The 72,089-nt window shown below is 43.5% G+C and overlaps 1 protein-coding gene across 2 annotated transcripts; it reads left to right on the top strand.

Moving 5' to 3' along the window:
* The first annotated feature begins 54,769 nt into the window (after nt 1-54,769).
* Nucleotides 54,770-57,271, top strand: LOC125523748 (beta-1,2-xylosyltransferase XYXT1-like). 2 transcript variants are annotated; one of them, XM_048688810.1, is made up of 6 exons: nt 54,770-55,132; nt 55,254-55,328; nt 55,409-55,510; nt 55,606-55,665; nt 55,754-55,831; nt 55,928-57,271. In XM_048688810.1, the coding sequence occupies exons 1-6, from the start codon at nt 54,985-54,987 to the stop codon at nt 57,115-57,117; spliced, it is 1,653 nt and encodes a 550-aa protein (XP_048544767.1). In that variant the 5' UTR covers nt 54,770-54,984; the 3' UTR covers nt 57,118-57,271. The 2 variants fall into 2 exon arrangements, with proteins under 2 accessions (XP_048544767.1, XP_048544768.1); XM_048688811.1 differs by having other exon boundaries at nt 54,775-55,132; nt 55,418-55,510.
* The last annotated feature ends 14,818 nt before the right edge of the window (nt 57,272-72,089 follow it).

Raw genomic sequence — 72,089 nt, 5'->3', positions numbered from 1 at the left:
GCATTTCCATAGCCATTCCGAGATATATTGCCATGCAACTTTCCACCATTCCGTTCATCATGACACATTCATCATTGTCATATTGCTTTGCATGACCATGTAGTTGCCATCGTATTTATGGCAAAGCCACCGTTCATAATTTTTCATACATGTCACTCTTGATTCATTGCATATCTCGGTACACCGCCGGAGGCATTCATATAGAGTCATATCTTGTTCTAAGTATCGAGTTGTAATTCTTAAGTTGTAAGTAAATAGAAGTGCGATGATCATCATTCAATAGAGCATTGTCCCAAAAAAAGGCCAAATAAAAAAAGAAAGGCCAAAAAAAGAAAGGCAAAAAAAGAAGGGGCAATGCTACTATTCCTTTTTCCACACTTGTGCTTCAAAGTAGCACCATGTTCTTCGAATAGAGAGTCTTCTATGTTGTCACTTTCATATACTAGTGGGAATCTTTCATTATAGAACTTGGCTTGTATATTCCAATGATGGGCTTCCTCAAAATGCCCTAGGTCTTCGTGAGCAAGCAAGTTGGATGCACACCCACTTAGTTTCTTTTTGAGCTTTCATACACTTATAGATCTAGTGCATCCGTTGCATGGCAATCCCTACTCACTCACATTGATATCTATTGATGGGCATCTCCATAGCCCGTTGATATGCCTAGTCGATGTGAGACTATCTTCTCCCTTTTTGTCTTCTCCACAACCACCATTCTATTCCACCTATAGTGTTATGTCCATGGCTCACACTCATGTATTGCATGAAGATTGAAAAAGTTTGAGAATATTAAAAGTATGAAACAATTGCTTGGCTTGTCATCGGGGTTGTGCATGATTTAAATATGTTGTGTGGTGAAGATGGAGCATAGCCAAACTATATGATTTTGTAGGGATAACTTTCTTTGGCCATGTTATTTTGAGAAGACATAATTGCTTTGTTAGTATGCTTGAAGTATTATTATTTTTATGTCAACACGAAATTTTGTCTTGAATCTTATGGATCTGAATATTCATGCCACAATTAAGAAGAATTACATTGAAATTATGCCAAGTAGCACTCCGCATCAAAAATTCTGTTTTTATCATTTACCTACTCGAGGACGAGCAGGAATTAAGCTTGGGGATGCTTGATACGTCTCCAACGTATCTATAATTTTTGATTGCTCCATGCTATATTATCTACTGTTTTGGGCAATATTGGGCTTTATTATCCACTTCTATATTACTTTCGGGACTAACCTATTCACCGGAGGCCCAGCCCAGATTTGCTGTTTTATGCCTATTTCAGTGTTTTGAAGAAAAGGAATATCAGACGGAGTCAAAACGGAACGAAATCAACTAGAGAAGTTATTTTTGGAACGAAAGCCACCCGGTGGACTTGGACCCCACATCAAGGAAGGAAGGAGGAGCTCACGAGGGTAGGGGGCGTGCCCCCCTACCTCGTGGGGCCCTAGTGGCTCCCCTGACGTGCTTCTTCTGCCTATATAACTCCATATACCCTAAAACTTCCAGAACAGAGAATAGATCGGGAGTTTCGCCGCCAGAAGCCTCTGTAGCCACCAAAAACCAATCGGGGCCATGTTCCGGCACCCTGCCGGAGGGGGCAATCCTTCTCCGGTGGCCATCTTCATCATCACGGTGCTCTCCATGACGAGGAGGGAGTAGTTCTCCCTCGGGGCTGAGGGTATGTACCAGTAGCTATGTGTTTGATCTCTCTCTCTCTCGTGTTCTTGATTTGGCACGATCTTGATGTATCGCGAGCTTTGCTATTATAGTTGGATCTTATGTTTCTCCTCCCCCTCTTCTCTCTTGTAATGAATTGAGTTTCCCCTTTCAAGTAATCTTATCGGATTGAGTCTTTAGAGATATGAGAACACTTGATGTGTGTCTTGCCGTGGATATCTATGGTGACAATGGGATATCACGTGATTCACTTGATGTATGTTTTGGTGATCAACTTGCGGGTTCCGCCCATGAACCTATGCATAGGGGTTGGCACACGTTTTCATCATGATTCTCCGGTAGAACTTTGGGGCACTCTTTGAGGTCCTTTGTGTTGGTTGAATTGATGAATCTGAGATTGTGTGATGCCTATCGTATAATCATACCCACGGATACTTGAGGTGACATTGGAGTATCTAGGTGACATTAGGATTTTGGTTGATTTGTATCTTAAGGTGTTATTCTAGTACGAACTCTAGGGCTGTTTGTGACACTTATAGGAATAGCCCAACGGATTGATTGGAAAGAATAACTTTGAGGTGGTTTCGTACCCTACCATAATCTCTTCGTTTGTTCTCCGCTATTAGTGACTTTGGAGTGACTCTTTGTTGCATGTTGAGGGATAGTTATGTGATCCAATTATGTTAGTATTGTTGAGAGGACTTTCACTAGTGAAAGTATGAACCCTAGGCCTTGTTTCCTAGCATTGCAATACCGTTTACGCTCACTTTTATCACTTGCTACCTTGCTGTTTTTATATTTTCAGATTACAAAAACTATTATCTATCATCCATATACCACTTGTATCACCATCTCTTCACCGAACTAGTGCACCTATACAATTTACCATTGTATTGGGTATGTTGGGGACACAAGAGACTCTTTGTTATTTGGTTGCAGGGTTGCTTGAGAGAGACCATCTTCATCCTACGCCTCCTACGGATTGATAAACCTTAGGTCATCCACTTGAGGGAAATTTTCTACTGTCCTACAAACCTCTGCACTTGGAAGCCCAACAACGTCTACAAGAAGAAGGTTGTGTAGTAGACATCAGTAACGAGATTGAACGAGGTATTGGGATACCGACGATCGAATCTCGGGCAAGTAACGTACCGATTGACAAAGGGAATTGTATACGGGACTGCTTGAATCCTCGACATCGTGGTTCATCTGATGAGATCATCGTGGAACATGTGGGAGCCAACATGGTTATCCAGATCCCGATGTTGGTTATTGGCCGGAGAGTTGTCTCGGTCATGTCTGCATGGTTCCCGAACCCGTAGGGTCTACACACTTAAGGTTCGATGATGCTAGGGTTATTAGGAAGATTTGTATGTGATTACCGAATGTTGTTCGGAGTCCCGGATGAGATCCCAGACGTCACGAGGAGTTCCAGAATAGTCCGGAGGTGAAGATTTATATATGGGAAGTCATCATACGGTCACCGGAAATATTCGGGGGTATACCGGTATTGTACCAGGACAACCGGAGGGGTTCTGGGGGTCCACCGGGAGGGTCCACCTGCCCCAAAGGGCCTTATGGGCTGTAGGTGGAAGGGAACTAGCCCCTAGTGGGCTGGACGCTATCCCCCCCTAGGGCCCATGCGCCTAGGGTTTGGGGGAACCCTAAAGGGGGGCGCCCCCCTTGCTTGGGGGGCAAGCCCCCTCCCCCTTGGCCGCCGCCCCCCTCTAGATCTCATCTAGAGGGGCCGGCCCCCTTCCCCCTTCTCCCTATAAATAGAGGGGCGAGGGGAGGGCTATAGCACCACATCCAAGGCGCAGCCCCTCCCCTCCCCAACACCTCTCCTCCTCCGCGTGAGCTTGGCGAAGCCCTGCCGGAGAACTGCCACTCCATCACCACCACGCCGTCGTGCTGCTGTTGGAGCCTTATTCCTCAACCTCTCCCTCCTCCTTGCTGGATCAAGGCGTGGGAGACGTCACTGGGTTGCACGTGTGTTGAACGCGGAGGCACCGTTGTTCGGTGCTCAGATCGGATTCGGCCGCGACCTGAATCGCTACTCGTACGACTCCACCAACCGCATTCTTGCAACGCTTCCGACTCGCGATCTTCAAGAGTATGAAGATGCACTCCCCTCTCGTTGCTAGTTACTCCATAGATTGATCTTGGTGATGCGTAGAAATTTTTTAATTTCTGCAACGATCCCCAACAGAGGCATACTAGGGACACTCTATTTTGTCTATGTATTCACACATGTACTAAGTTTCCGCAAATACAATTCTAGCATGAATAATAAACATTTATCATGATATAAGGAAATATAAATAACAACTTTATTATTGCCTCTAGGGGATATTCCCTTCAATAGCACATCAATTGTTCTCTTAGCCGTGTGCGGTGCCCCCCTCCACAGTTTACTCCTCCAGTCATAGCATCTAGTGCTTAGGCGAAGCCCTGCGCGGATCACATCACTATCACCGTCACCACGCCATCATGTTGACGGAACTCTCCCTCGACCCTCTGCTGGATCAAGAGTTCGATGGACGTCATTGAGCTGAATGTGTGCTGAACTCGGAGGTGACGTACGTTCGGTACTAGATCGGTTGGATCGTGAAGACGTTTGACTACATCAACTGCGTTAACCTAACGCTTCCGCTTTCGGTCTACGAGGGTACGTGGACACACTCTCCCTTTCTCATTGTTATGCATCTTCTAGATAGATCTTGCGTGATCATAGGAATTTTTTTGAAATTGCATGCTACGTTCCCCAACACTAGTTGCAGGTCAACTAGCGAATTGGAAACTATGGGGCGTATGTTTGTAGGTGCCTAGTTGCAAGTCAACTATGGACTCGCAACTGGGACGCTCATACTTTTTTGCTGTTTCCCCAGTTGCAAGCCAACCATCGACTTGCAACTAGGGGGAACATATGTTTGTAGGGGAAAATTGCAAGTGAACCATTGACTCACAACTAGGGGGAGGTATGTTTGTAGGGGCCTGGTTGCAAGTTAACGATTGACTCGCAATTAGGACGTGTATTACATTTTTGTAGTGGCCCCATGCATGTCAACCATCAACTTGCAACTAGGGCGGGATTTATGTTTGTAGGGGGCCCAGTTGCAAGCCAACCATCGGCTCGCAACTAGGAGGACATATGTTTGTAGGGCCCCAATTACAAGTCCTCCGTCGACTCGCAATTAGGAGGGAAGTATGTTTGTATGGGCCCAGTTGCAAGTCAACCATCGACTCGCAACTAGCATGCGTCGTAGTTTTTATAGTGGCCCCAGTTGCATCTCAACTATCAACTCGCAACTAGGGGGAAGTATGATTGTAGGGGTCGAGTTGCAAGTCAACCATTGACTCACAACTAGGACGCGTCTTACTTTTTTGTAGTGGCCCAGGTTGCATGTCAACCATCAACTCGCAACTGGGGGACGTATGTTTGTAGGAGGGGCAGTTGCAAGTCAACCATCGACTCACAACTAGGGGAGACATTTGTTTGTAGGGGCCCAGTAGCAAATCAGCCATCGACTCGTAAATAGGATGTGTCATACTTTTTGTAGTGGTCCCATTTGCATGTCAACCATCGACTTGCAAATAGGGGGGCGAATATTTGTAGGGGGTAGCTGCAAGTCAACCATCAACTCACAACTAGGGGTGGCGTATGTTTGTAGGGGCCCAATTGCAATCAACCGACTCGCAACGAGGACGCTTGGTACTTTTTTGTAGTGGCCTTGGTTGCATGTCAACCATTGACTCGCAACTAGGGGGCGTATGTTTGTAGGGGCTTGGTTGCAAGTTAACCATCGACTCGCAATTAGGACGCATCATACATTTTTGTAGTGGCCCCATATGCATGTCAACCTTCAACTCGCAACTAGGGGGAACTTATGTTTGTAGAGCGACCCAGTTGCAAGTCAACCATCGACTCGCAACTAGGGGGCATTTATATGTTTGTATGACCCCCAGTTGCAAGTCAATCATTGACTCACAACTAGAGGGGAATTATGTTTATAGGGGCCCAGTTGCAAGTCAACCATCGACTCACAACTAGCACACGTCGTATTTTTTGTGGTGGCACCAGTTGCATGTCAACCAACGACACGCAACTAGGGGTAAGTATGATTGTAGGGGGCGAGTTGCAAGTCAACCATCGACTCGCAACTAGGACGAGCTATATTTTTTTGTAGTGGCCCCGGTTGAATGTCAATCATCGACTCACAACTAGGGGGACGTATGTTTGTAGGGTCCATTTGCAAGTTAAACATCGACTTGGAATTAGGGGGGACATATCTTTGTAGGGGCCCAGTAGCAAATCAACCATCGACTCGCAAATAAGATGTTGGGGAATGTAGTAATTTCAAAAAAATCCTACGCACACACAGGATCATGGTGATGCACAACAACAAGAGGGGAGAGTGTGTCTACGTACCCTCGTAGACCGAATGCGGAAGCGTTAGCACAACGCGGTTGATGTAGTCGTACATCTTCATGATCCGACCGATCCAAGTACCGAACACACGGCACCTCCGAGTGCTGCACATGTTCAACTCGATGACGTCCCGCGAGCTCCGATCTGGCAAAGCTTCACGGGAGAGTTTCGTCAGCACGATGGCGTGGTGACGGTGATGATGATGCTACGACGAGCTAGTCAAGTAGAGGCAAACTAGTGACACTCTGTTTGTCTATGTATTCACACATGTACTAAATTTCTGGTTAATACAATTCTAGCATGAATAACAAACATTTATCATGATATAAGGAAATATAAATAACAACTTTATTATTGCCTCTAGGGCATATTTCCTTCAGACTCCCACTTGCACTAGAGTCAATAATCTAGATTACACAATAATGATTCTAACACCCATGGAGTCTTGGTGCTGATCATGTTTTGCTCGTGAGAGAGGCTTAGTCAATAGGTCTGTAACATTCAGATCCGTATGTATCTTGCAAATCTCTATGTCTCCCACCTGGATGGAGTTGAAGCGTCTCTTGATGTGCTTGGTTCTCTTGTGAAATCTGGATTCCTTTGCCAAGGCAATTGCACCAGTATTGTCACAAAAGATTTTCATTGGACCCAATGCACTAGGTATGACACCTAGATCGGATATGAACTCCTTCATCCAGAATCCTTCATTCGCTGCTTCCGAAGCAGCAATGTACTCCGCTTCACATGTAGATCCCGCCACAACGCTCTATTTAGAACTGCTCCAACTGACAGCTCCACCATTCAATATAAAGACGTATCTGGTTTGCGATTTAGAATCATTCGGATCAGTGTCAAAGCTTGCATCAACGTAACCATTTACGATGAGCTCTTTGTCACCTCCATAAACAAGAAACATATCCTTAGTCCTTTTTAGGTACTTCATGATGTTCTTGACCGTTGTCCAGTGATCCACTCCTGGATTACTTTGGTACCTCCATGCTAAACTAATAGCAAGGCACACATCAGGTCTGGTACACATCATTGCATACATGATAGAGCCTATGGCTGAAGCATAGGGAACATCTTTCATTTTCTCTCTATCTTCTGCAGTGGTCGGGCATTAAGTCTTACTCAATTTCACACCTTATAACACAAGCAAGAACCCTTTCTTTGCCTGATCCATTTTGAACTTCTTCAAAATTTTGTCAAGGTATGTGCTTTATGAAAGTCCAATTAAGCGTCTTGGTCTATCTCTATAGATCTTGATGCCTAATATGTAAGCATCTTCACCGAGGTATTTCATTGAAAAACTCTTATTCAAGTACCCTTTTATGCTATCCAGAAATTCTATATCATTTCCAATCAACAATATGTCATCCACATATAATATTAGAAATGCTACAGAGCTCCCACTCACTTTCTTGTAAATACAAGTTTCTCCAAAAGTCTGTATAAAACCATATGCTTTGATCACACTATAAAAACATTTATTCAAACTCCGAGAGGCTTGCACCAGTCCATAAATGGATTGCTGGAGCTTGCACACTTTGTTAGCACCTTTTGGATCGATAAAACCTTCAGGTTGCGTCATATACAACTCTTCTTCCAGAAATCCATTCAGGAATGCAGTCTTTATATCCATTTGCCAAATTTCATAATCATAGAATGCGGCAATAGCTAACATGATTCGGACGGACTTAAGTATCGCTACGGGTGAGGCCTCATCGTAGTCAACTCCTTGAACTTGTCGAAAACCTTTCGCAACAAGTCGAGCTTTGTAGATAGTAACATTACCATCAGCGTTTGTCTTCTTCTTGAAGATCCATTTATTCTCGATGGCTTGCCGATCATTGGGCAAATCAACCAAAGTCCATACTTTGTTCTCATACATGGATCCCATCTCAGAGTTCATGGCCTCAAGCCATTTCGCGGAATCTGGGCTCATCATCGCTCCCTCATAGTTCGTAGGTTCGTCAAGGTCTAGCAACATGACCTCCAGAACAGGATTACCATACCACTCTGGTGCGGATCTTGCTCTGGTTGACCTACGAGGTTCGGTAGTAACTTGATCAGAAGTTTCATGATCATCATCATTAGCTTTCTCACTAATTGGCGTAGGTGTCACAGAAACCGGTTTCTGTGATGAACTACTTTCCAATAAGGGAGCAGGTACAGTTACCTCATCAAGTTCTACTTTCCTCCCACTCACTTCTTTCGAGAGAAACTCCTTCTCTAGAAAGGATCCATTCTTAGCAACGAATGTCTTGCCTTCGGATCTGTGATAGAAGGTGTACCCAACAGTTTCCTTTGGGTATCCTATGAAGATACATTTCTCCGATTTGGGTTCGAGCTTATCAGGTTGAAGCTTTTTCACATAAGCATCGCAGCCGCAAACTTTAAGAAACGACAACTTTGGTTTCTTGCCAAACCATAGTTCATAAGGCGTCGTCTCAATGGATTTTTATGGTTCCCTATTTAACGTGAATGCAGCTGTCTCTAAAGCATAACCCGAAAATGATAGCGGTAAATCAGTAAGAGACATCATAGATCGCACCATATCTAGTAAAGTACGATTACGCCATTCGGACACACCATTACGCTGTGGTGTTCCGGGTGGCGTGAGTTGCAAAACTATTCCACATTGTTTCAAATGTAGACCAAACCCGTAACTCAAATATTCTCCTCCACGATCAAATCATAGAAACTTTATTTTCTTGTTACGATGATTTTCCACTTAACTCTGAATTTTTTTGAACTTTTCAAATGTTTCAGACTTATGTTTCATTAAGTAGATATACCCATATCTGCTCAAATCATCCGTGAAGGTGACAAAATAACGATACCCGCCGCGAGCCTCAATATTCATTAGACTACATACATCAGTATGTATGATTTCCAACAAATCTGTTGCTCGCTCCATTGTTCTGGAGAACGGCGTTTTAGTCATCTTGCCCATGAGGCATGGTTCGCAAGTACCAAGTGATTCCAAAAGTCATCAGTATGGAGTTTCTTCATGCGCTTTACACCAATATGACCTAACCGACAGTGCCACAAATAAGTTGCACTATCATTATCAACTCTGCATCTTTTGGCTTCAACATTATGAATATGTGTGTCACTACTATCGAGATTTAACACAAATAGACCACTCTTCAAGGGTGCATGACCATAAAAGATATTACTCATATAAATAGAACAACCATTATTCTCACATTTAAATGAATAACCGTCTCGCATCAAACAAGATCCAGATATAATGTTCATGCTCAACGCTGGCACCAAATAACAATTATTCAGGTCTAAAACTAATCCCGAAGGTAGATGTAGAGGTAGCGTGCCGACGGCGATCACATCGACTTTGGAACCATTTCCCACGCGCATCGTCACCTCATCCTTAGCCAGTCTTCGCTTAATCCGTAGTCCCTGTTTCGAGTTGCAAATATTAGCAACAGAACCAGTATCAAATACCCAGGTGCTACTGCAAGCTCTGGTAAGGTACACATCAATAACATGTATATCACATATACATTTGTTCACCTTTCCATCCTTCTTATCCGCCAAATATTTGGGGCAGTTTCGCTTCCAGTGACCAGTCTGTTTGTAGTAGAAGCACTCAGTCTCAGGCTTAGGTCCAGAATTGGGTTTCTTCTCCTGGGCAGCAACTTGTTTGCTGTTCTTCTTGAAGCTCCCCTTCTTCTTCCCTTTACCCTTTTTCTTGAAACTGGTGGTCTTGTTGACCATCAACACTTGATGCTCCTTCTTGATTTCTACCTCCGCTGCCTTTAGCATTGTGAAGAGCTCGGGAATTGTCTTATTCATCCCTTGCATATTATAGTTCATCACGAAGCTCTTGTAGCTTGGTGGCAGTGATTGAAGAACTCTGTCAATGACACTATCAACAGGAAGATTAACTCCCAGTTGAGTCAAGTGATTATGATACCCAAATATTTTGAGTATATGTTCACTAACATAACTATTCTCCTCCATCATGTAGCTATAGAACTTATTGGAGACTTCATATCTCTCAATCCGGCCATTTGCTTGAAATATTAACTTCAACTCCTGGAACATCTCATATGCTCCATGACGTTCAAAACGTCGTTGAAGTCTTGGTTCTAAGCCGTAAAGCATGGCACACTGAACTATCGAGTAGTCATCAGCTTTACTCTGCCAGACGTTCTTAACGTCATCAGCAGCATCTGCAGCAGGTCTGGCACCCAGCGGTGCTTGCAGGACATAATTCTTCTGTGCAGCAATGAGGATAATCCTCAAGTTACGGACCCAGTCTGTGTAATTGCTACCATCATCTTTCAACTTTGCTTTCTCAAGGAACGCATTAAAATTCAATAGAACAACAGCACGGGCCATCTATCTACAATAGCATAGACAAGCAAAATACTATCAGGTACTAAGTTCATGATAAATTTAAGTTCCATTAATCATATTACTTAAGAACTCCCACTTAGATATACATCCCTCTAATCATCTAAGTGATCACGTGATCCATATCAACTAAACCATAACCGATCATCACGTGAAATGGAGTAGTTTTCAATGGTGAACATCACTATGTTGGTCATATCTACTGTATGATTCATGCTCGACCTTTCGGTCTCAGTGTTCCGAGGCCATATCTGCATTTGCTAGGCTCGTCAAGTTTAACCCGAGTATTCTGCGTGTGTAAAACTATCTTACACCCATTGTAGATGAACGTTGAGCTTATCACACCCGATCATCACGTGCATACTCAAGGAGAACTCTTTTACCTTGAAATTTAGTGAGAGATCATCTTATAATGCTACCATCAAACAAAGCAGAATAAGATGTATAAAGGATAAACATCAGATGCAATCAATATAAGTGATATGACATGGCCATCATCATCTTGTGCCTTTGATCTCCATCTCCAAAGCACCGTCATGATCACCATCGTCACCGGCGTGACACCTTGATCTCCATCGTAGCATCGTTGTCGTCTCGCCAAATATTGCTTCCATGACTATCGCTACCGTTTAGTGATAAAGTAAAGCAATTACAGGGCGATTGCATTGCATACAATAAAGCGACAACCATATGGCTCCTGCCAGTTGCCGATAACTTGGTTACAAAACATGATCATCTCATACAAAAAAATATATCATCATGTCTTGACCATATCACATCACAACATGCCCTGCAAAAACAAGTTAGACGTCCTCTACTTTGTTGTTGCAAGTTTTACGTGGCTGCTACGGGCTGAGCAAAAACCATTCTTACCTACACATCAAAACCACAACGATAGTTCGTCAAGTTAGTGCTGTTTTAACCTTCTCAAGGACCGGGCGTAGCCACACTCGGTTCAACTAAAGTTGGAGAAACTGACACCCGCCAACCACCTGTGTGCAAAGCACGTCGGTAGAACCAGTCTCACATAAGCGTACGTGTAATGTTGGTCCAGGCCGCTTCATCCAACAATACCGCCGAACCAAAATATGACATGCTGGTAAGCAGTATGACTTGTATCACCCACAACTCACTTGTGTTCTATTCGTGCATATAACATCTACGCATAAACCTGTCTCTGATACCACTGTTGGGGAACGTAGTAATTTCAAAAAAATTCCTACGCACACACAGGATCATGGTGATGCACATCAACGAGAGGGGAGAGTGTGTATACGTACCCTCGTAGACCGAATGTGGAAGCGTTAGCACAACGCAGTTGATGTAGTCGTGCGTCTTCACGATCCGACCGATTCAAGTACCGAACGCACGGCACCTCCGAGTTGTGCACACGTTCAACTCGATGACGTCCCACGAGCTCCGATCCAGCAAAGCTTCACGGGAGAGTTTTGTCAGCACGACGGCGTGGTGACGGTGATGATGATGCTACCGACGCAGGGCTTCGCATAAGCACCGCTACGATATGATCGAGGTGGATTATGGTGGAGGGGGGCACCGCACACGGCTAAGGGGTCAATGATCAATTGTGTGTCCATGGGGTGCCCCCCTGCCCCTGTATATAAAGGAGCAAGGGGGAAGAGGTGGCCGGCCAGGGAGAGGCGCGCCAAGGGGGAGTCCTACTCCCACTATTCCTATTCCTAGTAGGAGTAGGAGAGGGGAAAGGAAAGGGAGAGGAGGAGAAGGAAAGAGGGGGCCAGCCCCCCTTGCCCTAAACCAATTCGGTTTGGGCCTTGGGGGGGCGCCCCACACTCCCCTTGCTGCCCTCTATTTCCACTAAGCCCCATATAGGCCCATTAAGCCCCCCGGGGGGGTTCCGGTAACCTCACGGTACTCCGGTATATGTCCGAAACCTTTCGGAACCTTTTCGGTGTCCGAACATAGTCGTCCAATATATCGATCTTTACGTCTCGACCATTTAGAGACTCCTCGTCATGTCCGTGATCATATCCGGGACTCCGAACTACCTTCGGTACATCAAAATACAAAAACTCATAATACTGATCGTCACCGAACTTGAAGCGTGCGGACCCTACGGGTTCGAGAACTATGTAGACATGACCGAGACACGTCTCTGGTCAATAACCAATAGCGGAACCTGGATGCTCATATTGGCTCCCACATATTATACGAAGATCTTTATCGGTCAAACCGCATAACAACATATGTTTGTTCCCTTTGTCATCGGTATGTTACTTGCCCGAGATTCCATCGTCGGTATCTCAATACCTAGTTCAATATCGTTACCGGCAAGTCTCCTTACTCATTCATTAATACATTATCCCGCAACTAACTCATTAGTTACAATGCTTGCAAGGCTTATAGTGATGTGCATTACCGAGTGGGCCCAGAGATACCTCTTCGACAATCGGAGTGACAAATCTAATCTTGAAATACGCCAACTCAACAAGTACCTTCGGAGACACCTGTAGAGCACTGACGGTGTCCTAGACTAGGGGGTACTCACCACGTCGTCTCCCGATCTATTAGATTTGGCCGAGGACCCCCATGGCCATATACTCATGGGCCAGTTCGAACAGCTGCCGCATACAAGGAAGATTCCACAAGACTTGGCGATCAAGACAAGGACTTCTCCCCACCGGCATATTCGGTTAGGACTCTTGTTAACCTAGGCCTCTGGTGCATTATATAAACCAGGGCCAGGCTAGTCGATAAAAAATATACAACATACAATCATACCATAGGCTAGCTTCTAGGGTTTAGCCTCTCTGATCTCGTGGTAGATCTACTCTTGTACTACCCATATCATCAATATCAATCAAGCAGGACGTAGGGTTTTACCTCCATCAAGAGGGCCCGAACCTGGGTAAAACACCGTGTCCCCTGCCTCCTATTACCATCCGGCCTTGATGCACAGTTCGGGACCCCCTACCCGAGATCCGCCGGTTTTGACACCGACATTGGTGCTTTCATTGAGAGTTCCGCTGTGTGATCGACAAAAGGATCGATGGCTCGCCTGCAGATCAACTGTAACTTCGGCATCTTCGTCACCAGCTCGACTGGTCACCTTGGCTCGACCAAGAATTGCGCCCCGTGTTCGGATCACCATGTTCGGACGAGTACCTTCATCAAACATCAACTCCGATCTCTATCAAGATCACGGAGGAATCATCCATGGAGCTCGGGGGCTCAACGTCAACATTGCCCTCAAGCGACCGTGCTGTTTTTCTAGACAGCAAACTCGTATATGCCGCCACCACCTCCTTGAGTATCGCTTTGACGATCGCTTTGGTGGAATTGTGCGGAATTGAGTCTATAACAACCCTGGAAAATTTCGTCGAGTTCCGATGAAGGAATCTCTGGCAATCCACGATATACCGGAGCCCTGTCAAATCTGGACGGGAATTTGGATGAGTTTAGGGCGTGGAGTCCAGCTTCTAGCTCAGACGTCCTTTGGAAGATCCAACCGTTTATCGGCTACGGAATTCCAATATCTACCACCTCTCAAAATTTCAGCTCGATCCGACCATCCAAACTCCGGGAACCTTCCGATTAGTGCATCACTTTTTGGATCTGTTTTCTGCGTGAAAACGAATCCGACCCGAGTTCATCTCTTTTATGAACAGGATTTCGGACATCCCTTTTGAAGAAGTTTTGTATGGAGTATTGTGTTTTGTTGCCGAACACATCCCACTAACTTTAAGATCTTTTGAACATGATCTTCAACATCATGCTGGTGTCAAACCAGTCCGGCAATATTACTCCACGGCTGTCGACCTACGCTAGACACGGTGTCACTTTGTTGAGCCGAGCTCAACTTCTTCGGATCATCATCTCGGCAAGCCGAACAAGAGTCCGGCATCGCGAAGGATAAATCATCACCAACATCGCCGCCCCACGGATTACACGGAGCGGGCATACCGGCATCGCCGTACGGTCGCTTCATCAAGCCGGCATCGACCACGTCACGACCTGCATCGACAGGGCCGCACTATTGCTTCTTCAAGCTGGTGTCCATCACGCCGACCTACTTCGACTCATCGGCTGACATCGAGGCTTCGACATCTCGGCTGGACCGGGGGCTTCTCCATCTCTTCATCAACCTACTCCGAACACTTCGGCGTCACTAGCCGACCAGCTCCGTCACATTAGCTGGGCCGAGGGCTTTGCCTCGACGAGCCAACCTTTACCAGCATTGCCATGCCGTCGTTTTATCGCCCATCAGGAAATGGGTGTGCGGAGCGAGCCCCAATTTTGGAAATCATCTTCCTTCGGATTGCTACAACAAATAAACCAGGTGCTATCAATCCCTAATATTTTTTGCTTGTTTGGGTTCATTTTTTCCAAGGAATTATTACTCTGGTTTGTCCATCATATGTACACAGCTCTATCAAATGGTGGCCGCATTAACGACAGTCGCATGGTGGTTCGGTCAGTTTCCGTACATAGTCTGGCGAACGCCGCATCCGGAGCTCGGACCGACATGCGAATTCAGGCTTTGCCACGCCTTTACCGCATCACGCCGACACCCTGCATCGACAATGACTTCGGCGCCAGGCCATATCTCTTTTATTACTCACTTTGCATAAATTATTTATTATGCAACGTTTTTTTAATTTAATTATCATTATTACTATTATCTCCAGTTTGCACTATTTTTTGTGCACAGGAAAATGATCTGGGGACTTCGGCGTCACTCTGCTGGTCTGCATTGACCGTGCTATGTCACCACTTCGGCATGTCGAGCTCTCCGCTCCGCCACCTCGGGACCAGCTTGGGGGATGGAACCTTGCCCCGCATCAAGCTCGGACCGCGTCATCAATACCGAACACATTAACCAGCTAAGTCGCTTTCATGCTCAAAGCTTTAATTTCTAACTTGTGTTCGGTTCGACCAAGCATTATACTTTTTTGGAAAAAAAAAGTTGCTTGTAAAAAATTTTCCTTGTCCAAACTTTGTTTGTGACGCATAAATTCAAATACCCAATTCATTTGGGGGCTTCCTTCACGAAGCTTTTCTTGTTGCATATGATTATACTTGTACGGCTTCGTTCCTTGTTCGTGTATTACGCCACAATATGCACCATATTAACTTAAGCGATTTGCAAGCTGGGTTGCCTCGCTCCTGTGTTTACCCCTACGTTCCCGATTGTTCGGCTAGGGAGTAAAGGGAGCACCTCTGCGATTGTCACGATCGGGTCTGCCGAGCCGGACCTCAGACTGGGTGAAGCCGAAAGCTAGCGCTCTTATAGTTTTCAATGATGGTCGGCACACAACGGAACTCATGAGTACAAAAAATCTATTGCACAAGTCTCATAATAACAATGAGCACCGAAGAAAGGTATCGGTGGGGGTACTATTTTCTTCGAAGATGCTTCTTACACTTCACGGTAATATAGCATAAGTTCCCTGAGCGCGCTTTGTCTATTACAGCCTTATGGCCTGATTGCCTGGTTATTGGAAACACTGTCGATATTCTCGACCGATGGAGTACATAACACTTTTCGGTCCTTGACCGACGAGGGAGAAGCTCACGGTCGGTTAAGACGCGTTTAAAGTTTGGTTGAACATAGATATGATATAAGTACTTCGGTACATGCAATCATTCTTCTCCCAAGTCACTTGGGGGCTCTTAAGTTTATTTGAGCTGTTTTATAATAAGTGTTCTTCTTCTTAGTCGTTGCAAAGTTTTATTATTATTATTTGTCACTCCTTTTTTCGACACGAGTGTGCGGTCACTAGCCGGGGAGCCTAATTTCTCTCTCAAAGCCGCTAGAGTTTAGTTTGCTAAACTGGCCTGATGAGAAGTACTCCGCCCTCGGGATGGGAGGTTGAAGCTGTAGGCTGACCCGCTCGAAGTCTTGCGATAGGATGTATCATGTTAAAGCACGACAGAAGCACTTCTTTTTTCTAAGACCAACTTTCGGATTGACACCGAACACTTGATATTGTTCGGACGTCATGTTTTTTACTGACGTTTCTTGGTTTTCCAAGCTTTTTGGCACTTTTAAACTATTTGTGCTTTTCCAGCATTAGTCTCGTAGTGCAACGCCGGACACCTTTAGGGATTCGGCAAAAACATTCTCAGATATTGCTATATATTCATCGGTTTCGAATTGTGTCTTCGGTCAATAGTTGGGTTGCCCGGCTCCTGCACTTGCTTCCTACGTTCCGTTTTTTTTGGCTAGGCGTGCAAAGGGAGAACCACTGCGGTTGTGCTTCCAGCTCACATGGTTAAGCACCTCAGTGGAGAAAGCCGAAAACTGACTGCCACAATAAGCATAAACTGGTCAGCGATCCGATGACTATGACGGGCCGTTCATAACATTGGCCGAAGTGTTCACGGCTTGACCTCGACTGTCGCCGAACACTACCGGGGGCTATTAACTGTCCTCCCAAACTAAATCCTCGATATTTTGCTCTTACATTAGAGCTGAGGTTTAATGATCATACTTAGCATGACAACCCAAAGAAAGGAACCGATAGCGGGACTATTTTCTTTGGAAGACATTTCTTCTGTTAAACAGTAATATAACATATCTCTCTGCGTACCTTTGTTTATAAAACCGTATGGCCAGATTGCCTTGTTTGTTGTAAATCTTTGCCCTCGTAAAGGCTTTATAAAGTAGGACAAACACTCCTCGGCTACTGGCCGAGGAGGTGGAAGCCGATGGTCAGTCAACAAAGTTTTGTACAAATGCGGATCTGAGCATTAATGACGTAAAGTACTTGGATACATAGAGTCATTACACATAATTTGTGATTTTACTATGGATATTGATCCTTAATTCGGCCACCTGTGCCCGCATTAAGGCTCGGGGGCTACTGGGCTTCGGGCTTATTATTTATAAATATTAAAGGGGCACATCGATCCCCTGATCTGGTGTTGCCACCCGACCAGTGTCTCGGGGGCTACGGCATTGCTTGTCCAATGCAGAAAATTTTATGTGCAATATAGTTTCCGAGGAGATTTTGATCCTCAGGTTGGTCGGCCGCACCCAACCTGAGTCTCGAGGACTGAGCATGCCGCTTTTAGTGTCCCGAAATATTCTGCCGAGCTTGGACTTGATCCTCAGGCCGATTTTGCAAATCAACCTGAGTCTCAGCGGCTACTAGGATCAGCGGTCTTACGTCATCCTTCAAGTGCATCTCGGGTTTTAGACCGATACACACCTTGAGGGCTACTGGCTATATATCTCGGCAGAGAATAAATTGCACCAATAAAAAATATTCAGAAAAATAGGCCCACATTCGGGGTGGTGCACCACCTCGGAAGCAGCCCGGCATAAAGCTCGGGCGCTAGTGGCTGGCTCCATAGAGGGCATTTCCGGCATTAAGCTCGGCTAAACTCCTTTAAACTTCTTTGAACCAAGGTAATTTACGACACCTCGGATATAGTCCGGCTTTGGAGTTCGGATACATAGTCCGGCGTTGGAGCTCGGATACATAGTCCGGCGTTGGAGCTCGGATACATTCCGGTGTTAGAGCTGGGAAGCGGTCCGACATTGGTGCTCGGCTGCAAAAGATACCTCGAATGCAGTCCGGCGTTGGAGCTCGGACACAAGAGGACATTGCCTCCCGGGAACAACTTCAAAACCCGAGGTGTGGCATAAAAATAACAAGGCATTGATAAAGGCCGGAAACTTAAAGGGGCTCCTTGGATACCCGACGTGTAAACTCATCGAGTGCATTTCGGCGATCCTCAAGATCGAAGATAAAGAAGATTTGTTGAACCAGTTTTCAAGACCGACGACCGAAGATGAAGAACAGTTCGGAAGAATCGAGGAGCGTCCCTAACTTGAAGACCGGTTCAGGGGGCTACTGATGGTGTCCTGGACTAGGGGGTACTCACCACGTCGTCTCCCGATCTATTAGATTGGGCCGAGGACCCCCATCGCCGTATACTCATGGGCCAGTTTGGACAGCTGTCGCATACAAGGAAGATTCCACAAGACTTGGCGATCGAGACAAGGACTTCTCCCCACCGGCGTATTCGTCTAGGACCCTTGTTAACCTAGGCCTCTGGTGCATTATATAAACCAGGGCCAGGCTAGTCGATAAAAAATATACAACATACAATCATACCATAGGCTAGCTTCTAGGGTTTAGCCTCTCTGATCTCGTGGTAGATCTACTCTTGTACTACCCATATCATCAATATCAATCAAGCAGGATGTAGGGTTTTACCTCCATCAAGAGGGCCCGAACCTGGGTAAAACACCGTGTCCCCTGCCTCCTGTTACCATCCGGCCTTGATGCACAGTTCGGGACCCCCTACCCGAGATCCGCCGGTTTTGACACCGACAAGCACCTTTATAATCATCCAGTTACGTTGTGATGTTTGGTAGCACACAAAGTGTTCCTCCGGTAAACGGGAGTTGCATAATCTCATAGTCATAGGAACATGTATAAGTCATGAAGAAAGCAATAGCAACATAGTAAACGATCAAGTGCTAAGCTAACGGAATGGGTCAAGTCAATCATGTAATTCTCCTAATGATGTGATCCCATTAATCAAATGACAACTCATGTCTATGGCTAGGAAACATAATCATCTTTGATCAACGAGATAGTCAAGTAGAGGCATACTAGTGATACTATGTTTGTCTATGTATTCACACATGTATCATGTTTCTGGTTAATACAATTCTAGCATGAATAATAAACATTTATCATGATATAAGGAAATAAATAAGAACTTTATTATTGCCTCTACGGCATATTTCCTTCATAAGACGCATCATACTTTTTTGTAGTGGCCCAGTTGTGTGTTGACCATCGACTCGCAGATAGGGGGGTGAATGTTTCTAGGGGGCAGTTGCAAGTCAACCGTCGACTCGCAACTAGGGGTGACATATGTTTGTAGGGGCCCAATTGCAAGTCAACCATCGACTTGCAACTAGGACGCGTCGTACTTTTCTGTAGTGGCCTCGGTTGCATTTCAACCATCGACTCACAACTAGGGATGACGTGCGTTTGTAGGAGCCCAATTGCAAGTCAACCATTGACTCATAACTAAAAATCATATAGTTTCCTTGAGCATTCATCAGACTAGAAGATGTAGAGGACTTTATTTGTATCTTTCGGTCTACTTTGAATTTTTGGTAGTAGAATCTTGAGTCAATAGCCTGCCTCCCTCTAAAGTAGTGCATGACCTGCATCAGTGTCAGTTTTACCATTTTCTTCCTCATCCACGCCCTCAAATTATTAAGACACTTCTTTGCGTAAGGGAATGTCCTCATAAACATAGTAATTATTTTGTGTGGGTTTTTTTTGTAGTTTTTCCGGTCACGGGTTTGGTCTGTTTTCTCTCTTTTCTTTATCTTTTTTTATCTTATTCTATTTTACAATTGCATGAACTTTTTCCAAATTCATATTTTTCTCAAATTCATACACTTTTTTTTTAAATTTCATGAACCTTTTTTCTATTTTGTGTAATTTCTTTAGAAAATATTTGTGAATGTTTTAAATTTCATGATCCTTTTCCATTTTCGTGACTTTCCTGAAATTACAAGCTTTGTCAAGTAGTGAACTTTTTCCAAATTCATTGTTTTTGAAATTGACAAAAAAATGTGATGTTTTTTTTATTTTCACAAACTTTTTTCAAATTCTGAACCTTTTCAAGTCATGAATTTTAAAATTTATGAAATTTTTGAAATTCATTTTATTTTTATGAACTCTTTTCAAATCCATGTTTTTTAAGTCAACAATCAATGGTCAATGATTTTTAAATTCATAAATAAAATTATTGGCGCAGGCAAGGAAACAAAAGCTAGCAAGCAACCTGTACCGAACGATGCATCGCTAGTGGTCTCACGGTCAACGCCTAGCAAAAAACAGCTTGCCGTCAAATGTCCACGGCATCCAGCCGCTAGGCCAGCATGTAGTAAAGGGGTCCGTACTTATCTAAATGAGACATAGTTATGTCTCATCTAAATATGATATCACCATGTTTTTATCCTCATTAATTTGTTTGTTTATTTTGCTTTGATTGTTTGTTTGTCCAGAGCTCCTGTTTAGCTGGCAACGCGTCGGAAGACTCATTTAGCAGAGCGGAAAGTCCTTTCTCAGCCCGAGCTTAAATGAACTCGGATGAACAGTAAAATCAAAAAGTATTTTAAAAATGCTTAAAAAATTCTGAATTTTTTTATAGTAAACATTGACAAATATTCTAACTACTTGCAAAATTTCATCTTCATATCACATTCGTACAAGGCGTGGCAAAAAACAAAATCAGTGCTCTGAAATGCTTTGAAAGTAGCATTTTCAGAGCATCGATTTTGTTTTTTTTGTCACGCTTTCCACGAATGTGCTCTGAAGATGAAATTTTACAAGCAGTTAGAACATTTGTCAAAATTTATCATAAAAAAAATTCAAATTTTTTTGAACATTTGTAAAATGTCTTTTGATTTTACTGTTCACCCGAGCTCATTTGAGCTCGGGTGTAGATACTCCACGTCCACCACAGCGCGTTGGCAGCACGCACGATTAGAGTTACGTACATGGTAGCTTTACTGGATGCCGGCCTAGCAGCTGGATGCCGTGGCCTTTGACGGGTAGCTGCCTTCTGCTCGGCGTTGACCGTGAGACCGCTAGCGATGCATTGTTAGGTACAGGTTACTTGCTAGCTTTTGTTTCCTCGCCTGCGCCTATAAAAGAAGTTTAGAATTTAAAAATCATTGACCGTTGAGAATTGACTTAAAAAACACGGATATGAAAAGAGTTCATGAAAATTAAAATTAAAATAAAATGAATTTCAAAATTTTCATAGATTAAAAAAACTTCATGACTTGAAAAGGTTCAGAATTTAAAAAAATGTGAAAAATGAAAAAATCACATTTTTTTGTTAATTTCAAAAACAACGAATTTGGAAAAAGTTAACTACTTGGCAAAGCTTGTAATTTCAGGAAAGTCGCCAAAATGAAAAAAGATCATGAATTTTAAAACATTCACAAATATTTTCTAAAAAAAGTACGCAAAATAGAAAAAAGTTTCATGAAATTTTTGAAAAAGTGTTTGAATTAAAAAAATGAATTTGGGAAAAGTGCATGCAATTGCAAAAAATGAAAAAGAATAAGCTAAAAAAGATAAAGAAAAGCGAGAAACAGACCAAACCCGTGCCCGAGAAAACTACAAAAAAAGCACCCAAAAAATTACTATGTTTATGAGGACATTCCCTTACACAAAAAGTATCTTAATAATGTGAGGGTGTGGATGAGAAAGGAAATGATAAAAATGACAGTGATGCAGGTCCTGCACCACTTTAGGGGGAGGCAGGCTATTGACTCAATATTCTACTACAAAATTCAAAGTAGACCCAAAAGATACAAATAAAGTCCTATGCCGCCTGATGGATGCTCAATGAAATCTCATTGCTGCACAGAAGAATTATGTTCTTGATGCACCGCTAGGTGACAAACCCGCTCCCGCTAATCTAGACGTTGTGAACGCCTGGCAAACGCGGTCTGCTGACTACTCGATAGTTCAGTGTGCCATGCTTTACGGCTTAGAACCGGGACTTCAAAGACGTTTTGAACGTCATGGAACATATGAGATATTCCAAGAGTTGAAGTTAATATTTCAAGAAAATGCCCGGGTTGAGATATGAATTCTCCAGCAAGTTCTATAGCTGCAAGATGGATGAGAATAGTTCTGCCAGTGGACACATACTCAAAATGTCTGGGTATCATAACCACTTGACTCAGCTGGGAGTTGAACTTCCAGTTGATAGTGTTATTGACAGAGTTCTTCAATCACTGCCACCAAGCTACAAAGGCTTCGTGATGAACTATAATATGCAAGGGATGACGAAAACAATTCCCGAACTCTTTGCAATGCTTAAGGCCGTGGAGGTAGAAATCAAGAAGGAGCATCAAGTGTTGATGGTTAACAAAACCACTAATTTCAAGAAAAAGGGTAAGGGAAAGAAAGGGAACTTCAAGAAGAATGGCAAGCAAGTTGCCACTCCGGGGAAGAAGCCCAAAGCTGGACCAAAGCCTGAAACTGAGTGCTTGTACTACAAAGGGAATGGTCACTGGAAGCGGAACTGCCCCAAATACTTGGCGGATAAGAAGGATGGCAAAGTGAACAAAGGTATATCTGATATACATGTTATTGATGTGTACCTTACTAATGCTTGTGGTAGCGCCTGAGTATTTGATACTGGTTCGGTTGCTCATATTTGTAACTCGAAACAGGAGATGCGGAATAAACGAAGACTGGCTAAGAATGAGGTGACGATGCGCGTCGGGAATGGTTCCAAGGTCGATGTGATCATCGTGGCACGCTACCTCTACATCTACCTCCGGGAGTAGTTTTAGACCTCAATAATTATTATTTGGTGCCAATATTGAGCATGAACATTATATCTGGATCTTGTTTATTGCGAGACGGTTATTCATTTAAATCGGAGAATAATGGTTGTTCTATTTATATGGGTAATATCTTTTATGGTCATGCACCCTTGATGAATGGTCTATTCTTGTTGAATCTCGATCATAGTGATACACATATTCATAATATAGATGCCAAAAGATGCAAAGTTGATAATGATAGTGCAACATACTTGTGGCACTACCATTTAGGTCATGTTGGTGTAAATCGCATGAAAAAACTCCATGCGAATGGACTTTTGGAATCACTTGATTATGAATCATTTGATACTTGCGAACCATGCCTCATGGGCAAGATGACTAAAACTTCGTTCTCCGAGACAATTGAGCAAGCTAATGACTTATTGGAAATAATATATACCGATGTATGCGGTTCGATAAGTGTTGAGGCACGCGGCGGGTATCGTTATTTTCTAACCTTTACACATGATTTGAGTAGATATGGGTATGTCTACTTAATGAAACACAAATCCGAAAATTTTGAAAAGTTTAAAGAATTTTATAGTGAAGTAGAGAATCATCGTAACATGAAAATAAAATTTCTACGATCTGATCGTGGAGGTAAGCCTGAGAATGGTTTGGGTTGAAACCTAAGTTTTGGTTCGGTTTTCTAGTGGGTTGCCTTTGGATTGGTTTAAATGGTCTAAGGCCATAATGTAATCTGGTATGGTTTGGGCTTTAATACTTATTGGACTGGATTGGATCGTTCTGGACACAGACTAATTGGTCTCAAATCGTTTCAATCCATAGTCTCAGGAACAAATCAACGACCAGTGTACGCGAGACCAGCGCATAAACGACCATCTTTCAAGCGCTAGTTGCTAGGATTTGGGTTCGCGATGCCGTCTTTCCCATATGGATGTCACGTCTAGCAGTGGTGGTTCCCTACTCATGGCAGCATGCCCCACTTGGTGGCGGCGGCGGGCCGGCCGGCTGTGAGTGGTTGATGACGTGTCATCTCTCTGTCTCTCTCCATTAAGCGTATGCTCAATGACTAGCAGCATAAGATCGTGTCTCTCCATTAAGCCTAAGCGCATGAACGGACAAGCAGTTGACCAGAAGCTTCACCTTCACGGTAACAATGCATCAGCTTGTTCATGGTTTCAAACTATGGATATAATCCAAAAACGTGAAACGGTTTGGATTGCTTTGGATGGAAAATACAGTTAGTTTGGTACAGTCTGGCTTCTAGACCTCAATATTTGGATTGGATTGGATTAGTTGGTGGGTGGAAAGTCATGTGGTTTGGGCTGGTTTTAATCTGGGTTTGAAACTATTCACAGGTTTACGTGGAGGTGAATATTTGAGTTACGAGTTTGGCCATTATTTAAAACAATATGGAATTGTTTCACAACTCACGCCACCTGGAATACCACAGCATAATGGTGTGTCCGAACGTCGTAACCTTATTTTATCAGATATGGTGCGCTCTATAATGTCTCTTAACGATTTACCACTATCGTTTTGGGGTTATGCATTAGAGACGGCTACATTCACATTAAATAGGGCACCGTCTAAATCCATTGAGACGACACCGTATGAACCGTGGTTTGGCAAGAAACCTAAGTTGTCGTTTCTTAAAGTTTGGGGATGCGACGCTTATGTCAAAAGGCTTTAGCCTGATAGCTCGAACCGAAATCGGAGAAGTGTGTCTTCATAGGATACCCTAAGGAAACCATTGGGTACGCCTTCTACCACAGATCCGAAGGCAAGATCTTTCTTGCTAAAAATGGATCGCTTCTAGAGAAGGAGTTTATCTCGAAAGAAGTGAGTGGGAGGAAAGTAGAATCTGATGAGGTAATTGTACCTTCTCATGAATTGGAAAGTAGCACATCACAGAAAAACCGTTCCCGTGATGCCTACACCAACTAGTGAGGAAGCTAACGATGATGATCATGAAACTTCAGATCAAGTTACTGCTGAACTTCGTAGGTCAACCAGAGCACATTCCGCACCAGAGTCGTACGGTAATCCTGTCCTGGAAGTCATGTTACTAGACCAAGGCGAGCCTATGAACTATGAAGAAGCTATGATGAGCACAGATTCCGACAAATGACTTGAGGCCATGAAGTCTGAGATAGGATCCATGTATGAGAACAAAGTATGAACTTTGGTGGACTTGCCCGATGATCGGCAAGCCGTTGAGAATAAATGGATCTTCAAGAAGAAGACTGAGGCTGATGGTAATGTTACTATCTACAAAGCTCAACTTGACGCGAAAGGTTTTCGACAAATTCGAGGGGTTGACTATGATGAGACTTTCTCACCCGTAGTGATGCTTAAGTCTGTCCGAATCATGTTAGCAATTGCCGCATTTATGATTATGAAATCTGGCAAATGGACGTAAAAAATACATTCTTAATGGATTTCTTAAATAAGAGTTGTATATGATGCAACCAGAAGGTTTTGTTGATCCTAAAGGTGTTGATAAAGTGTGCAAGCTCCAGCGATCCATCTATGGACTGGTGCAAGCATCTCGAAGTTGGAATATACGCTTTGAGAGGTGATCAAATGTAACACCCACGATGCGGCTATATCTCCCACGTGTCGAAGGACGACTTAGAGGCATAACCGCATGGTAGGCATGTCGCAAGAGGGGTAATCTTTACACATCCCATGTACTGAATAAGAAAGGGATAAAGAGTTGGCTTACAATCGCCACTTCACACAATATATAAATATAGCATACATCATCCAGAATACAATCAAGGTCCGACTACGGTACCAAAATAAAGAAAGACAACCCCAAATGCTAGATCCCCGATCGCCCCAACTGGGCTCCTCCACTGATCATCCGGAAAGGACACATAGTAACGTCCCGAATCCTCGTTGAACTCCCACTTGAGTTCGGTAGCGTCCCCTGCACTGGCATCATCGGCACCTGCATCTGTTTGGAAGTATCTGTGAGTCACGGGGACTCAGCAATCTCACACCCGCGTGATCAAGACTATTTAAGCTTAAGGTAGGAAAGGGTAGTGAGGTGGAGCTGCAGCAAGCACTAGCATATATGGTGGCTAACTTACGCAAAAGAGAGCGAGAAGAGAAGCAAAACATGGTCGAAAAGCTAATAATGATCAAGAAGTGATCCTGAAGCTACTTACGTTCAGGCATAACACGAGACCGTGTTCTCTTCCCGGACTCCGCCGAAAAGAGACCATCACGGCTACACACGCGGTTGATTCATTTTAATTAACTTAAGTTTCAAGTTTTCTACAACCGGATCTTAACAAATTCCCATCTGCCCATAACCGCGGGCACGGCTTTCGAAAGTTCAAAACCCTGCAGGGGTGCCCCAACTTAGAGAACACAAGCTCTCACGGTCAACGAAGGATATTCCTTCTCCCAGGAAGACCCGATCAAACTCGGAATCCCGGTTACAAGACATTTCTACAATGGTAAAACAAGACCAGCAAAGCCGCCCGAATGTGCCGACAAATCCCGATAGGAGCTGCACATATCTCGTTCTCAGGGCACACCAGATAAGCAATCCGTACAACTAAAACCAACCCTCAAGTTTCCCCGAGGAGGCGCTGCAAGGGGCTCTAGTTTGGACCAACACTCAGAGGAGCACTGGCCCGGGGGTTTAAAATAAAGATGACCCTTGAGTCCGAGGAACCCAAGGGGAAAAGGCTTAGGTGGCAAATGGTAAAACCAAGGTTGGGCCTTGCTGGAGGAGTTTTATTCAAGGCAAATTGTCAAGGGGTTCCCATTATAACCCAACCGCGTAAGGAACACAAAATCAAGGAATATAACACCGGTATGACAGAAACTAGGGCGGCAAGAGTGGAACAAAACACCAGGCATAAGGCCGAGCCTTCCACCCTTTACCAAGTATATAGATGCATTAAAGTAAACAAGATATAATAATAATGATATCCTAGCAATAACCATGTTCCAACATGGAACAAACTTCATCTTCACCTGCAACTAGCAACGTTATAAGAGGGGTTGAGCAAAAGCGGTAACATAGCCAAACAATGGTTTGCTAGGAAAGGTGGGTTAGAGGCTTGACATGGAAATATGGTAGGCATGATATAACAAGTGGTAGGCATCGCGGCATAGCAATAGAGCGAACAACTAGCAAGCAAAGAGAGAAGTGATTTCGAGGGTATGGTCATCTTGCCTGCAAAGTTCTCTGAGTTGACGAAAGCTTGATCCTCGTAAGCGTACTCAACGGGTTCCTCGATCACGCACTCGTCTCCCGGCTCTACCCAAGGCAAGAACACAAGCAAAGGAAACAACAATCAACCACGGTGCAATGCGCAAGCAACATGATGCAAAACATGGCATGACATGCGGGATGTGATATGCAATGCATATGCGTGCTTCGGAAAGGAAAGATTGAACCAGGCATCAACTTGTAAAACCAAGTGTGCCGCTGGAAATATAAGTTGATTTCGGTCGAAATCGATATAAAGATCACCGGAATCGGATGCATGGTTTGCAAATGGCAAGCAAAACAAGAATAGCACAATTCTGCGATTAACAACACGATGCCATCTAGAGTGCAACAAGAAACTAAGCTACTGTACTCCAACAAAGCAACAGAGCACATGGCAGTGATCTACTCAAGATGCTTGACAAAAGATGAACACTAAGCTATGGCTAAATCACACAAGAGTAGGTTCAAACAAGCATGGAAAAAGTGCAAAAGATATCAGCATCACAGACTTAGTGAAAATACTAACATGCCAGGAATTAACATCAGGAAGCAATGTTTAGAGCAAGGAAAAACATGGTACAGGAACAGAACATAGCAAACAAAGGCATGACATGAATCTACTAATTGCATAGAACAAAAGTCCCTTACTGACCATGAGCCAAAAGGCACAGAAAATATGATGGCACCCATGTAAACATAGCAAGTTTCGTTAATAGTTTCAGACTTAGCAGAAAACTGAGCATGGCATAAACAGAGTTATGAAGGCATCTTTGCAAGCTCGATTCACTCAACACAAGGCATTGAATGACAAGATAAGCATACTACCAGCAAGAAGACATGATCATAAGGCTAACCAAGGCAAGAACAAGTTTATAGCATGCTTGGATCAACTACAACAACCTTGGCAAAATTGATTAACATGTAAACAATCTTCCAGGAACATTTTATAGCAAAAGTAGAGCAAGATTAAGACATGCTAGGGCACTCCATAATTGCAAACAGGAGCATGGATGGATAGAGCACATCCATATGTCCAAAACATCCTTACTGTAGATACTCAAAAGAAGCATGGATCTCACAATAGCAACATAAATACATGGCATAAAAATAACAGCAGAGCAAAGACTTAGTGAAATTCTAAGTCCCTGAAATCAGCAATATCACGAGAGATATTTTGCATGCTTGTGCTAGTCACCACAAAGATCACAAAAATACATGGCATACACCCCTGTAAAGATGGCATGGCATAGATCAAAGCGCATGTAGAGCTCATGCCCATATGCAGCACACAACAAATGTAGCAAAAATTGCAAATCCTCATGCTCTGCTAAGATACAACACCTAACAATTTATAGCACTCTTGCATCAATGATTTGGGCATCAAGATGGACTCAAACAAGCAGGTCACAATGTAACAAAATGAAGAGCACATCATGATGAACATTTTGATATATTGCACGCACAAAATGGAGCAGCGAGCACAAAGCTATGGCATGATGAACAGAGGCTAAAAACATAACAGAAAATGACTTAGAGAAGAAAACGAGGTCAACCTCCGATCCAGATCTAGGGTGTGCACGCGGATCGAGGTTCGCCGGAGAATACGACGACGGGGACGGCAGCCAGAGTGGGGAAGAGGATGGCCGGGCGGAGGAGCTCGCCGGATCCGGGAGGGAGAGCGGCGCGGGGTCGGCGGTGACCGGCGTGGAGGCGGACGGCGAGGCCGGCGGCGAGGCGCCGCAGGCGGCGGGGCGGACGTCGGACGGCGGCCGGAGCTCGCGGGGGCGGCGGCGCGCGCTCGCTGGCGGGGCGCTGGGACTCGAGCGCGGGCGGTCGGGCGGGCGGCGGAGGCGACCGGGCCTCGGGGGCCCGCGGAGTGCCGCGGCGGGCCGGCGGCACTTGGGCGGCTCGGGGCCACGTGGCGCGCTCTGAGTGGCTTGGGGCGGCGGCGCAATTTGTCCGGCGGCGCGGGGTGGAAGAAGGCTAGGGTTTTGCTCAAATTTTGGAGGGGGGGGTGCATATATTTATACCTAGAAGGAGGTGGGAGTGTCCAAATGAGGTGTGATTTTCGGCCACGCAATCGTGATCCGACGATGGAGGACATGGAAGTGGTTTGGAAGGGTTATTGGGCCATTTTGGAGGGGTGTTGGGCTGCAACACACACGAGGCCTTTACGGTTCCCCGGTTAACCGTTGGAGTATCAAACAGACTCCAAATGGCACGAAACTTGACAGGCGGTCTACCGGTGGTGTACCAAGACCGCTTGGAAAATCTCGGTCCATTCCAAGAAAGTTTAACACCCGCTCACGAAAAGAGGCAACTTCAAAGAAACATATAGCCTACCGGTAGTCAGACTGTCATTCCAAGAAAGTTTAACACCCGCTCTTGGATTACTTTGGTACCTCCCTGCCAAACTGATGGCAATTGCCTTGGCGAAGGAATCCAGGTTTCACAAGAGAACCAAACACATCAAGAGACGCTTCAACTCCATTCATGAAAAGGTCAAGGATGGAGACATAGAGATTTGCAAGATACACATGGATCTAAATATAGCAGACCCGTTGACTAAGCCTCTTCCGCGAGCAAAACATGATCAGCACCAATACTCCATGGGTGTTAGAATCATTACAATGTAATCTAGATTATTGACTCTAGTGCAAGTCAGATACTGAAGAAATTATGCCCTAGAGGCAATAATAAAGTTGTTATTTTATATTTCCTTATTCATGATAAAGGTTTATTATTCATGATAAAGATTTATTATTCATGTTAGAATTGTATTGATCAGAAACTTAAATACATGTGTGAATACATAAACAAATACCGTGTCCCCAGTAAGCCTCTACTAGACTAGATCGTTGATCAAAGATGTTCAAGGCTTCCTAACCATACACATGTGTTGTCACCTGATAATGGGATCACATCATTAGGAGAATGATGTGATGGAAAAGACCCGTCCATTAGCTTAGCATTTGATCGTTCAGTTTACTGCTATTGCTTTCTTAATGTCAAATACATATTCATTCAACTATGAGATCATGCAACTCCCGGATACCAGAGGAATACCTTGTGTGCTATCAAACATCACAACGTAACTGGGTGGTCATAAAGATGCTCTATAGGCATCTCCGAAGGTGTTTGTTGAGTTGGCATCGATCAAGATTAGGATTTGTCACTCCGTGTATCTGAGAGGTATCTATGGGCCCTCTCGGTAATACACATCACAAGAAGCTTGCAAGCAAAGTGACTAAGGAGTTAGTTACGAGATGATGTATTACGAAACGAGTAAAGAGACTTGCCGGTAATGACACTGAACTAGGTATGAAGATACCGACGATCGAATCTCGGGCAAGTAACATACCGATAGACAATGGGAATTACGTATGTTGTCATAAGGTTCGACCGATAAAGATCTTCGTAGAATATGTAGAAACCAATATGGGCATCCAGGTTCTGCTATTGGTTATTGACCGGAGAGGTGTCTCGGTCATGTCTACATAGTTCTCGAACTCATAGGGTCCGCACGCTTAACCTTCGTTGACGATATAGTGTTATATATATGAGTTATGTGATTTGGTGACCGAATGTTGTTCGAAGTCTCGGATGAGATCACGGACATGACGAGGAGCTCCGTAATGGTGCGGAGGCAAAGATTCATATAAAGGACGATGATGTTTGGACACCGAAGAGTTCCGGGAGGTACCAGGTAGTCATCGGATCACCGGGAGGGGTTCCGGAAAGCCCCGGGAGGCTATATGGGCTTAATGGGCCAAAGAGGGGAACACACCAGCCCACAAGGGGCTAGTGCACCCCTCTCCCTGGCCGCCGACCCTAGGGGAAGGAAAGGGGAAGGGTTCGCCCCTCCTGCCTTTCCCTCCTCATGAGAGAAAGGAAAGAGGGGGAGCCACCTCCCTCTGCCTTCCTCCCGCGGACAAACATGGAAGAGAGGGGGGCTAGGGCAGGAGCCCAAGGAGGATTCGACCTCCTTGGGGGCGCCTCCTGGCTGCCTCCCCTCTCCCCCACCTATATACATGAGGGAGGGGGTGCCACACAAGACCACGGCAATCTCTTTGCCGTGTGCGGCGTCCCTCTCAACAGTTTCGTCCCTCGGTCACATTTTCGGAGTGCTTAGGCGAAGCCCTGCGGAGATAGCATCACCATCACCTTCACCACGCCATCATGCTACCGGGACTCATCCACTACTTCGTCTGTCTTGCTGGATCAACAAGGTGAGGACTTCATCGAGATGAACGAGGAGGTGACGTACATTCGGTACTTGATCGGTTGGATCACGAAGAAGTTTGACTACATCAACCGCGTTACTAAACGCTTCCACTTACGGTCTACGAGGGTATGTAGACACACTCTCCCCTCTCGTTGATATGCATCTCCATGGATAGATCTTGCGTGCGTGTGGAATTTTTTTGTTTTCTATGCAACATTCCCCAACACCATCATGGGCCCCCGAGGCAAGCCTTCTGGGTGTGAGGCAGGCATGCAAATTGGATGGTCACAAGTGTGCTAAGGAGCTAGTCATGTGAGGCCTAGGTGCAATAGATGGCAGGGAGGGCACTCTCGCGCGGGGAGGCTCCCAGAAGGTGGGTACTCCAATATCCTTTATATGAGTAATGTGTTCCTCTTCCTTTGATTTGTTGATTACAAAACCTTGCTTGGGCTTTTGTTGACTAGGGTGGCTTGCTTGGATCCACGAGGGGTGGCTTTGACTATGGTTGAATGCTTTGAGCCTTGTTGACTAGTCTTGACTTGTGTTGATTACTTATGTGGCATGTCATGTAGGATAGGGGTGGGATTTTAAGTAGTATTAGAGTTATTACTATAACACCTATAATGCCAAAACATAATCTATATCCCAAAGAGTTAAAAAAATTGGGATTGAACTTTTGTTCATTTAGCAAATCCCCTAAACTTAATTCTCAAACCAACTCGGTCAACATGAAGGCCTCTCTTCTTGAAAAAGACTTTCGCCCCGCTTTATGTATAAAGCAAACCACCGAGCCAACAAGTTGAAGGAAATATGCCCTAGAGGCAATAATAAAGTTATTATTTATTTCCTTATATCATGATAAATGTTTATTATTCATGCTAGAATTGTATTAACCGGAAACTTAGTACATGTGTGAATAAATAGACAAACTGAGTGTCACTAGTATGCCTCTACTTGACTAGCTCGTTGAATCAAACATGGTTAAGTTTCCTAGCCAAAGACATGAGTTGTAATTTGATTAACAGGATCACATCATTAGAGAATGGTGTGATTGACTTGACCCATTCAGTTATCTTAGCACTTGATCGTTTTAGTTTACTGTTGTTGCTTTCTTCATGACTTATAGATGTTCCTATGACTATGAGATTATGCAACTCCCGATTACCGGAGGAACACTATGTGTGCTACCAAACGTCATAACGCAACTGGGTGATTATAAAGGTGCTCTACAGGTGTCTCCGATGGTACTTGTTGAGTTGGCATAGATGGAGATTAGGATTTGTCACTCCGATTGCCGGAGAGGTATCTCTGGGCCCTCTCGGTAATGCACATCACTATAAGCCTTGCAAGCAATGCAACTAATGAGTTAGTTGCAGGATGATGCATTACAAAACGAGTAAATAGACTTGCCGGTAACGAGATTGAGCTTGGTATTGAGATACCGACGATCGAATCTCGGGCAAGTAACATACCGATGACAAAGGGAACAACATATGTTGTTATGCGGTTTGACCGATAAAGATCTTCGTAGAATATGTAGGAGCCAATATGAACATCCAGGTTCCGCTATTGGTTATTGACCGGAGACGTGTCTCGGTCATGTCTACATAGTTCTCGAACCCGTAGGGTCCGCACGCTTAATGTTCGCTGACGATCGATATTATGAGTTTATGTGATTTGATGTACCGAAGGTAGTTCGGAGTCCCGGATGTGATCACAGACATGACGAGGAGTCTCGAAATGGTCGAGACATAAAGATTGATATATTGGATGACTATATTCGGATACAGGAAGTGTTCCAGGTGATTTCGGAGAACACCAGAGTGTCGGAGGGCTACCGGACCCCCCCCCCCCGAAGAAGTAATGGGCCACATGGGCCTTAGTGGAGAGAGAGAGGGCCGGCCAGGGCAGGCCGCGTGCCCCCTCCCCCTCTGGTCTAAATTGGACTAGGGAAGGGGGGCGACGCTCCCCTTTCCTTATCCCTCTCCTCCTTCCTTTCCCCCTCCTAGTAGGAGTAGGAAAGGGGGGTCCTACTCGTACTAGAAGGAGGACTCCTCCTCCTGCCGCGCCTAGTAAGGGACGACCGGCCTCCCCCCTTGCTCCTTTATATATGGGGGTAGGGGGCACCCTAGAACACACAAGTTGATTGTTCCAAGCCGTGTGCGGTGCCCCCCTCCACCATAATCCACCTCGATCATATCATAGCGGTGCTTAGGCGAAGCCCTGTGTCGGTAGCAACATCATCACCATCATCATGCCGTCGTGCTGACGGAAATCTCCCGTGACGCTCTGCTGGATCAGAGTTCGTGGGACGTCATCGAGCTGAACGTGTGCTGAACTCGGAGGTGCCGTGCGTTCGGTACTTGGATTGGTCGGATCATGAAGACGTATGACTACATCAACCGCGTTCTCATAACGCTTCCGCTTACGGTCTACGAGGGCACGTAGACGATACTCTCCCCTCTCATTGATGTGCATCACCATGATCCTGCGTGTGCGTAGGATTTTTTTTGAAATTACTACGTTCCCCAACAGTGGCATCCGAGCCAGGTTTATGCATAGATGTTATATGGACGAGTAAAACACAAGTGAGTTGTGGGCGATACAAGTCATACTGCTTACCACCATGTCATACTTTGGTTCGGCGGTATTGTTGGATGAAGCGGCCCGGACCGACATTACGCGTACGCTTACGCGAGACTGGTTCTACCGACGTGCTTTGCACACAGGTGGCTGGCGGGTGTCAGTTTCTCCAACTTTAGTTGAACCGAGTGTGACTAGGCCCGGTCCTTATTGAAGGTTAAAACAGCACTAACTTGACAAAATATCGTTGTGGTTTGGATGCGTAGGTAAGAACGGTTCTTGCTCAGCCCGTAGCAGCCACGTAAAACTTGCAACAACAAAGTAGAGGACATCTAAATTGTTTTTGCAGGGCATGTTGTGATGTGATATGGTGAAGGCATGATGCTATATTTTATTGTATGAGATGATCATGTTTTTGTAACTGCGTTATCGACAACTGGCAGGAGCCATATGGTTGTCGCTTTATTGTACGCAATACAATCGCCCTGTAATTGTTTTACTTTATCACTAAACGGTAGCGATAGTCATGGAAGCAATATTTGGCGAGACGACAACGATGCTACGATGGAGATCATGGTGTCGTGCCGGTGATGATGGTGATCATGACGGTGCTTTGGAGATGGAGATCAAAGGCACAAGATGATGATGGCCATATCATATCACTTATATTGATTGCATGTGATGTTTATCCTTTATGCATCTTATTCTGCTTGATTGTCGGTAGCATTATAAGATGATCTCTCACTAAATTTCAAGGTACAAGTGTTCTCCCTGAGTATGCACCGTTGTCAAAGTTCATCGTGCCGAGACACCACGTGATGATCGGGTGTGATAAGCTCTGCGTTCATATACAACGGGTGCAAGCTAGTTTTGCACACGCGGAATACTCGGGTTAAACTTGATGAGCCTAGCATATGCAGATATGGCCTCGGAACACTGGAGACCGAAAGGTCGAGCGTGAATCATATAGTAGATATGATCAACATAGTGATGTTCACCATTAAAAACTACTCCACCTCACGTGATGATCGGACATGGTTTAGTTGATATGAATCACGTGATCACTTAGATGATTAGAGGGATGTCTATCTAAGTGGGATTTCTTAAATAATATGCTTAATTGAACTTTAATTTATCATGAACTTAGTCCTGATAGTATTTGCATAACTATGTTGTAGATCAATAGCTCGCGATGTAGCTCCCCATTTATTTTGATATGTTCCTAGAGAAAAACTAAGTTGAAAGATGTTAGTAGCAATGATGCGGATTGGATCCGTGATCTGAGGATTATCCTCATTGCTGGACAGAAGAATTATGTCCTTGATGCACCGCTAGGTGACAGACAGATTGCAGGAGCAGATGCAGATGTTATGAACGTTTGGCGAGCTCGATATGATGACTACTTGATAGTTTAGTGCACCATGCTTTACGGCTTAGAATCGGGTCTTCAAAGACGTTTTCAACGCCACAGAGCATATGAGATGTTCCAAGAGTTGAAATTAGTATTTCAGACTCATGCCCATGTCGAAAGGTATGAGACCTTTGACAAGCACTTTTCCTACAAGATGGAGGAGAATAGCTCAGCTAGTGAGCATGTGCTCAGAATGTCTGAGTACTACAATCACTTGAATCAAGTGGGAGTTAATCTTACAGATAAGATAGTGATTTACAGAGTTCTCTAGTCACTATCACCAAGTTACTAGAACTTCATGATGAACTATAATATGCAAGAGATACCCGAAATGATTCCCAAGCTCTTCGTGATGCTGAAATCGACGAAGGTAGAAATCAAGAAAAGCATCAAGTGTTGATGGTTGACAAGACCACTAGTTTGAAGAAAAGGGCAAAGGGAAGAAGGGGAACTTCAAGAAGAACGGCAAGCAAGTTGCTGCTCAAATGAAGAAGCCCAAGTCTAGACCTAAGCCTGAGACTAAGTGCTTCTACTGCAAAGGGACTGGTCACTGGAAGCAGAACTGCTCCAAGTATTTGGCGGATAAGAAGGATGGAAAAGTGAACAAAGGTATATTTGATATACATGTTATTGATGTGTACTTTACTAGTGTTTATAGCAACCCCTTGGTATTTGATACTAGTTCAGTTGCTAAGATTAGTAACTCGAAACGGGAATTGCAGAATGAACAGAGACTAGTTAAGGGTGAAGGGACGATGTGTGTTGGAAGTGGTTCCAAGATTGATATGATCATCATCGGACACTCCCTATACTTTCGGGACTAGTGTTGAACCTAAATAAATGGTATTTGGTGTTTGCATTGAGCATGAATATGATTTGATCAAGTTTATTGCAATACGGTTATTCATTTAAAGTCAGAGAATAATTGTTGTTCTGTTTACATGAATAAAACCTTCAATGGTCATACACCCAAGGTGAATGGTTTATTGAATCTCGATCGTAGTGATACACATATTCATAATATTGAAGCCAAAAGATGCAAAGTTAATAATGATAGTGCAACTTATTTGTGACACTGCCGTTTAGGTCATATTGGTGTAAAGCGCATGAAGAAAATCCATGCTGATGGGCTTTTCAAATCACTTGATTATGAATCAGTTGATGCTTGCGAACCATGCCTCATGGTCAAGATGACTAAGACTCCGTTCTCCAGAACAATGGAGCGAGCAACCGACTTGTTGGAAATAATACATACTGATGTATGCAGTCCGATGAGTGTTGAGGCTTGCGGCAAGTATCGTTATTTTCTGACCTTCACAAATGATTTGAGTAAGATATGGGTATATCTTCTTGATGAAACATAAATCTGAAACATTTGAAAAGTTCAAATAATTTCAGAGTGAAGTGGAAAATCATCATAACAAGAAAATAAAGTTCCTACGATCTGATCGTGGAGGAGAATATTTGAGTTGCAAGTTTGGTCTTCATTTGAAACAATGCGGAATAGTTTCACAACTCACGCCACCTGGAACACCATAGCGTAATGGTGTGTCCGAACATCGTAACCGTACTTTATTAGATATGGTGCAATCTATGATGTCTCTTACCGATTTACCACTATCGTTTTGGGGTTATGCATTAGAGACAGCTGCATTCACGTTAAATAGGGCACCATCTAAATCCATTGAGACGACACCATATGAACTCTGGTTTGGCAAGAAATCAAAGTTGTCATTTCTTAAAGTTTGGGGTTGCGATGCTTATGAGAAAAAGTTTCATCTTGATAAGCTCAAACCCAAATCAGAGAAATGTGTCTTCATAGGATACCCAAAGGAGACAGTTGGGTACACCTTCTATCACAGATCCGAAGGCAAGACATTCGTTGCTAAGAATGGATCTGTAACATCCCAAATTTTCAATTTGGAATGTTATACATTAGGTCATCATGCATATCATATTTTATTTTTGCTTTTGGTTTTGATCCTAGAAAATCCTAAGCAACTCAAGGACCCACGGAGAGAGTTGGGGATTTCGTTATTTACATGTTTGAGTTTTCTCAAATTATGTAAACAGGATCATTTGATTTTATTTATTTTATCATCAATTATTTCTATTACAAAAATATGAGAGAGGGAATAAAATGACTTTCCCAAAATATAGAAATATTGAGGATTTAATAAAAAAATCACATCAGATTTATTTCGGAGTTTTTCGGTATTTTTATTTGAATTTAGGAAAAATGCGCGTTTTTCAAAGTTGTAGTTTGGGCCCAGATAAATGTTCACTTTATCGGGCTTGATTTTAGGAACCCGGCAAAATTTATTTCATGATTTTTGGAGTCCGTTTAGTATTTCTTTTTATTTTTCTTCTGAGCGGAATTATATAAAAAAACGCGCCGAACCGACTTCGGGCCGTATTCGGCCTGGACTCCGCCGGCCTAGGCTATATAAGCCGCCGCCCCGGCCCGAGGAGAGCCTAGCCGCCGCCGCCTTTAGCCGCCGCCACCGCCGCCGGAGCCACGCGCCTTTCGAGGTTCGCTGCCGCCTCGTTTTCCGTGCTGTTTTTTTTTAAAATCTGTTCATCGTTTTTCTTTTTCGTCGGATTTTTCCGCGGTTATTTTCTGATCGCGATTTCTGATCCGATTTTCGTTTTAGTATAACTTTTCGCTCGTTTATCGGAATCGGGCGATTCAAGCGCCTGGAGTTTCGTCTCGAAACCCTCTTTCCGAATAATCAACTTAAACAAGTTTTTGCTACTGTAAAATTTGCCCTAGATCCAGATTACTAGAACGAAGTTGTTTTCTTTCGCCGTTTGATCTCTTTTGCTTCGTTCGATTTGATTCTTTTGCCAACTAGGGTTCTTAAGTTGAACTTTCTAGTTAGATCTTCTATTTGAGTTTTACCTGTGCATTAGATGAGTACTTATTGTATGCTTGTTGTTTATCTGCGATAGAATACCCAGAGTGCGCCGCCTGTTACGTTGAATCTCTAGGTTACGCGGATCATCAGCAAGGCAAGTAACACTTTGATCATACCTTTTCTACAACCCAGTTTTATTGCATTAGATCAATCCTCACACATTGCATGATTAGGATCTAATTAAATTGTGGGATGGGAAGTAGATGAGGTAGTACCCTATTACCTGTTTATCAAACCTTTGGGAGTTACTTCTACGTTTGCTTATTATGCCATGCTATGCTAGTAGACGTGGATTGGGTGAGTGATATCCATGACAGATGTGAGATTGAAAATTAAGGGTTTATCTAAGGTGGCAACCTAATACACATCTGGGTGGATTGAGGCACCTGGGGTTACCAGGACTTGCCTGTTTTTCTTTGGACCGCCACCCAGGCCAAAGGGATCATGAGATTATTCATACTAGAAACTTCCGTGTGCAGCCACAAGCCATTATGGGCTCTGGCATAGTTGACTAAGTTGTGCGAACTCTTACAGTGGTAGACTAGCAGATGTAGGGGTTGTAGGTGGTACGGTCTACCCGATCGTAAGGTGCTAGCGCTTCTGAAAGACTATGTCTCGGTCATCCTTCTCAAACACCCTGTCAGTGCGAGAAACCAAACGGAGGCGATCGAGTCTTGTGGGGAAAAGTGCGCAAACCTCTGCAGAGTGTAATAAACTAATCATGATTAGCCGTGTCCCCGGTTATGGACATCTTGAGTATCTAGTACTTGGATTATCATGTGAATCTCAATATGTTACTCTAAATTAATTTTGATGGGTTTTAATGATGTTACTTAATTGGGATTGAGAATGCTGTCAACCATTCTCAATGTTTCACAACCACCATGATAGTAATTAAATTTATTCCTTTGAAGTAGGGAAAAATTGGCTTTACGCAAAAACAGTAACCATAGAGCTTTCCACCAGCCAAATATGCATATAGTACAGCCGATGCATTCCATTATTCTCTATGTGTTACCTTGCCAGCATATTCCATGTGCTGACCCGTTTTCGGGCTGCAACGTTAATGTTGCAGACTTTTCAGACGACGATTAAGGAGTTTTTAGGTCGTGGTTCTATACTCAGTGATGCCGTTGGAGTTGATGGACTCACTTACCTTCCAAGCCTTCCGCTGTTATCGTTATTAGATGGTCTTAAGCCATATTTATTGTAATAAGTTCTCTTTTGAGACTCTCGATGTAATAAGTGTGTGATTGCTACTCTGCTATAAATCCTCTGAGTACTGTGTGGTGTCAGCATTACTGATCCAGGGATGACACTGGAGCACAGAGATCAGACTGTTTGAGGTCTGGTCGCTACAGAGATGGTATCAGAGCACACGCTGACTGTAGGACACGACCACTAAGCTAAAGACCTAGATCACTACTCACTCTCTTCTCTTCTGACTTCTCATCTTTTCTACTTTTTAGGATGGCGGATGCAAGGAACAAGTTCACCCAACCAGATGAAGATACACCCTTTGGACGCCACTTGAAGGAAGTCACTAGATACCTAAACATAGGAATACCAAGCTTCACGGGAACCTACAACGCCACTTTACCTGAAAAAGAGCGCTGGATGATTCAAGTTCAAGTCCAGGAAGGACGTTCATGCCAGTCACTGAGCCCATAGAGTTTTCTTTTGATGCCCCAACTTGGAGTCTAGGAAAGAGCATGGCAGCTCACATCGCCATGGGACGCATTGGAGAAGTCTACCGCAAGGATCTCAAAGATATTATCTACCAAATTTGTGGGCGCCGAGATGAACACTGGGAGATGATCAGCACCAGGAAAGATAGATCAATTGCAGCTTTTATTCAGGAGTTAAATCAGCACATTCGACGCCAGGAGAATCAGATGTGCGCCGACATGATAGATCTGAAGAAGGCTAAGACTAGAATCAAGGAACTAGAGGAAGAACTCAAGGCTACACGCGAAGATTATGAAGAAGAAATTGAAGTATTGGTGGATAAGAATGCCGACCTAACAAAGAAGATTGGCATATTTATTGGAGGCCCGACACCAGTAGATGAAGACGAAGAACCCAAGGAGATTAGCCCGGAAGATTACATCATCATTGACGGCACCGATTCAAAACAAGATAGTAGCGATGATGACTATGTGGATGAAGCAGGAGCAGATATCATGGAGTCTACAACCGTAGAATATTTCTAGTAGACCACCTCATCAGTAGTAGTAGTCCACCATGTAAATATAGTAGTCCGAGCACTTTTGCGATAGCTAGACCGATTGTATGCCTTTGTTTGATTGATTGAAGTGAATTGTGTGCTTTTGCCTCATGTGCATATGGGTAGTATTTTCCCTTTAGACCCCCTCTATTCTTATATCTCATCTTTTCTAAACCCTCAGATGCCTCCGAGACGTGACCCCGGATTTGCCTTTCCGCCGGAGCTCACCCAGCTGATCCAGCAGCAGAACACCTTGATGCAGTTGCTAGTTCAAAATCGGAATCAAGGGAACAACAACAACAACCCACCACCACCACCACCACCTGTTGACCACTTAGCCCGTTTTCTTAGGCTAAATCCGCCGGTGTTTTCCAGTAGCACCGAGCCGATAGTAGCAGATGATTGGCTCCGCAAGATATCTAAGGAGTTGACCACAGCAGGATGCACAGATGTGGAGAAGGTTAAGTTTGCCGCACATCAGTTAGAAGGACCCGCATCATCTTAGTGGGAGAATTTCACAGCCACCTTCCCAGTCGACACTGTCACATGGGACCAGTTTCAGCAGGCTTTTCGTACTGCCCATGTTTCAGCAGGAGCAATGGCCATGAAGAAGCGTGAGTTTCGTAACTTGCGCCAAGGAGGACGGACAATTGGCCAGTATGTGGAGGAGTTTAGTAAGCTAGCACGTTATGCCCCAGATGACGTTGCTATGGATGCAGCTAAGCAGGAGAAATTCCTGGAAGGACTGAATGATGAGATGAGTATGCAGTTGATGGTAGCCACCTTCAACAACTACCAGGAGTTGGTAGATCGTGCTCTTATGATTGAAGGGAAGCAGCAGCAAATTGAGAACCGCAAGAGGAAGTATGGACAAGGAAAGTATAATTCAGGAGCTCAGCAGAAGCCTCGTTTTACCCCTAGACCAGGAAGACATTTTCAGCATACCCATGGAATAGGTAGCTCGCACAATCACAATGGCACCAAGAATGGTAATGGGAATGGAGGAAGTAATGGACAGAACCGCAGCACCCCATCAACCCCAGCCAAGAAGGACTTGAGCCACGTCACTTGCTATAAGTGTTCGAAGCCAGGACATTTTGCAAATGAATGTCCTAAAGGCCAAAACGGCAATGGAAGTTCTGGGAAGAAGCCGAACCCTTTCAACAGGGGATAGGTGAACCACGTTAGCGTGGAGGAGGTTGAAGCTCAGCCCGATGCAGTAATAGGTAAGTTTTTGGTTAAGTCATTTACTGCACTCGCTCTTTTTGATACTGGGGCATCGCATTCATACATATCAAGGGGATTTGTGGATAAGTATAACCTACCAACCCAAGCCCTTAGGTCACCCATGTTAGTAACCTCGCTAGGAGCAGAATATGTGGCAAGTCTATGGTGTGATCGGTTACCATTAAGGATTGGTAACTATGTTTTTCCCTCAGACCTAATAGTATTGGAAACTCAAGGATTGGATGTGATATTAGGCATGGATTGGTTATCAAACTATAAAGGGAATATTGAGTGTGCTAGTAAGTCAATTTTGCTTACCACACCAGAAGGGAGAAGGATCAAGTATGTATCCCGGCATGTGCCAAAGAGGACCCAAGTAAACTGCCTAACAGGAGTTGTGCAGGAGGAAGTACCAGTGGTAAAGGATTTTCCTGATGTATTTCCCGGAGAGTTGCCAAGCATGCCACCGGATAGAGACATTGAGTTTTCATTGAGCTATTGCCAGGCACTGGGCCAATATCGAAGAGACCATATAGGATGCCAGCAAAAGATTTGGTGGAAATTAAGAAGCAGATTAAGGAGTTACTGGATAAGGGATATATTCGCCCAAGTTCTTCGCCTTGGGGATCACCAGTACTTCTAGTGGAGAAGAAGGATGGATCGTTAAGGATGGTTGTTGACTATCGAGGATTGAACGAGGTAACGATCAAGAACAAGTACCCACTACCAATGATCAACGATCTGTTTGATCGATTGCAAGGAGCTAAAGTGTTTTCCAAGATCGATTTGCGATCAGGATACCACCAGTTGAAGATTCGAGAACAGGATATACCTAAGACAACATTCACCACAAGATATGGACTATATGAGTATACCGTTATGTCATTTGGACTGACTAACGCGCCTGCCTATTTTATGAACATGATGAACAAAGTGTTTATGGAGTTTTTGGATAAGTTCGTCATCGTGTTCATTGATGATATCCTGGTTTATTCGAAGAATGAAGAGGAGCATAAGGAGCATTTGCGTTTGGTACTTGGAAAGCTCAGAGAACATCAGTTATACGCCAAATTCAGCAAATGTGAGTTTTGGTTGAAGGAAGTAGGATTCCTCGGACACGTTATATCCGGAGAAGGTATAGCAGTAGATCCCGCTAAAGTTGAAACCGTGACCAAGTGGGAAGCACCAACAATAGTTGGAGAGATCCGGAGTTTTCTTGGACTCGCAGGATACTACCGGAGATTTATTGAGAATTTCTCAAAGATCGCAAGGCCTATGATGGAGTTGCTAAAGAAGGATACTAAGTTCAAATGGACCGAGGAGTGTGAGGCTAGTTTCCAGGAGTTGAAGAAACGTTTGGTTACCTCACCCGTGTTGATTTTGCCAGATCAAACCAAGGATTATGAGGTGTATTGCGACGCTTCACGTCGAGGACTTGGAGTAGTGCTTATGCAGGAAGGAAGAGTTGTTTCGTATGCTTCACGACAACTGAAGCCCCATGAATTGAATTATGCTACGCATGATTTGGAGTTAGCAGCCGTAGTGCATGCATTGAAGACATGGAGACATTTCCTCATTAGAAACCATTGTGAGGTGTACACGGATCATAAGAGTTTGAAGTACATTTTCACGCAGAAGGAGTTGAATCTCAGACAAAGAAGATGGTTGGAGCTTATCAAGGATTATGATATGAGATTGCATTATCATCCTGGGAAAGCTAATGTAGTAGCTGATGCATTAAGCCGCAAGAGCCATGTCAATAGAGTAATGACGGGAGAAATACCCAAGGAGTTAGCTGAAAATTTTCGTGAACTACGTTTGGAAATAGTTCCCAGAGGCTATGTAGCAGCATTGGAGATTCAGTCAACTTTGATGGATAAAATCAGAGAAGCTCAGAAAACTGACAAAGAGATTGCCACTATAAAGGAGAAACTGAGCAAAGGAAAAGCTAAAGGATTTCGTGAGGATGAGCACGACACCCTATGGTTTGAAGATCGTGTTTATGTGCCCAATAACCCGGAGATTAGAAAGTTGATTCTGCAAGAGGCCCATGATTCACCGTATTCGATTCACCTAGGAAATACCAAGATGTATTTGGATTTGAAGGATATTTTCTGGTGGACCGGAATGAAAAAGGATATTACGGAGTATGTAGCAGTTTGTGATGTATGTCAGAGAGTAAAAGCAGAGCATCAGAAGCCAGCAGGATTGTTGCAACCATTGCCGATACCCGAATGGAAGTGGGATAAGCTAGGCATGGATTTTATCACGGGATTGCCAAGGACTCGTTCAGGCTATGACTCGATTTGGGTTGTAGTCGATCGATTGACGAAAGTAGCTCATTTCATCCCAGTAAAGACCACTTACACCAGTGCTAAGTTGGCGAAGATATACATGACCAGGATCGTATGTCTGCATGGAGTTCCGAGGAGTATTGTATCAGATAGAGGAACCCAGTTTACCTCAAAGTTCTGGAAGCATTTGCATGAGACTTTAGGTACTAGGCTAGAATTTAGTACAGCTTTTCATCCGCAGACAGATGGACAGACCGAGAGAATCAATCAGATTTTGGAGGATATGCTGAGAGCTTGTGCGCTAGATTATGGATCTAGTTGGGACGATAATTTGCCATATGCAGAGTTCACTTACAATAATAGCTATCAGACCAGTTTGAAGATGGCACCTTTCGAAGCTTTGTACGGAAGGAGGTGAAGGACACCATTGTCATGGGACGAAGTTGGAGACCGTCAGTTGTTTGGACCAGATCTGATTAAAGAGTCTGAACAGAAGGTGAAGGTGATTCGCGATAGGCTCAAGGTAGCCCAGTCCAGGCAGAAGAGCTACGCAGATTCTAAATGTAAGGAGACAGTTTACGAAGTTGGAGACAGAGTTTATCTTCGAGTATCCCCACTTCGAGGGATTAAGCGCTTTGGAGTTAAGGGGAAGTTAGCACCACGATTTGTAGGGCCATATCGAGTTTTGGAGCGTATGGGAGAAGTGGCCTACAAGTTGAAATTGCCAGAAGGATTGACAGGAGTTCATGATGTGTTCCACGTTTCTCAGTTGAAGAAGTGTCACGCGGAGATGGCTGACATACCTTTGAGAGACACAGTACCATTGGAAGCAATTCAGTTGGATAATAATTTGACCTATGAGGAGAAACCAGTCAAGATTCTCGAGTTTGCCAGTCGAGTTACTCGTAGCAAGGTTATCAAGTTTTGCAAAGTTCAGTGGAGCCACCACACGGAGGATGAAGCCACCTGGGAGCGAGAGGAAGATTTACTCAAAGACCACCCTCACCTATTTTCTAGCCAACCCGAATCTCGAGGGCGAGATTCATCTTAAGGGGGGTAGGTTTGTAACATCCCAAATTTTCAATTTGGAATGTTATACATTATATCATCATGCATATCATATTTTATTTTTGCTTTTGGTTTTGATCCTAGAAAATCCTAAGCAACTCAAGGACCCACGGAGAGAGTTGGGGATTTCGTTATTTACATGTTTGAGTTTTCTCAAATTATGTAAACAGGATCATTTGATTTTATTTATTTTATCATTAATTATTTCTATTACAAAAATATGAGAGAGGGAATAAAATGACTTTCCAAAAATATAGAAATATTGAGGATTTAATAAAAAAATCACATAAGATTTATTTCGGAGTTTTCGGTATTTTTATTTGAATTTAGGAAAAATGCGCTTTTTCAAAGTTGTAGTTTGGGCCCAGATAAATGTTCACTTTATCGGGCTTGATTTTAGGAACCCGGCAAAATTTATTTCGTGATTTTTGGAGTCCGTTTAGTATTTATTTTTATTTTTCTTCCGAGCAGAATTATATAAAAAACACGCCGAACCGACTTCGGGCCGTATTCGGCCTGGACTCCGCCGGCCTATGCTATATAAGCCGCCGCCCCGGCCCGAGGAGAGCCCAGCCGCCAGCGCCCCACGAAACCCTAGCCGCCGCCGCCGCCCGCCGCCGCCGCCGGAGCCGCGCGCCTTTCGAGGTTCGCCGCCGCCTCGTTTTTCATGCTGTTTTTTTAAAAAAAATTATGTTCGTCGGATTTTTCCGCGGTTATTTTCTGATCGCGATTTCTGATCCGATTTTCGTTTTAGTATAACTTTTCGCTCGTTTATCAGAATCAGGCGATTCAAGCGCCTGGAGTTTCGTCTCGAAACCCTCTTTCCGAATAATCAACTTAAACAAGTTTTTGCTACTGTAAAATTTACCCTAGATCCAGATTACTAGAGTGAAGTTGTTTTCTTTCGCCGTTTGATCTATTTTGCTTCGTTCGATTTGATTCTTTTGCCAACCAGGGTTCTTAAGTTGAACTTTCTGGTTAGATCTTCTATTTGAGTTTTACCTGTGCATTAGATGAGTACTTATTGTATGCTTGTTGTTTATCTGTGATAGAATACCCGGAGTGCGCCGCCTGTTACGTTGAATCTCTAGGTTACGCGGATCATCAGCAAGGCAAGTAACACTTTGATCATACCTTTTCTACAACCCAGTTTTATTGCATTAGATCAATCCTCACACATTGCATGATTAGGATCTAATTAAATTGTGGGATGGGAAGTAGATGAGGTAGTACCTATTACCTGTTTCTTATCAAACCTTTGGGAGTTACTTCTACGTTTGCTTATTATGCCATGCTATGCTAGTAGACGTGGATTGGGTGAGTGATATCCATGACAGATGTGAGATTGAAAATTAAGGGTTTATCTAAGGTGGCAACCTAATACACATCTGGGTGGATTTAGGCACCTGGGGTTACCAGGACTTGCCTGTTTTTCTTTGGACCGCCACCCAGGCCCAAAGGGATCATGAGATTATTCATACTAGAAACTTCCGTGTGCAGCCACAAGCCAATATGGGCTCTGGCATAGTTGACTAAGTTGTGCGAACTCTTACAGTGGTAGACTAGCAGATGTAGGGGTTGTAGGTGGTACGGTCTACCCGATCGTAAGGTGCTAGCGCTTCTGAAAGACTATGTCTCGGTCATCCGTCTTCTCAAACACCCTGTAGTGCGAGAAACCAAACGGAGGCGATCGAGTCTTGTGGGGAAAAGTGCGCAAACCTCTGCAGAGTGTAATAAACTAATCATGATTAGCCGTGTCCCCGGTTATGGACATCTTGAGTATCTAGTACTTGGATTATCATGTGAATCTCAATATGTTACTCTAAATTAATTTTGATGGGTTTTAATGATGTTACTTAATTGGGATTGAGAATGCTGTCAACCATTCTCAATGTTTCACAACCACCATGATAGTAATTAAATTTATTCCTTTGAAGTAGGGAAAAATTGGCTTTACGCAAAAACAGTAACCATAGAGCTTTCCACCAGCCAAATATGCATATAGTACAGCCGATGCATTCCATTTTTCTCTATGTGTTACCTTGCCAGCATATTCCATGTGCTGACCCGTTTTCGGGCTGCAACGTTAATGTTGCAGACTTTTCAGACGACGGTTAAGGAGTTTTTTAGGTCGTGGTTCTATACTCAGTGATGCCGTTGGAGTTGATGGACTCACTTACCTTCCAAGCCTTCCGCTGTTATCGTTATTAGATGGTCTTAAGCCATATTTATTGTAATAAGTTCTCTTTTGAGACTCTCGATGTAATAAGTGTGTGATTGCTACTCTGCTATAAATCCTCCGAGTACTGTGTGGTGTCAGCATTACTGATCCAGGGATGACACCGGAGCACAGAGATCAGACTGTTTGAGGTCTGGTCGCTACTGGATCCTTTCTAGAGAAGGAGTTTCTCTCGAAAGAAGTGAGTGGGAGGAAAGTAGAACTTGATGAGGTAACTGTACCTGCTCCCTTATTGGAAAGTAGTTCATCATAGAAATCTGTTCTTGTGACTCCTACACCGATTAGTGAGGAAGCTAATGATGATGATCATGTAACTTCAGATCAAGTTACTACTAAACCTCGTAGGTCAACCAGAGTGAGATCTGCACCAGAGTGGTACGGTAATCCTGTTCTGGATGTCATGTTACTTGACCATGACGAACCTACAAACTATGAGGAAGCGATGATGAGCCCAGATTCCGTGAAATGGCTTGAGGCCATGAAATCTGAGATGGGATCCATGTATGAGAACATAGTATGGACTTTGATTGACTTGCCTGATGATCGGTGAGTCATTAAGAATAAATGGATCTTCAAGAGGAAGATGGATGTTGATAGTAGTGTTACTATCTACAAAGCTCGAATTGTCGCAAAATATTTTCAACAAATTCAAGGTGTTGACTACGATGAGATTTTCTCACTCGTATGGATGCTTAAAAGTCTGTCCGGATCATGTTAGCAGTTGCCGCATTTTATGAAATCTGGCAAATGGATGTCAAAACTGTATTCCTTCATGGATTTATTAAAAGAAGAGTTATATATGATGCAACCAGAAGGTTTTGTCGATCCTAAAGGTGCTAACAAACTGAGCAAGCTCCAGCGATCCATCTATGGACTGGTGCAAGCATCGTGGAGTTGGAATATATTCTTTGATAAAGTGATCAAAGCATATGGTTTTATACAGACTTGCGGTGAAGCCTGTATTACAAGAAAGTGAGTGGGAGCACTACAACATTTCTGATAAGTATATGTGAATGACATATTGTTGATCGAAAATAATGTAGAATTTTCTGAAAAGCATAAAGGAGTGTTTGAAAAGAGTTTTTCAAAGAAAGACCTCGATGAAGCTGCTTACACATTGAACATCAAGATTTATAGAGATAGATCAAGACGCTTGATAAGTTTTTTCAGTGAGTACATACCTTGACAAGATTTTGAAGTAGTTCAAAATGGAACAATCAAAGAAGGAGTTCTTGCCTGTGTTGCAAGGTGTGAAGTTGAGTAAAGACTCAAAACCCGACCACAGCAGAAAATATAAAGAGAATGAAAAGTCATTCCCTATGCCTCAGTCATAGGTTCTATAAAGTATGCTATGCTATTTACCAGTCCTATTGTATACCTTAGCATCTTTCTGGCAAGGGAGTACAATAGTGATCTAGGAGTAGATCACTGAACAGCGGTCAAAATTATCCTTAGAGGACTAAGGAAATATTTGTCAGTTATGGAGGTGATAAAAGAGTTCATCGTAAAGAGTTACGTCGATGCAAGCTTTTTACATCGATCTGGATGACTCTAAGTCTCGATCTGGATACATATTGAAAGTGGAAGCAATTAGCTAGAGTAGCTTCATGCAGAGCATTGTAGACATAGAAATTTGCGAAATACATACGGATCTGAATGTTGTAGACCCGTAGGCTAAACTTCTCTCACAAGCAAAACATGATCACTCTTTGGGTGTTAATCACATAACGATGTGAACTAGACTATTGACTCTAGTAAACCCTTTGGGTATTAGTCACATGGAGATGTGAACTAATCACATAAAGATGTGAACTAGATTATTGACTCTAGTGCAAGTGGGAGACTGAAGGAAATATGCCCTAGAGGCAATAATAAAGTTATTATTTATTTCCTTATATCATGATAAATGTTTATTATTCAGGCTAGAATTGTATTAACCGGAAACTTAGTACATGTGTGAATACATAGACAAATAGAGTGTCACTAGTATGCCTCTACTTGACTAGCTCGTCGAATCAAAGATGGTTAAGTTTCCTAGCCATAGACATGAGTTGTCATTTGATTAACATGATCACATCATTAGAGAATGATGTGATTGACTTGACCCATTCCGTTAGCTTAGCACTTGATCGTTTTAGTTTACTGCTATTGCTTTCTTCATGACTTATACATGTTCCTATGACTATGAGATTATGCAACTCTCGATTACCGGAGGAACACTTTCTATGCTACCAAACGTCACAACGTAACTGGGTGATTATAAAGGTGCTCTACAGGTGTCTCCGATGGTACTTGTTGAGTTGGCATAGATCGAGATTAGGATTTGTCACTCTGATTGTCGGAGAGGTATCTCTGGGCCCTCTCGGTAATGCACATCACTATAAGCCTTGCAAACAATGCAACTAATGAGTTAGTTGCGGGATGATGCATTATGGAACGAGTAAAGAGACTTTCCTGTAACGAGATTGAGCTAGGTATTGAGATACCGATGATCAAATCTCGGGTAAGTAACATACCGATGACAAAGGGAACAACGTATGTTGTTATGCGGTTTGACCGATAAAGATCTTTGTAGAATATGTAGGAGCCAATATGAACATCCAGGTTCCGCTATTGGTTATTGACCAGAGACGTGTCTTGGTCATGTCTACATAGTTCTCGAACCCGTAGGGTCCGCACGCTTAATGTTCACTGACGATTGGTATTATGAGTTTATGTGATTTGATGTACCGAAGGTAGTTCGGAGTCCCGGATGTGATCACGGACATGACGAGGAGTCTTGAAATGGTCGATACATAAAGATTGATATATTGAACGACTATATTCGGATACCGGAAGTGTTCCCGGTGATTTCGGAGAAAACCGGAGTGCCGGAGGGTTACCGGGACCCCCCCGGGAGAAGTAATGGGCCACATGGTCCTTAGTGGAGAGAGGGGGCCGGCCAGGGCAGGCCGCGCGCCCCTCCCCCTCTGGTCCGAATTGGACTAGGGAAGGGGGGCGGCACCCCCCTTTCCTTCTCCCTCTCCTCCTTGCTTTCCCCCTCCTAGTAGGAGTAGGAAAGGGGAGTCCTACTCCTACTAGGAGGAGGACTCCTCCTCCTGGCGCGCCTAGCAAGGGCCGGCCGGCCTCCCCCCTTGCTCCTTTATATACGGGAGTAGGGGCACCCTAGAACACACAAGTTGATTGTTCCAAGCCGTGTGCGGTGCCCCCCTTCACCATAATCCACCTCGATCATATCGTAGCAGTGCTTAGGAGAAGCCCTGCGTCGGTAGCAACATCATCGTCGTCATCACGCCGTCGTGCTGACGGAACTCTCCCGTGAAGCTCTGCTGGATCGGAGTTCGTGGGACGTCATCGAGCTGAACGTGTGCTGAACTCGGAGGTGCCTTGCGTTCGGTACTTGGATCGGTCGGATCGTGAAGACATACGACTACATCAACCGCGTTCTCATAACGCTTCCGCTTACGGTCTATGAGGGTACGTAGACAATACTCCCCCCTCTCGTTGCGGTGCATCACCATGATCCTGCGTGTGCGTAGGATTTTTTTGAAATTACTACGTTTCCCAACAGTAGCATGAAAGCCTCTCTTCATGTTCTTATTCCTTCTTCCTTCTTGTTCTTTATTCTTCTTTCTTTCACGCGGCCACTAGATTGTGTGTCTCCGGCCGGTTTCTTCTGTTCTTCCCCCTGGTGGCCGCCTTCCGATCTAGCCGCCATCGTCGCCGCTGGCTTCCCGATCTATTCTGGCCGCTGTCATCCCATGTCGTGGGCTTCCCGATCTGTCCATAGCATGGTGCCTCCCGATCTCGCAGCTACCTTTCCGGCTCCGATCTGGATGATGTCCATGGCTGTGAGTTTGATCAGGGGAAGCATGCAGGTCTGGTGCATGAATGCATATACACAAATGCACATGCATGGACATGCATGCAGATGATAGGTGGCCGCCCAGACTGCTGGCTAGCTGCAACCCATGGTATTGTCGTCCACCTAGTTGACTACGTCATTGGGGATTGGATCCAGGACGGCGGAAGCCTCGCCACGGATTGTTGTCGCCATCAAAAGATTTTGTGAGAGTTTCATCTCTGCAGATATGGTGGTTCACTTCGGCGGCGAGATGCAAACTATGGACGATGTCTTGATGCAGAGGGATTCTTGTGCAGTGGCATCGGTCATATCGCTTGTAGCTGCTGGGATCATGGAAAAGTGGCAGCGACAACACATGAATGACCTTGATGGTGGTGCTACTTGAGCACCCGGTCTTGAGCTCGAGGGTGAAAGCCTTGGTCTGGCCCGAGTTGGGTATACCTGACAATGACGATGTTTTGATGTCGTTACCTTGTTGAAGGCATTGTTCGGAATGTTCGAATTGATTTTTTAGGGTGAAAACCTAGATTCTAGCCTTGGGTGGCTGGATTCGGTGATGGTGACACTTGAATGTCACTCCCTTCCTTAAGGTGTTACTGTTGAAGAACCTCGTCGTCCACGTGGTGTCATGAGATTGTCGGTGCAGATATGGTCATTGTTATAGTTTGCCGATCATGATGTGATCGCTTTGGGGCTTTTTTCTTTTTTCCTCGCCTGCGCATAGCTTTGGTTTTGTATGACTTTGCTATTTGTCGGCGTGTTTTTGTGTGCGTGCGTTGGTGTTGGCTGCATGCATCCTAGCTATGCAGAGGCCGGGTGTGTGCTTATTGTGTTTGTATCTTCTTGATGCTTCATTTTGAGATTGATGTCCATTAGATAGCTAGGGCTATGATAGATGATCCATGTAAGTAATTTGTTAAAGACTCACCAAACGCGACATACACATACGAAGGAGTCTAGAAAGTAGATGGAATTCATCGTCCACGGACCACAGTTTGGGCACTTCATCTTATTGGAGGCAATGCAACTCTCGATGTATTGACCGGGTGCACGGTGCACGTATATATGGGTATAAGGGCAGCCCTCGGCCTCATCTATACAAGGAAACTAGAGGTGGGGTTGGTAGGAGATTATCCTAAAATATGTTCAACACCCCCCCCCCCCCCCCCCCCCCCGGCAGTCGATACGTCACCAGTGACACATAGACTGGATCGGAACTCCTCAAATGTAGGCGTCAGTAACCCCTTCGTCATGACATCGGCAAACTGCTGAGCAGTGGGAACATGAAGAACGTGGACGCGCCCAAGGGCCACCTGCTCTCGCACGAAGTGAATGTCGAGCTCAATGTGCTTCGTGCGACGATGATGAACGGGGTTGGCGGAGAGGTAGACCGCAGAGACATTGTCACAGTAGACAATGATGGCCTTCGGAATATCAAGAAGCAACTCCTGGAGAAGCTGGCGAAGCCATGAGCACTCGGCGACGACATTAGCCACAGCACGATGCTCAGCCTCGGCACTGGAGCGGGATACCGTGAGAGATTATTCTAACAGATACATGCATAAATATGTTAAACACATCTGAATGTGTTCTTCTAATCTTAATTCTCCTAGTGTCATGATGGCATGGTCTGAAACACAACGTATCACTGGAAGCTGGCGGCCATGTTTCTCTGTATATAAAGGTGTATTTGATGTTTCTCCTCTATAAAAATTATTCTGCCCATGCTGCTGCCTGATCGTGGTCGGTTACGACGGAGAGGAGCACTGCCGAGCCAGCGACACCGGGAGAAGTGTCACCGTGGCTGGAGACGACGGGGAAGAAAAAATCATCGTGGCCGGAGATGACGGGGTGGCCCACGATAAGGGCGTCAGGTTGGGCCCGGGGTGGCCGATGGCGAGGTAGGCGGCTGTGGCAGTGGCTGCGGGCGGCATGGCCGTCTCCTTGTTTGTTGTGAGAGTTGTCCTTTTTGAACTAAAAATAGTCCAAAGTATAGTTTTTTAAAGGATGCAAACTCATAATTTTTTTTCGTCGAAACAAACTTATAACTTTTGGAAGGAGTTATATATTGATGCCTTCTCTAGTTCAGGATAGAGACATTTTGAAAATACGAAAACTATAGGAAGTGAGATGATATGTATGTTATTTTCTATAAGAAAAGGTATGCCATTTGATTCATAGAATATAAGTTTTTTCAACGAGTCTAGTCTATTTTTTTTCTTTAAAATGTGAAGGATTAACTCTTTTTTTTTCTTTTTCTTTTTGCGTGAAAAAAGTGGGTTTTATTCTTCAGAAACAGAATTACAGTCAGCTAGTACAACATGAGCAACACTGCCTGGCACCCGGCGCAACCAACATGTCTAGAAGAAAAGGAGAATCACCCCGGTCTCTGCATCTGACTGATGAAGGGCTCTGAAGGCTTTAGAACTTCTATAAAATTGGTGTAAACCAAATGAGGCCTTAGGATCCGCTAGTTAGAGAAACTAGTTCTTAGAGGATTTAGAGATGTTTTACGATAAATGGTAGTGGTAAGCAAGTTCGAGTTATCTAATAACGATAGACTCCAAGGCACATGGGAACATCGTGCGTGATGGCTAGTTGGACACGCTGTAGCACAATGCATGCTCATGTTTGAACTTGTCAACCCTCATTGTTTTTGCAAACACATCACGATCGGACTTGTCTTCGGTTAGCTTTGTTGGTTCTGAAAATATCATCTTGCCCTCCTTAATCTAAATTTTTTCATTCTAGTGTTCTCCCCATCCTAAAGTTCAACGGTTCCCCTTTCTTCGACCACCGTCAAGGTTCACGCTCTAGGGTTCGCGAAGTCTCAACGAGTTCCCCTCACTTAGGCCACCAGCGAGGTGATGGAGGGTAGGGGAACTCATGTCTCTGTCTCTGGTGTGTTGGAAGGGTTCTTTGGTTAGGTCTTGGTGTCGCGGTAATGTTGTTTCAACAATGGTAGGGGTATTGTCTCAAATAAAAGTCCTTCAATTTGGATCCCATCTTAGTGACGCTCGGTCTAGAATCAATGAGTTTGGGAGTTTCTATTCCTGTCGGTGTTCATGGACAACATGTTGGTTCTTCATACTTTACATCGGTGTAACACTATGGCATCGTCAACGGTATTTTCATGTTTTCCAACAGTTGAGCCTTTGTAGGCAAGATTGTTGCCTGACCGTCGTATCCAATTTGGAGGCTCCACCGGTGCAATCCTCACCTAATCAATCATCGTGTGAAAAATACATGTTGAGACACCCCACCATTGCCATTGCGCGAGAACCCCCCTCTTCTTGAAGTAGATGCGGCGACACCGACACCAGAAAAGGGAGGTCACGCGGCGATAGCTAATATCGCCCAGTGGAGTGACAGGGGAGGTTGCAGCTAGGCTTTTTATTCTTTCGCTCTAAGTTCCATAATTATAACATTTTTACAAGAAATGTGTGATATACATATTTAGAATATTTTGTATTTTTACGGCATTCAAATATTCTTTTGGTGACATCTTTATGGAACTTGTACAAGTACACTAGCTTGCAAAGGCCCCCGTCATGTGCTGTGAAATTCACTTCTTCTGGATATAAGACAGTACGTACATGTCAAAGAAAACAAAGGGAGAAGGATCCACGATTCCATTCCTTGTCACGATGAAGTACAAAGAACCAGTAAACTAACCTCCGGAAGTCCAAGTGTCTCTCTTATTCTATATTCTCGCAACGAACTAATCCTCCCTCTTTCTTATCAAAGAGAGAAACCGAAAATAAAAACACCCTGAAAGCCAAGCCAGGGCCCTCGGGGGATCTGTGCTTATGCCGCGGCGTGGTCAAAGACCATTTTCGTGGAGGCTAATAAGATCAAGATGATGCGAGCGGAGGGGAAGGCGGCGAGGAGCGCGAACCGATCGTCGCCGTGGAAGAGCAGCTATGTTGCGTACGGCCTGTTGCTCGGCTCCCTGCTTGTGCTCCTCTACCTGATGGTGTCAACGCAGTTCAGCTACAGCCAAAAAGGTATCATGATCAATCCTCCTCTTCTTCTAATTGTCATAGAGGGAATCAACTTTAGGAGCTCAAGGAGCAGGAAAGTTTTATGATCAGTCCTTACAATCTTTATCTTGGTGCTCAAACGCAGCCTTGTTGGACCCAGCGGCAATCGATTCAGCTGAAGCAATCCCTGCAAAGCATCGAAGGAGCCATCCAGGGCAAGGCACGCACGCACGCCGAATCAATATATACCTAGGGATCTTTAGATAATTTTGTGTAGCTAAATCTGCTGAAGTTTTGAAGCTACTGTAGATGATGCGAGCAGAGGAATGGAGGAATTCAGCCAGGAGGAGGAAGAGGAGAAGGCCAAGGCGCACACGGAACCATCAACGCCACGGCGTCAAGGTAAACGTTAGTTGCGTCATAATAATATAAGAGATACCTTGTTGATTAACCAAGAACAAGTCTCGATTTCGACCTTTTCGTCCCCTCTTCTTCAGAGAAACAGGACGAGAGCGAGCAGCAGTGGGCAGGGAGAAATTCGATCGAAGAACAACTAGGTGCCATTTCTGTTTATTGTTGTTGTTTTTGTTCAATTATTAGCAGCCATCGTGTCATCAAATTTTTCTGATGTGTGGTGCCAATCAGGCAACGAAATGAAATCCGACAACTGGGAGGCGAAAAGCCAGGACAAGAACGAGGAGGCAGCCGAATCAAAGGAATTCGGTATGATAATACGTGTGACTGACTTGAATTGCTTTACCCAAACTGTCAAGTTCGATCTGGTGAACATCATCATGTTTGCGTGCGATCGATGTTCAGGCGGAGGAACGGATGACTACAACAATGTGGCCGACGCCAAGCCAATTTGCGACACGTCGTTCGGCAAGTACGACATCTGCGAGCTGGCCGGCGACGCGCGAGCTCAGGGAGGCCCCGGCGCCACCGTCACGCTCGTCTCGCCGCGGGCTCCCCCCAAGGAGTGGCAGATCAAGCCCTACTCCCGCAAGTACCTCGACGGCCTGAAGCAGGTCACGGTGAGGGCCGTCCCAAACTCCCGTGACGCCCCGCAGTGCACGACGCAGCTCAACATCCCGGCGATGGTGATCGAGCTCGGCGGTCTCACCGGCAACTACTGGCACGACTTCACCGACGTCCTCGTCCCGCTCTTCATCGGCGCGCGCCGCTTCAACGGGGAGGTCCAGCTCCTCGTCGTCAACCTCCTGCCCTTCTGGGTGGACAGGTACAAGCGGATCTTCGCCCAGATCTCGCGCCACGACGTCGTGGACTTTGAGAACGACGACGGCGCCGTCCGGTGCTACCCGCACGTCGTCGTGGGCTACGGCAGCCGCAAGGAGTTCACCATCGACCCCTCCCTCGACGAAACCGGCGGGGACTACACCATGGTCGACTTCACCAGGTTCTTGAGGCACGCGTACTCGCTGCCGCGTGACCGGCCGATCAAGCTCGGCGACGTCCGTCCGCCCGGCGGGCGCCGCCGGCGTCCGCGAATGATCATCCTGGAGAGGACGAACAGCCGGAAGATCCTCAACCTCCCGGAGGTCGTCGCGGCGGCGGAGGCGGCGGGGTTCAAGGTGGTCGTCGCCGGGCGCCCGAAGGCCAGCTACGACGAGTTCACGCGGGAGATGAACTCCTTCGACGTCATGGTCGGCGTGCACGGCGCCGGGCTGACAAACTGCGTGTACCTGCCCACGGGGGCCGTGTTCCTGCAGATCGTGCCGTACGGGCGGCTGGAGGAGATCGCCCGGACCGACTTCGGGGACCCGGCCCGCGACATGGGGCTCCGGTACATCGAGTACAGCGTGGCGGCGGAGGAGAGCTCGCTGATGGGCGTGTTCGGGAAGGAGCACCCCATGATCAAGGACCCCGCCGCCATCCACCTGAGCGGGTGGGGGAACGTGGCGGAGTGGTACCTCGGCAAGCAGGACGTGCGGATCGACGTAGAGAGGTTTAGGCCCTCTCTGCTGCGGGCATTGGAGCACCTGCGGTAGAGAGTTTGATTGAACAAAGACGATGACATTCTTTTTTTTCTTTTTTCTTTTTTCCTTGTTAGATTTTGATATAGTTAGAATAGTCTCAATGTACATGGATGATAATTAATATTGTCTTCAATGTACAACAATCATAGTACTATTTTCCATATGATATTATGAAGAACGTTTCTTTTGTTTTGTGAAAAAACTGATTATATTTTACTTCTTTATTTTGAAAACCAAACATATTAACCAATAAATGTTGGGTCGCGCTAATTGTCACACGTGTGGCAGGAAGGAAGACGCACCACACGTCTTTAATGTAAACAGATTGCCACGTCATCGCATGCATGCATGTAGAAATTTTTTTGGATTTTCAGTTTTTAAAATGTTTTATCTCTTAAACGAAAAATCTGATTGAAAATCCATTTTCACCATTAAATCCCTCGCGATGAGATCTTCGAAATTAGATCCCATGTTGATATGTTTTGATGAATTTTTTTTTATTAAAAGTTGCCATGTCTATTGCATATGAATTGCCATGATGTTTACACTGAAGTTGCCATGATATGTTTCAGCTATTTTCTTCTACATTTAAATGTAAATTTTGACATTTAGAAAATGAGGAATTAAGAAACTAGACTTGCCATGAACCATAAACTAAAATTGTCATGATACATGCACGTAAAATTGCCATGGTTCATACAAAAAATAATTTTCATGATCAAAGTACTGGAGTTGCCATCATCAAAATACTAAAATTGCCATGATCTACAAACTAATATTGCCACATGGCAACTTTAGTTTAAGCCCTATGGCAACTGCAGTGTAAACATCGTGGCAACTTCTGGCAAAAAAAATCGTTGAAACATATCAACATGGGGTCTAGTTTTGAAGATCTCGTCGAGACGAATTTAATGATGAAAACGGATTTTTAGTTCGCTTTTTTATTTAGGAGATACAACATTTTTAAGCCGAAAACCAAAAAAAATTCTGCTGATGTCATCTATTCATACGTGGCAAAATGAGTGGTGATGGAGACGTGTGGGCGATGTGCAAATGCCCACACGTGTGGGCGTTAACATTTCCGTAAATGTTTACAGGACCCGTCGCGCAGGACAAAACTCCACCGATAAACCACCTGTTTCTTTACTCTTATAAAAAACAAAGTCGGTGATGATGGTGTGTTTGCCATTCTGCAATATAGGCCGTCCGATTTATATCTGATGAATAGGAAGGAAACTATGGCAATTTTGAAAAAAATACCCACACCCCTTTTCACATTTGCAAATAAGGCTTTCAATCGTTCAACCTTTTCTCCCAAAAAATAAACTATTTATACAGATGCATCTTGATGTTCCGTGCAACGTATGAGCATCTTGATAGTTAAAAAAAATATAACTTAGCCAATGAATAAAGATTTTCAAATAATTTTACAAATTTACTCATATAAGTAAAAAAACAGTGTACTAATAATTTCTTCATCTAGGAGAGTAAAGAATATTTACTTCTAGAATACAACAAGTATGGAATTGTTTCACAGACCACTTGTCTGAACGGTGGTTCATGGAGTTGACTGGCTGCTAAGAGATTCTTGGACGACTAAGAATCAGCAAAATCACTTAATTAATAGCCAGAATCAGAAGAAAGAAAAATAGGGCCAGTGTACCATTTCATAGCGGATACAGTAGTAACCTTGTTGGAGTCCAAACTGGTGCGCTTGTATTTGTATTCCCGCCTTCTAGGCTGTTTGCCTAGTGGTATTAAGACAGATCAGTCCCAACCAGGACGAGTGCGATTTTAGGATGATGGTCCGCAGGGCACGTGCATAAAGACTTTTCGTTTGTCATCAACAAGGTTGAACCAACTTCAATAGTGAAGTGATAATAACAACACGCCGACGGCTCATTCTAGCGGTAGTAGTTGTTGTTTGATGGTCTCGAGACCTCGATGTAACCAATCTACTAATTTGAAGGTTTTCCAATTTGATAGACTAGCCACAATGGGTAGTAATAACTAGTAACATGCATATGTTATTAGTCTATATTACTATCTTTAGAGTGAGAATTAACATATGTGTGCTAACATGCAACATTTCAATTATTAGGTTATAGACCCATCTCGTCTTGATACGTGTAATGTTACTCATACTACTAGTAATTAGCGATGTTACCACTTTGCTCTTCTTTTTCATTTATTGCTTGTCACATTATCTATTTTATCTAAATATGTGTGATATTAGTGCATATGTTACTCTCATTGTGGGTAGTTATACAGGGACAATGCAAGAATGAATTAATCTTTTACTCTCTCCGTTTCAAAATATAGCGCGCCCACGTTTTTCGAGATTTAACTTTAACCATAAATTTAACCAACGAAACCGATTGCGGCGGGTATAATTTTTGCTATCACCGCAGTCGGTCTCGCTGGTTAAATTTATGGTTAAAGTTGAAGCACGGAGATCAAAGACACACTATATTTTGGAACGGAAAAAGTATTATATTTGAGGAGCTTTGTACTGATGACTTTTTAATATATTTGATTTTTTCCGCAAAACAAAAGGCTGATCTGTCTCTCGATGCAGCAGCAACTGTTCCGTCGTCACGTGGTGGGAACTTCTACCACTAATCGAAGAAGAAGTCGCAACTGTAGATCCTATTTTTTAATCGAAGAAGAAGTCGCAACTGTAGATCCTCCAGAAAAAGTCGCCAATGTGCAGGCTGATTGATGTACACTAGATGATGCCTCGCGCGTTACTGCGGAAATTGGTTGTAATATATTTCAATAATACTAAAATGTGTGAAATATAAATTTTTAGATTGACAACACATGAACCAAAATAAAATATGCATATGGCTTATCATATGTGATAAAATATTTATTGAATATGAGTTGAACAATAGAATGATAATTATTTTTTCATGCATGGTTGCATGTTATGGTGGGCCTTATTTCATCTATAATTATATGATGATGTGGCATGCTTGTATGTTAAGATAAATAGGTTAGTGAGGATCAATCTCTTAGATATATAGGATGCGGTTGAACTAATCGTGCTTAACTGATAGAATTATTAGGAGGTCCCATTTTTTAAAGAGAATTGTCGTTGTCAACTTTTCTTCCAAGGAGAAACTGTCCTATGCTGCCAGCAACGAGCTACGTGCACGGACATGCTCTCAACAACCAGAATTCATATGATTTTCAACGTAGGAACAAGGGCGGTGCTACAGTGTTGGGCCAGGGGCAATTGACCCCGATGCCCTTGGCCCAAACACCGGTACGTATATAAAAGCCCCAGTCTCACATTCACGATGGGCAGCCCAAAAAAGCACCCAGTCTCACATTCATGATGTAACCGTAGTTTTACCTAAAACAAATGTAACCATATTTATTTTGTTATGTTACGTTGGCAACTATGATTTTTCATTTATGTGAGGTTACTGAAAATCATTTTAGGCATGTTAGTTAATGCGACCTACACATTTTTTTAGTCATATATATCATTGCTACTTTTTCAGGATAAATTAGTGCTACTTGTTCGTGTTGACCCCGGAGACCTTTTTTTTTCTGGCTTCACCCCTGTGTAGGAAGCTCACAAAAACCTTGTTTTTTGTCCGCTAGGACGTTCTCAAGAAAGCGGCCTTACAATTGGACTGTGTAGGTCTACAACGCGCAACCATCTATTTTCCACTTAATTTTCTGCCAGCAAATTAACAGGTACCACAAAATAACTAAAGAACGCTTAATTAAGGTTCAAAGGGCATTTCATGACAATTTAAGTGGCATCTTGAGGTTGTATGCATGTGTTTTGACCTACATTGCATTGTATGTAAATGTGTATCGACCTACATTGCATTTAGTTACACGTGTCGTAGCATTATTTCAAGTATAATTGCTACTAAGCAAAAAAAAGTATTTACTAGAAAAGAAATTACCGGCATGTATTTTGTGAAACAAGCGGTGTTGATTTGCATGGCTGTGTCAAAATGTTGTTTCTTCTAAAAAGCCAAAATGGTATGGCCATGCCAAAATGGTTATAAACCCATTTGTGCACCTTTTTTCCATTAGATTGCCATTGTGGATATGTTCCTAGCTTGGGATAACCGTAACTTGTTTTCTTTTGGTTGTTTGTGCTTGACCGTTGCTTGGAGTTGTATAGGCTAGTTAAGTTGATACGATCCACGTTGTAATCCATATTAGATTACCAAATTTATTAAAGACTGGACAATTGCTCGTGCGTTGCAACGGGAGTATAAACATTCTAGTAGATTAGCTCATGACGACACGTCCATTATTATATTGATGCGCTAAAATCTTAGCAAGTTCTTGTGTGCAATCGCCAGTATTTACCTGCCATTTTATTATTAAGCACTTATTTGATAAGAATTTAATGACTTACCAAATAAAATGTGTTTTTATTTTGGTAAGTTATTAAAACATGAGACAATTGATTCTATTTTAGGGAGAATGGATGGTAGAAAAATCGGATATGGGAGTAAAAAATCAAAGAGGAGAAGGAAAGAGTGGAACGTATATAAGGAATGTTGGACGGAAGAGAGGTGAAATGAGAACCTTTCGTTCTTTTTAAACATATTAGAGAAAGATCTACAAAAGGAAATTAACTCTGTAAACCAGAAATTTGATATTTCTATCAAAAAAGTTAAAGAACCTTATAAACAACCTAACATTCTTGCAGAATATTTAGCTTTCTGATTAAAAATAGAGTTTTATTCTGAAAGAAGGAAATAAAAAAAGCCATTTAATTAACTAAAAAGGCATATATAAGGAGAGTAAAAGTAAAAATCATGGTCTATGGATATGGATGTAATTTTTATTATTTTTGTGTTGTTTATACTGCCATGGCATAATGGATAGATCGGAAGTTTTCTAAAAAATGTTAAACACCCCCTCGTGTCTTTGTCCCTCTAAACATTTCTCTTTGTTACCTTTTTCACATATTTTTATTGGCCCACTTATCCCCTTAAACTAAACTATCACCTTGGAGCACCTTACACTACTTCCCATGACACGTCTTGTCAAGAGGGAGTGGATTTCCCACTTGATCGTACCAAGCCTCCGAGGGAGGGAGGCTAATTAAACTGGCTTAATGGCTAGTTTTCATCATTCTCTATATCTTGATTTTTAGGTACCCTACCTACAAGGCAAACTCAAACATAGTATTGTGTCCAAAAATTAGTATTTTTGTCATCTTGGTAAAAAGAAGTATTAATAACATCTCACCTAGATTGCAGTTGTGAATCGATGTGTTATCCCTACCAAGTTATACAACATGATGGGTGTAAATTGTAAAGTTATTTATCTAGTTATGTTTGTTCTAGCGCAATACTTTGTATTCTTCTCTGGCATCTCGATGATAACTTTTGTAAAAAAACAACAACTTTTGGACTTTGTATGAATAGATTTTTATACTTAAAATAAGGCTGTTATGAACTACTCTCTACTGAAACCATGCAAATAGGCAGCAAGTTCGAATTCCTTCACTAATTTGCAAATGGAGCCACCAAGTTAGTACTTCTACAAAATGAGCCAAGGGTTCCAAGGTTTGGATTCAAACCCTTTGACTTATGACACCCGCGATTACAGCTGTGTATCTATAGAGGTATCCATCGATACAGCTGTGTATCTATAGATAGGTAACCATTGATTCTAGTGTTTTTAAAGATGTAGTGGAGCTAGCGATAGCTAAGAACCCCGAGACAGTGGGTACGTACGTATGTTTGAAAAATAACAGAGGGCAGATCCAGCACATGTGTCCTCACTTGCGCTGAGACTTAAAGTGCACCATCCTTGGCACAGAAGGCAACATGTCCCCGTCCATGGAAACGTTCGTTCTTACAACTAAAATACAAGTTCAATGAGCACGAACACTAAAAACAAAAGAAGTTCGTGCTCACAACAATTTCATTATATTGATAAAAAGAAGTTCAACTTGAAAACTATCTGCCCGCAAAAAAATTGGAATTTTTTTTCTTTTCTTTTTTGCGAATAGGAGGATTATACTTGACATCTGCGTCAAGTGATGCACACAAGCATTTTACTAATTAAAGTATAGAAAAAGTACAAAACTCACCTCAGGTACACAAGTAGAATCGAATCATAAAACAAAAAGGCACAACCGGCAAAAATATGACAAGATGCCTAAACACATATCTTCTTACTGGATTGTCATCCAAACCGGTTGTACATATCCCATGCTACCATCTCCTCGCGGTTGCACCCAAATGTCATACGCTCCCGGACTTCCACATGGCTAAGTAATGATCACGTACGGATCCATGTGATGTGTAGGAGTGCTAGGATCCGTACGGCTAAAAAATTTCATGACGAAGTATGAAAGTAATCTTTTAGAATAGCAGAGGTCTGAAAGACTTGGCTAAAAGAAGGTTTCTTGCAGAGACGTCTATCGAGCATAGGTTGGATTTTATCGCATTGTCAGAAACTGGTAGAGACAATTTTTCGCCACAATTTCTAAATACTTTATCGGGAGGTATTGATTTTGACTGGCATTGTCTGTCACCAAGAGGGAGATCGGGTGGGATCTTGCTCGGAGTTAGATGTGGTTCGCTCGAAGTCTGAAGTGTGGTGATGGGAGACTTTGTAGTTAAGTTTCGGGTGCGGTCGAAGGCCGATGGGTTTAATTGGGCTCTGGTGGCGGTATATGGTGCCGCACAGCCCGAACTCAAACCTGAGTTCTTGGCTGATCTGGTTAGGATTTGCGGCTCTGAGCAGCTTCCAATCCTGGTGGGGGCGATTTCAACATCATCAGAAGACGTGAGGAGAAGAACAATGATAACTTTGACAGGAGATGGTCGTTCATGTTTAATACCATCATTGAAAGCTTGGTTCTGAGAAAGATAGAGCTTTCGGGGCAAAAGTTCACCTGGGCTAACGCGTTGCCAAATCCGACGTTTAAAAAGTTGGATCGAGTACTGGCTAGCATCGAATGGAAACAGAAGTTTCCCTTCGTAATAGTTCAGGCACTTTCCCGCGGTATTTCTGACCACACGCCTTTATTTCTAGACTCTGGTGAGGCCACCCACTTGGGAAACAAGAACTCGTTTTCGTTCGAGCTTGCTTGGTTTGAACGAGATGGCTTCTTTGATCTCGTAGCCAGAGAATGGGCTAAGGATGCAGGAGGTAGAACTGCGCTTGAGCGTTGGCAGAATAAGATCAGGCACTTGAGAAGTTTCCTACGTGGGTGGGCTAAGCATCTTAGTGGGATTTATAAGGTCGAAAAGGAACGGCTCCTTGCCCTTATTCAGTCCCTGGATGTAAAAGAAAAAACCACAGTTCTGCTGGCCTCAGAGCTTCATGCCAAGCTTGACGCGGAGATGAGATTGAAAGAGCTTCTTCGTGAAGAGGAATTAAAGTGGGCGCTGCGGGCCAAGGTCCGACGAGTAGTCCAAGGGGACGCGAGCACTCAATTCTTTCACATGATCGCTAATGGCAAACATAGAAAGAAGAGGATTTTTCAGCTTGAACAAGATGAAGGAACGGTTTTAGGACAGGAGAACCTAAAATTATACATTACCGAGTATTACAAGCAGTTTTTTGGGCCTCCAAAGGATAACTATGTTTCTCTGGATGAGTCTAGGATTGAGGATGTTCCTCAACTTACTGCTGTTCAGAATGATATTCTGGCTGCTCCTTTTTCTGAGAAAGAGGTGTTTGAGGCCATATCGCAGATAAAAAACAATAAGGCTCCCGGCCCGGACGGATTCCCGGCCGAGTTCTATAAGTAGTGCTGGCATATTATTAAGGGGGATTTGTTGCTGTTGTTTCATGATTTATTCACTGGACACCTTCAACTTTTTCAACTGAATTTTGGGACGATAACCCTGCTTCCTAAGAAAACAGAGGCTGTGAGAATTGAGCAATTCAGGCCCATCTGTCTTCTTAATGTTAGTTTCAAAATTTTTACCAAGGTCGGTACTAATAGGCTCACGCAGATTGCGCATTCTGTAGTGCAGCATACCCAAACTTCTTTCATGCCGGACAGGAACATCCTAGAAGGGGTTGTGGTCCTTCATGAAACGCTCCACGAGATCCACATGAAAAAACTAGATGGAGTTGTTTTCAAGGTGGATTTCGAGAAAGCGTACGATAAAGTCAAATGGCCTTTCCTTCAACAGGCCTTACGCATGAAGGGTTTTGATGAAGCCCGGTGACGCCAGGTACAATCTTTCACGCAAAAAGGGAGTGTTGGAATTAAAGTGAATGATGACATAGGTCATTATTTCCAGACACACAAGGGCCTGAGACATGGTGAACCAATGTCTCCTATTCTGTTCAACATTGTGGTTGATATGTTGGCAATTCTGATAGGCAGGGCAAAGGAGGCCGGTCAGGTGTGTGGCTTGGTGCCTCATCTAGTTGGTGGAGGTGTGTCCATCCTTCAGTACGCTGATGATACGATCATCTTTATGGAGCACGACTTGGCAAAAGCAAGAAATATGAAGCTGGTGGTATGCTTATTTGAACAATTGACCGGATTGAAGATTAGCTTTCATAAAAGCGAGTTGTTCTGTTTTGGTAGAGCCAAGGAGGAACAAGAGGCTTAGAGGCAATTTTTTGGATGTGAATTGGGGACATTACCTTTCTCGTACTTAGGTATACCCATTCACCATCGTAAGCTGACAAACAGAGAATGGAAGTGTATCAATGATCGGTTTGAGAAGAAATTGAGTTGCTGGAAGGGCAAACTCATGTCATATGGAGGCCGATTGATTCTTATTAATTCGGTGCTCACGAGTATGCCAATGTTTCTCTTATCTTTTTCGAAGTCCCAGTTGGTGTTAGGAAAAGGCTGGACTTCTATCGATCCCGATTCTTCTGGCAAAGTGATGAACTAAAGAGAAAATACAGACTGGCCAAATGGGATATCATCTGTCGACCAAAGGACCAGGGGGCCTTGGTATTGAGAATCTTGAAGTCAAAAACAGATGTCTTCTCAGTAAGTGGCTGTATAAATTATCAGTTGAGACTGAGGCCACGTGGGCGCAGATTCTATGTAGTAAGTATCTACAGTCCAAGACTTTGTCCCAAGTGACAGTAAGAGCGACTGACTCACCTTTTTGGAAGGGACTTATGAGAGTCAAAGCAGCCTTCTTTAATAGGACAAATTTTATAGTCGGCAATGGCACCACCACTCGCTTCTCGGAGGATACTTGGCTTGGTGAAACGCCGTTGGCGCTTCAGTATCCGTCCCTGTATAGTATTGTTCAACGACGTGATGCTTTTGTTGCAACGATTTTGCATTCCATTCCCCTTAATATTCAGTTTAGGAGGACGCTTGTTGGCAACCGGTGGGAAGCGTGGCTCCATTTGGTGAGTAGACCGATGGAGGTTCAGCTATCTCATCAGTCCGATCAGTTGTGCTGGAAACTTACTAGGTCTGGAGAGTTCATAGTTAAATCGATGTATATCGATGTCATTAACTCTAGTGCCATTCCTAGTTCCAAATATGTTTGGAAAGTCAAAGTTCCTTTGAAAATTAAAGTGTTTATGTGGTTTGTACATAAACAATTCATTCTAACAAAGGATAACTTGGTAAAGCGCAACTGGACAGGATCTACTAGGTGTAGTTTCTGTGATCGGGATGAAACTATCAAGCACTTATTCTTTGGTTGCCCGTTGGCCAAAGTGTTGTGGCACATGGTGCACATTGCCTTTAACATTTCTCCTCCGAATTCTGTCAGTATGTTATTTGGAATGTGGCTTGTTGGGATAGAGTCCAAAACAGCTAGACACATTCGCGTAGGAGTATGTGCTTTGTTGTGGGCAATTTGGAACTGCAGAAATGATTTGGCTTTTAACAGAACAACAAATATTCATTTTTTGCAGGTTATTTTCCGAGCCACTGCACTGATCCATATGTGGTCGTTGCTCACTCCGACGGAGGCCAGGGAGCGTTTGATTACTGGATCTATCCGCTGGGAGATGGTAGCTCGGGATATCTTCAATCGGTTTGGCTGGCGGTCATGTAATAGGATAGGCGATTAGTTTACCTACCTTTGTTATGCTAGCCAGTTGTGGCCTCTTGGCATTTGTGTTTGGCGTTGTGGATCTCCGTGAGCTTGCCGTTATTTTGATTTCAGATTGTAAAACCTTGTTCAACCTCTTTATTTATCTATAAAGGTGGCCGTATGCATCGTTCTGATGCAGAGACCGGGGAGTCCCCCCTTTAAAAAAATGAAGATAACTTACAAAATGTTTGTGACATTGGTTCGGTTAAAAATAGCGTCACTCCAACAGTTCCTAATATTCCAAAGTAATGCACAAACTCCCACACAATTTTGTGTTGCTGTATTAGGCTCAACCCCAATTAACCCGTTGTCGAATAAATTAGACATGGTACTAGGTGGAAAGACATTAAAGGACACATGAACAAATTGAAGTGTTATTTTCTGTTGTGATCTTCATTTATTTATTTTTCTGAAAGTACTCATCAAATAGTTATCAAATTGCAGAATTGCATGGAATATTATCGACCAATGCATTGAGAGGAAAACTGCATTTTCTTCAGGGACTCATTGATGAATTAACTCATCCAGCCGCTTGTAACAAATAACCATCCACATGCACGCCGGATCCCGAAAAACTAAAAGTTGACATCACTAAATGGTTTGCTCAGGATGGCAATCGAAGCAAATACATTTGAGGACGGAAATTTATGATTTTAGAGCATGGCGATCCTCAACTTTTCATGTTGATATAGCATGGCAATTCTCTTTGGCCAACATGGCAAATTGTGAGCATGACAATGTCACCATTTTATTTTTAGGCTAGCAATTCTCCATGCTCCAATCATCGCAAATCCCCAAAAACATATGGCAATTACTGTGCTGCAGCATGTAATTTTTCTGACGATCTTTTAATACAACATGATAGTTTTACTTTAGTACATGACTAGTCCTTATGTAACAACACAAAAAATTATTTATTTTTGCATAGCAATTCTGAAGTGTTTAGTGGGAGTGATATTTTTTGAGCGAATGAAAACCTTCGTTCGTTCCTACCTAGTTGGGGGGGGGGTGATAGTTTGCTCATAAAACTGCCTTGAGGGAACATCATCACATTACTGGGGTCCAAAAAAACATAAGCTAACAAGCCATCGGGTTCCACACTCACTACCGAGTAGCATCACTCAAAACCATGCTTTGAAATATTCTGTAAGACAAAAAAGGGGGTCAATTAGGAGAGGAGATATGTCTTTATCTAAGAGCCTAAGGCCATATATTAAGTATCACATGTCCCTACAAACCCACCCTTACAAAAAAAGAAATTACATTAAAATTCTTTGGGTGCCAAAGTCTTTCCTCATGCATTCATTGGCATTGTGCTATGAGCGTAGCTCAATGCTGCTTGTGGGCCTCGGCCTTAATGGAGCCAACTACTTCCAACCCAGAAGCTTGTAAAAGCATCGGGTTAAGTCATAAATGCTGACCGAGACACACCGACAATTGCAATCTGCGAAGCAAATCGTCGCTCGACATAGAAAACATCAAAAAGGACATGTAGAAACCCCCAAGACAACGAAAGTCGGCCGAATCCAGACAGATCCACCAACAACAAAACCTATCGGACCCCGGAAGGCCCGCCGGAGACATAGCTCCACACTCCCTCCATCGAAAATGGTAAGCACACCACACACCGATCCCTCTTCTCTAGTGACCTAGCCAGAGTGGGCTGCTGTTGAAGATCACCATGTTAAAATGCCACCATCGAGCATCGGTTGTGGAAGAACACACCACGGCCATTGATAATAACCCACAAGTATTGGGGTTCAATTGTATATCTTTTCAATAAGTAGAGTCTTGAGCCCCGGAAGGAGCAAAAGGAGTTGGTTGATGGAAAATAGCAAGGCATCACTATAAAATTTGCAAAGATAGCTTGGTTGTATGTTTGGTCAAGAGAGCAATTGCAAGAATATAATTTCCAACAAAAGTATATAGGTGCAGCAAGTGGTGTGATCCTTAATTGTGCTAAGGACATGCTAGTTGTGGTACTTATATGGATCAAATTGTTCTCGAGGAGTGCGAAAAAACTCACCTAGTTCCATTGATATTGCCTTGATAAGTGTTGTGTGATGGGGCCTAGAATTGTGTGTTGTTCTTACGTGAGCAAAATACATACTTATTATTATACCCCTCATGGAAGCGTCTACAAACTAGAGAATAAGTAAGATAACATCTAACCAATGCATTAAACTTTGGGGTCCCCAGTTACTCATTATACAATAATTCACAAACTCAGGCAAACCATCTTAAGCAAATTTATCACATAATTCTCTCCTTAGTCCCATAAAGGTGAAATGATATGAAATTGAAGTTTTCACATCATCATTATAGAATTATGAAACAACATAATATCATAACATTGAACTATACTTGATTTCACATGGTCACTAGCAACAAGGTTTCTCCCAAGTCCACAAGAACGTAATAGACTACTTGCAAGACATCATATGTGTTGGAAATATGCCCTATAGGCAATAATATTGTATTATATATTTCCAGATTCATAATTAAGAGCACTATTCAAGAATTCATCTGATTAATTAGTTAATGGGCCAGTTAATTGCTACTTGTAGGGTGACCGATTCGAATAGCACCTATTCATCGTGTTAACTTGTCAGGACTATCAATTGGCCAGTTAGACCGATTAATCAGTTGTTAGGCCATCGTTGTTGATCCATTAACTTGTGGGAAAACAAAGCCCTCCCATCCCCTTCTTGCTCCTCAATAGCTAGGGTTCGACTGGCCAGTAGAATATTTTGGTATATTACATAGTTGAGAGCATGAGAGTATGGTATAATACATAAAAAATAGATATATGTTGGCAATTCCTGTTTAATCTACCAATTAATGGTCGACCAATTAATCTAGTTAATAGGCCGATTCACCGATTAATCACTACTCCCAAGCCGACCGAGAAACTACCAGTTACCGATTTCCTGAACAATGATTAAGAGTTTATATTCTATGCTATAACTGCTATGATCTTGGAATATGTGATTTAGTGCAAAACTCATTTGCACGTGTGGAATAATAAATGGTAGAAATATGATTCTTAGTCTCTCCTCAAGGACTAGCTCAAGTGTTGTTGGTGATCATGTCTTTTTGATCTTATGATATTGTTAAGTGTAATGATAGTCCTAAAGCAACTTTGAGAGTATGACGTTAGAAGAATGATTAGATTGAATCAACCCAAACTGTTTTGTTATACTTTGAGATACAATCGTCAGAAGTTAATTGCTATAACACTGAGAGTTAGCTTGTGATTTACTTGCTTAGACCATGAGAGTATCATAGTCACTTATTACCATATGATGAACCTTTGGGTTGCTCAAACGTCATATGTAACATGGTGATCATAATGACAACTTATAGGTTCATCAGAGTTTGACAAGGGACTAGATAGCTCAAGAGTGGGATTTGCTCCTCCGATGATGGAGAGATATTCTTAGGGCCCTATAGGTGTGACGGCATCCATCATCATCTAGACAGACACAAGAAACTAGGTCATGGGGATGCCGGAACATGTCAACAAGAAACAAGAGCAAAGCCGATAACATGGAGACCAGTATAGTGAGCATGTGTATGACTCAGGAGGATACTGATATATCTCACCTTGGGTTTTGTAAAGTATCACGTAGTAAAGGTAATAGCACATGATAACCAAAGATTCACTTGAATGTCATTCATGTGCCCATAGAGATCTATATGGGCGTCCATGGTTCTACTATTAGTCATTGAACGAAGGGGTTTTGTTCATGTCTATGTTTTACCGAACCTACAGGGTCATAAGCTTAAGGTTATCATGATATGCTAAGTGTTAGTAGGATAGGAGTAATGATAAAATATTTATGAAATAGTTTCATTAATACTCTAAATAATATTGAGAGGAACCAAAAGCGTTTCAGGGTCACCAGAAGGGTTTCGGGGTTTACCGGGCAATATCGAGTAATACCGATAAATGATATATAGGTGGAAAATGTTTCTAAAGATGTTAAATTAAAAAAAATAAAAGGCTCTAATAATAGTTAGGAGGATTTTATATTTAATTAAATATCAACATGCCTTAAAAGGCCAAGTGGTGGAAAGAATATTGGCCATTTGGGCCCAATAGGGAGGCGACCCCTTTCTTATGGAGAAGGAAGGGGGAGGCCGAATTGGAGGGGGTTTCCCCCTCCTTGGCCGGTGCAAGGGGTAAGGGTAACCTCCCCCTTGTGGCGGCCCTCCCCTCTCCTCCAACCTATATATACTACATGATTTTGGCCTTTGGACATACAAGTTTTTGGAGCCTCCTCTAGTTCTCTAGTTCTAGTTCTAGTTGATCCAATTAGAGATAGATCTAGATCCTCTCCAATCCTCATAATTAGTGGCCTAGTGTGGTTCTAATCTCCTCTCTCTAATTTTCCAGTGATGATTATCTCTAGACGGCAAAGCGTTTGCCGGATCGTGAAGACCATACGCTTGCAAACTGTGGAGAGGTCGTGCTTTCGGCCTTCCGTTCGAGGGATCATTGATGAATGGTTCAAGGGACTTCAAGTACGATATGCACCGACTCGCCTTCTTCCACTGCAACTCGGAGTTGGTAATGATCCGATCCAAACCACATGTTCATAGTTTTCCTGGTTGATCGTAGGGCGTTTATTTCTACAACGTTACCCAACAATGGTATCATGAGCGGTTCTATGAGTATATGCAGATTTTGATCTAGATCACATGTGGATGTAGGGTTTGATGTTCTTTCTATGCTTACCTCGAGTGTTGCTTCGGTTCAGTTCATTGACAGCATGATGTAGCTCCGTACAAAGTTCTGACAATCGATCGGCTCCGGCTATCGACTATCTGCTAACATTTCTTTGTGCTTTATCATAGTCAACAATAGTGAACCGTCACAAACACGAGAGGGTGATGAAGATGTTTGATCTTCTAGGGCCGGGCATACATATTTACTAACTT

Source organism: Triticum urartu, chromosome 7 (assembly GCF_003073215.2).
Source record: "Triticum urartu cultivar G1812 chromosome 7, Tu2.1, whole genome shotgun sequence".
Taxonomy (NCBI): Eukaryota; Viridiplantae; Streptophyta; class Magnoliopsida; order Poales; family Poaceae; genus Triticum; species Triticum urartu.
This window is presented reverse-complemented; position numbering and strand designations above follow the sequence as displayed.

Bases quoted from the DNA above. Each gene is read 5' to 3' on its own strand.
- LOC125523748 (XM_048688810.1), top strand. From the start codon at position 54,985: ATGATGCGAGCGGAGGGGAAGGCGGCGAGGAGCGCGAACCGATCGTCG. The intron at 55,133-55,253 runs GTATCATGATCA...GCTCAAACGCAG, and splicing joins GTTCAGCTACAGCCAAAAAG to CCTTGTTGGACCCAGCGGCA. The intron at 55,666-55,753 runs GTGCCATTTCTG...GGTGCCAATCAG, and splicing joins TTCGATCGAAGAACAACTAG to GCAACGAAATGAAATCCGAC.